This window comes from Schistocerca americana, chromosome 3 (genome assembly GCF_021461395.2).
Source record: "Schistocerca americana isolate TAMUIC-IGC-003095 chromosome 3, iqSchAmer2.1, whole genome shotgun sequence".
Lineage (NCBI taxonomy): Eukaryota > Metazoa > Arthropoda > Insecta > Orthoptera > Acrididae > Schistocerca > Schistocerca americana.
In genome coordinates this window covers 693,474,207-693,546,295 of record NC_060121.1, presented here as the reverse complement: position 1 = coordinate 693,546,295, position 72,089 = coordinate 693,474,207, and positions in this window count along the sequence as shown.

Genomic DNA, 72,089 nt, shown 5'->3' with positions numbered 1-72,089 from the left:
TTCAGCGAAACGACAAACTTATCGATGATGGCCACCTTCCTACATGCTTGCTTGCTTCAACACGGAGATACAGCCAACTTCATGCATACTACAGACGTGATCTGCCATTGCTGCCTACTGGGTCATCGCAGATGAGAAGGCTGTAGTGTGGCCAGATCTCCGACACTACTCCGTTGCAGGTGAGCTGCGAGCTTCCGTCTTCATACCGGCAAGGCGTGCCGCGTCCCACATAGCCTCCTGGCCGACTAGTGAGCATCTGCTGCCTTCTTGGTCGATCCATGCCGAGTGAGCAGGGGCTAGTCTGCACGACAATTCACATCCTGCATCACAATCGACATTCTCACCTGAGCACGCAACGGGCTGTCTTCGAGAGCGCTGAGGTGACAACCACAGTCGTTAATCGCAGAGTGTCTGGGCTAGCAGCTCCTCCCTCTCCCACCCTTACCGCCTCCCCCCACCCCACACCCCCACGCGGCCGTTGTACTGGGCGCGGGAGCGACGACTCGCTGACGAGCCATCAGGATTTCTTCGCGGCATGTGCCCTTACACCCTGCTGTTGACTGCTGCGCTGGAAACACTTACGACTCTGTGCACTTCGCTCAATAAATGTATGTCACTACACATAACGCTGTGTGACTGACACCTCCACGTGAGAACAGGAGTGCTCACCCACAGTCTACACTCGACGTTCTGTTCACAACCTGACTCCAGCACCCGGGCCACAACACTGTCTTAGCTGCGATTAGTTTTTTGTTGTCATTACAGTTTGGATCTTTCCATGCGCATACTACTACGTATTTTATAGATGTGATTGCTATGTGTCCTCGGAGTCTTTCGCGACGGCATACATGAATAAAACGTTCTCAGTTTTCCAGCCGCGTCAATTCAAATAAAATGCTCGAGCTTTCGATGGCCATCTCCGCCATCGTCGTCAGGAGTTCACTGACTGCCGGGGCTGTTATGGTCTCTCGCTTATATAGGCATGATGACATCATCAGCAGCCAATCAGATCAATCCAATGTGGCGCGCGCGCGTATGTCGACCCGGGCAGCTCGTGGCAGCACTGGTGACGTCAGGTGGCGCCAGGGGGAGGCTCCACGTTTGAAACTGCCGCTCCCGCGCCGCGCATCTGTCTCTGCTTTCTTTCGATGTCCAACGCCCGTCCCCATGCCCTGCTGAGTGTGTATCCCTGGTCTCTGTTGAAATTGTTTCTGTTTAAGCGAATCTCGGCCGCTTCCATTATAACGGAGTCCCTATATGCAGAAGCATGAGCCAGCAATTTTGTATTTTCGGACTGTATCTTATGTCCGTTTTCTAGGCAATGCTCCGCTATGGCCGACTTGTCAAGCTCCCTTTGTTTTATATGGCGCTTGTGCTCAGTGCAACGCTCCGCAACCGTGCGAATTGTCTGTCCAATGTACATGCTGCCACATTCACAGGGTACACCATACACACCGGACACTCGGAGAGCAATGTCGTCCTTAACAGGGCGCAACGTATCTCGTATCTTGGGGGCGGGCCGGAACACTGGTTTTAGCCCATGTTTCTGCAGCAGACGTCCTAACTTGCAGCTAGTTGCTCCACAGTATGGCAGGAATACAGTCCGTTTGGCCTCTTCTTCTGATTCACCAATTGTCTTTCGTCGGTGGCCCTTGAAAGCGGTTGCGATGTCTTTTGCTATATCCATTTTCCCCGAAAACACGTTTTAAGTTCTGCAATTCAGACTGTAGGTGGTCGTCGTCAGAGATAATCTTGGCTCTATGAACCAACGTGTTAAGGACAGCTTTCTTGTGTACAGGGTGGTGGAAATTATTGGCGTTCAAGTACCGATCAGTGTGTGTTGGTTTCCGGTACACTGAGTGACCAAGCTGGCCTCCTGCCTTCCGCTCAACCAAAACATCCAAGAATGGTAGCTAGCCGTGCTTCTCCATCTCGACAGTAAATTTAATGTTGGGATGGACACCATTCATATGATCGACGAACTGCTGTAGTGTATCTTCACCCTGAGGCCATATCAGGAAGGTGTCATCAACGTATCGTAGAAAGCAAGATGGCCGTAATGTCGCAGTTTGCAGAGCCTGCTCCTGAAAGTGCTCCATGAAGAAATTTGCGACTGCTGGAGACAGTAGTGATCCCATGGCTGTGCCGTCAGTCATCTCATAATATTCATCGCAGTACAAAAAGTACGCTGTCGTTAGGACGTGACGGAACAGCTTAATGATTCCAGATGGAAAATGTTGGGCCAAAAGATCCAGCGTATCTTGTATTGGCACCCTCATCCGCAAGAAGCCGAATGGAACTTCCGACGTTTTACATTAGGTCATCTACGTATACAGGGTGAACAGCAATAAAACTGACAAACTGCATGGACGAATTTCTGACTGTAAATCGAGGAAAAAAGGTCTTATGAACATTTGTCCAGAAATGTATCGCGGTCACGGTAGATGGCGATGACGAATAGCAGTTCCTCTCACCACGTGCAGTGTGTTCCTTGCATGTTTCAGGCTAGCGCAGCATACTGTAAGCAGCAGAATGATACAGTACTCATGCCGGGAACAAGACAAGATGGTATTCGTGTATGGCCAAGCAGATGGAAATGGTCAAGAGGCAGCACGGCTATACAAAAATAAAAAAAATAAAAATAAAAAAAATCTCATAGACATCAACCACGTCGCACAACATTTCAAACCGTTTTTGGGATTTTGTGTGATCACGCTTCCTTTCGAACAGACCAACGTGCAATGCGGCGGCGGACTGTGCGTACACCAGATTTGGATGACCGGATTCTACAAGATGTTGAGACGAACCCTAGTACAAGCTCCAGGCAAATGGCCTGCCAGCATGGTATAAGCCAAAATACGATTTCGTGGATCCTGAATGATAACCTCTACTATCCGTATCGCCTGCAATCCCATGGAGGCCACTTTGAACATCTGTTGTATCGTAGATGCGATGCAGCTCTGTATTGTGTTCCAAGACGATATGTTGTCGGTCCACGCTCACCGTCCATTTCCGGACACTTATCATAGGACCTTTTCGTCCTCCATTTCCAGTCAGGAATCCGTTACTGCAGTTTGTCAGTTTATTAATGTTCACCGTGTAAACATTGTTGAAACTAATGGTTCTGTAACACTGCCTAGGGGTGCTTCCGAAGAGTTCTCTCCGTTGAGAATGACATGTTGCGTTCTGTTACTAGAAATTTTTCTATCCAGTCACTCAGCTGGTGCGATACTTCGTACACTCATATTTTGTTCACTATGTGACGGTGTGGAAACGTGTCGAAGCCATCCGAAAGTCAAAGGAAATGCCATAGACCTCGCCGTCTACATCTAGAGGTTTCACGGTCTCTTGAATGAAAGCAGCGAACTGGGCTTCACCCTGCCGATGTTTTCGAGACCCATATTGATTGTTACCGAGGACTTTCCATTTTCCAGAAATTTCATAATACCGGGAAATAAAACATGTTCGAAAATTTTGCAACAGACCAACATCGGAGATATAGGCATACAGTTTCTTGCGTCTGTTTGAAAACATGTCCTGAAAACGGGAATGATCTGCGCTTTTTTCCAGTCACTAGGAACGCTTCGCTCCTCCAGCGACTAAAGGCGCGCTGTTACTAGAAGAGGAGCTAGTTCGTTCTCATACTCTATCTAGGATCGTATTTCGTACCATCAGGTCCTCTGACCTTTCATGTGTTGATCGATTTCAGGTGCATTTATGTCCTATGGTCACTAATTCCGATATCTGTAATTCTGAATTAAGTGCGACGATTTAAAGGACGAACAACAGTAAGAGCTTCGTCAGTTACTGTATGTGTGAAGCACTGTACGAGATGGCCTGATATCCCTAATCAGAACGGGTTAAGTACATAAATAAATATTCTCCGGAGACTTAACTGGTGGTAATCTTGCCGACTGCGGGATGCGACGGTACCTAACGGTTACTGCTGAGTTAGTTTCTCTCCTAAAAAGCATCCCATACAAGCAAACCTTTTGCGTCTTTACTCGTACTTTAGGTACGTGGGCTATGTATGGCGCTGTTTAAAAAAGGCTAGGTCGATGTAGTCATAGGGTCGAACCGTGCATCTCTGCTTTCATGCCCCACAGCTAACTCGCTGCAATCAACAACCTGTGGCTGTGATCCTGCAGTCAAATAGTCTATACATTGGCTAGAATTACGAGTTAATAAAATACACAGAAATATAAAAGATAAATGAATAAAAAAACATCTGTTATTGATATAGACGACAGATCATTATGTTGAATAACGTTTATCCTAGAAATAACATCTTAAATAAACGGGAAGTGGTCCTAGGATATTCAGTTACAATACCCTTATCAAATGCAATAAAGTTACGTTGAGAGCGTTTCAAGAATTGTAGCAAAATCCCCAAACTAAATAGTCTTGAAAGACTCGCGAAAACTAAGTTCGTTTTATGATCACAGCACACGAAAGATTCACCAGCTCAAAATAGTTCAGAGTAGATTCACTAACACACGTTATGGAAACTATAGTAACTCGATTCTGTCTGTCCTCTGTTTCTTAACACAAGCGGTGTAAGTTACAGTCCTATACTGGAGCACATTCACATCTCTCGAAATATAACGTCCCTAGAGAAATTAAGGTATGGTAGCGGCCGTTCACTGCCCAGAACCAATCATTTAAACGACCGAATCACGCACGTTGCTGCAGGCAGATCTGCCTTCTTCAAGAACTCGACGCTGTGTGTAGAATCGCTCCCTTGAGCTCTTCCCTCGCAAAGTATTAGTCTCCACTACACTCCAGCAGCGTTCTACCACTGGCTACTCCATCGGTCTGCTCGGAAAATCAACACAGACCCGACCAGGAAGATACAACAAAGCACCGCCACCTTTCTGAAAAATGGCGCGCTCGAGGACAAGGACATCCAAAGACTTCGGCAACGTTCGGCGGTAGCCCCGAGGATACATGGTCTCCCAAAAACGCACAAAGAAGGGATGCGACCCATAGTCAGCAACATAGGGGCACCGACGTATCTTTTGGCGCAGCACTTAGCGGGCATGCTAAGACCTTATGTGGGGAAATGTGCGCACCATATCCGGAACTCGACGGACTTCATTGGCCGCCTGAAGGAGATGACAGTACAAGAATCCGACATCATGGTCAGCTTCGATGTCGTCTCATTATTCACACGTGTCCCGCTGGAAGATTCTCTCCACTTAATCAGTTAGAAATTCGGGCCTGAACTGACACAACTGTTCAGGCACGTGTTAACATCGACGTACTTTGTCTTCAACGGTCAATACTACGAGCAGACCGACGGAGTAGCCATGAGGAGCCCGCTCTCCCCAGTGGTGGCCAACCTGTTCATGGAGAGTTTCGAAGAGGAAGCACTGGAAGCCGCCGAACTGAAACCCGTATGCTTCTTTCGCTACGTGGACGACACGTTCGTCATCTGGCCACACGGACAGGAACAGCTACAGATATTTCTGCAACATCTAAATTCGGTCCATAGTAACATTCAGTTCACGATGGAGACTGAGAAAGATGGAAAACTACCCTTTCTTGATGTCCTAGTGGAACGTAGGTCTGATGGCTCACTGGGTCACAGTGTGTACCGAAAGCCCACACACACTGACCTGTACCTACATGCGTCCAGCTGCCACCATCCGGCGCAGCTTAATCGAATGCTCAACACCTTGGTACATAGAGCACACTCGATCTCTGATGAACAGAACTTGACAACGGAGCTCAAACACCTGGAGACCGTGTTCCGCAAGAATGGGTATGGCAACCGCCAAATCCAAAGGGCCTTCCGACAACAAAAGTGCAGCAAGAACCGGGATGAAGAACAACCCGAAGAAGAAAAGCAAGCTCTGGCCTTTCTGCCGTTTGCTGGCAACGTGTCGTCAAAAATAGGGAGACTGTTAAGGCGACACAAGATTGACACAGTCTTCCGGCCACCAGCAAAGATTCGTGATCTACTAGGAACGGCAAAAGATGACGTAGGGCTGAAGAAAGCGGGTGTATACAAAATCCCGTGCGGCTTTGGCAAATCCTATATCGGCCAAACAGTTCGCACGGTCGAGGACCGATGCAAAGAACACGAACGTCACACCCGCTTACGCCAGCCCAGCCATTCGGCCCTAGCAGAACACTGCATTGAAACCGGACACACAGCGAAATTCGAAGAGACAGTATCTACAAGGGACAGTATCTACAAGGAGGCCATAGAAATTCGAGTAACAGATAACCTCATCAACAGGGACACCGGGTTTCAATTTAGCAAGGCCTGGAAACCGTTATTAAACACCATGAAAGAGCAACGGCACGAGCGGACGCGAGATCCTTCCGCCACGGCGGACGGAGATGGACTGCGCCTACCACCGGGCGTCGCTGCAGCTTCCCCCACCCCTCCCACCGCGCAGCGCCCCGCCGGCCGCCCGCGCCGGGGTACGACTCGGGACCCCGCGGATATAAATACCACGGACACAGCGCAGACAGATCATTCCATCAGCTCCACCTGATGATGGCCGAACTGTTATCCGCCGAAATATCATGTAACTTCAACGAACGGATCCGGCTGGACACCCGAGAACCTTGGATATATATATGCCTTCTTGACAAAAGCGTCTTTTGGTTCTCTTTTGAACTGTGGTGTCCGCTAACACATGCGATTGACCACTTTTAAATTAGTACAGTTTTTAATAGCACTTGGAATCAACATTTATATAAAGTTACTGACACAGCAGTAAACTGTTCATTAAGTAAAAATACAAGTATGACAAATTATGAGGTACTTATGCCGTGTAAATGTGGAGAATACGATGTTCTGTCAAACATCTGTGTAATAAAGAAGGATATAAAAGACGAAATAAATAAACAAATAAAATAGATACCAACATGTAGCTTTCAGAGATGATAGACGTACTGCAATTTTATCATCTGAAATATTGTATGTTGAAATCGTATGAAGCGTTTCAAAGTTGTTAATTCAAAGTTTCATTATGAAAATATTTATTCGCTGTGAAAAATTAACTTGTGTAGTTTTAAAGTTATTGAAATACTGTAGTGCCACTGGATGCGCCTTATTTTTCTGAGATCGCAGATGTATTCAGATTTGCGTTATACTTGATTGTAAGTTGTTGTAGACTGTCAAAGAGCTGTAAGACGCCATATTTCAGCCGTACATCAAACACACCTTACTTCGTAGCAATTCCAGGCTGCCGATTAGCTCGCTCTACAAGAACTGACTTCTTTCATTATTATCCATATTAGTTTCCTCAACACATTTGCCTCAGTTTATTCTTTTGTGTATTAACTAGGCTGTGCATCCAACTTAACTTTTCTAAGGCACTGTCATCTCAAAATTTTATCACATGAAACTTATAGGACTTTAAAACGAGATTTCTGCAACAACCAAGTGTATCTGAGAAAGAAGAGACAATAATTTACTCATCGTGTGATAATGATATATAGAGCACGCTCTGGAACAGCGTTACTGCTCAGTTATGGCATTGTAAAATTAGCCGTTCAAGGCAGGCTGTCTCGCTTGATATGTGTAATCCGTGTAAGCAGCTGAAACGACGGTCTGCTGCAGCGTTGCTTGTATTACGAAGATTTTAGTGCCACGTAAACGACAAAGTACACAGAGGGAGGTCGTCGTGGATAGTCGCAAAGGACACTGGAAATCTTTCCTGTTTGGCAATTGTGAGTAATTTATGGCCCATCAGAGGTAATTTCGTAGCGATTTCGTCACCGCTCACAAGGACACACACGTGCCAGATGTAACTTCAGCACGGAATATGAAAGATTAGTTCTGAGAGCCAAGACGAACCGGAAAAAATATATTTGTCGTGCAAAATAAAAGCAGAGTTTATCAATTTATACACTAGGAGTTCGTACGGCTAATATTTGAAAACTGTCAATAGTTTCGTCGTTTATATTCACAATTGTGACATTTCATATCTTTTTAGGAGATTGTCGTCGTAAGTTCTCCTTCTTTATCTTTCACTCCAGTATTGGTGTAACTAGTTACACCCTAGTACCATGCATTGACAGAAAAAACAGCAGCGTCAAAAAATAATTAATGTAGAGTAATGAAATTCTGGGAATACATTGCAAGACCACAGGTTAATGTGAACTCGAGGTAAACCATTGTAAATGCTGCTACATCAATAACCGGTGTAACCGCCAGAATGTTGAATGCAAGCATGCAAACTTGTATGCATTGTGTTGTGCAGGTGCCAGATGTCACTTTGTGTGAGGGAGTTCGAAGCCTGCGGCACTTGGTCGGTCAGCTCAGGGACGGGCAACGCTGGAGTTGTCATCCAATGATGTCGCATCTGTGCTCGATTAGCGACAGATCTGGTGGTCGATCAGACGATGGCAACATGTCGACACACTGTGGCATGTGGGCGAGCGTTTTCCCGTTGGGAAACACACCCTGTTCATGAATGTCATTGAACCGTGTATTTTCTTTCAAAAATTTTTCTTCAGAATTTACATTATTTACTATTGATTCATCAAGAACATTAATACATTTAATCACACTATGTGAGCCTGGAAGTAGTTACCAGTGGGTAAGTGATGTAAACAAATCAAATTGCTTTCAACAAATGAAAATTTTTTTCCTAAAAGGGTTTTTTAAAAAAAATATTTAAAATTATAATCAGAAAGCACCCTCTAAATATCAAGTTACAATTTACTCAGAGGCAGAAAGAACAAATCTTTGACTGTATGAGCTTTCGGGCTGAGAACCTTGCCGCTCTCTTTTTGACACGGCCGTAGTCACGACCGCTCAAAAATGGTTCAAATGGCTCTGAGCACTATGGGACTTAACATCTATAGTCATCAGTCCCCTAGAACTTAGAACTACTTAAACCTAACTAACCTAAGGACAGCACACAACACCCAGCCATCACGAGGCAGAGAAAATCCCTGACCCCGCCGGGAATCGAACCCGGGAACCCGGGCGTGGGAAGCGAGAACGTTACCGCACGACCACGAGATGCGGGCTCACGACCGCTCACAACAACCTCTGAAAGACTACACTGGTGCAAAACTGCAACACACCAAATTACTTTAAACTAAAAATTTTAACAACTCACACAAGCACGTAAACTATGCAACCTGTAGGACGGATGGAAATGGTACAAAACACTAACATTAAAAGATTAACTTGCCACCGAAGGTGCAACTTGATTTTTAAAAAAAGTTCTTACGGTGGAAGGGTGGTAACTTTATATACTAAAATGACCATTTAAATAAAAACCCATGAAATGCAGTCTTACATAAAATATACAAGGTTGGTCAAACATTACACATATACCGCCTCCCTAGATGATAGGCAAGATAAAAACATATTTCAGGAATTCGGCCGTTACACTTTAAGCAATAAATTCGTTAACACACCGAATCAGACAAACATGACAGAGGCAGCTATTAACGTATGGCAGGTTGACAGGGAGATTACCGAACCGTAGGTTGCTCTAACCCGCCCCTACTCCACAAGGGAAAAACTGACCACCCAATTCATAAATAACCACCTTCCCGCGGGTGGGCAAACATAGTGGCTGGTGACCTCACCAAGAAAACAAGTAGAATTTAACAAGTAAATGAAACAACATATCTCCAATCACTAAACTTCTAATAAACTGCGATTTCTGGCGAAGACCTGGCGCAGCATCCCCAAAACGCTCGATCGAACCGTCCGCTGCCAGCCGCTTCAACGGACGCAGGAAGGCGCTCCGATCTCCCGTCTCACGGCGTCGCAGCTCGCACCGGCCAGACTGATGTCGTGGGTTGACTCCTGTTGCTCCTGTCGGCCGCGAAGCCACTACCCCTCGCTATACGGCGCGGCCCACTGGACTCACGTGGCGACCTCACATGCGCCGACGCTCAAGGCGGACAAGTCATCGTGTGTCTCAGTGCGCGACCGACCAACCGATCGATGCAACCGCCAATGACCGTTGCCCGAGCAACTCGAGCAGACTGGCGGCCTAACGCGCAGACTCAGATGCAGGAACTCAGCCCCCACCGGGCGACCACTAGCTGAGTTCTGTTACTGGCAGAGTGGCAAGACTCTCGTTTTGCCGGATTTAAAGTTTGATCCAAACGACAGACATACTAGCACTCCGAACGACAGACAGACACTAACTGCAGCACAAATGCGAACGAGAGACAGACCAGCAACTGGTGATGAGTGACTGACCCAGACTCACTGCGACTGACCAACTGCCACTGGCGAGTTTTTTTTTTCTTTATTGTGATTTCATTCCCCTGCCCCATATGGGTGGGGGAGGGCTGTCAGCGGCACAATCCGCCGCTCTTCAGCCGAGTGACATGACAACTAAAATAAGAATAAACTGTTACATACATAAGGCGATAAAAAAAGGGGAACATAAAACAGAGTAATGGGAGAAAATGGAGGTAAAAATAGACTGACATGGAGACGTTCATGGGGGACAGTTAAAAAAGTCACCAGAAAGTTAAAAAACACAGTTGACGATTCTTAAAACATGGAGAAGACACTGAATGGACATGCACAAGTTAAAAGTCTGCCACAGTATTGAAAACAGTCCAGAACAACACACTTAAAACCCATTTGTAGCACACACGACGAATAAAACTGCCATGTGGGACCTGCCGAGGGAAAGGTCAGAGAGGATGGAAAAGGAGAGCAAGGGGCAGCAGGGGAAGCAGCGGGATGAAGAGAGGAGGGGCGTCAGCGGATACACGAAGAGGCAGGAAACACGTGGGGTGGGAGATGAAGAGGGAATACAGGGCAGGAGGGAGTGCAGAGACACTGAAAAGGGGCACAAGAGAGGGAGGGGGAGTAGGAGGGGGAAGCCGCTCAGGAGGAGGGAGGGGGAGGAGAGGGAGCCCTGAGGAGGAGGCAGGAAGATGGGGTTAGAGTTGGTAGGAAGGTTAGATGTCAGGACGAAGCTCATCATCTGGGAGGGGTAGACGATGGAAGTTGTGTTGGGAAAGGAGATGGAGGGTATGGAGATGGAGAGAGGGTGGGACACAATGGTAAAGGCGCGGCAACTGGTTGGGGGTGGAGAGGAAGGGAGACACCAGGGGGTGACGGGGATCAAGGTGGCAGACAATATATAGTGTGCGGATATGTTCAAGATAAAGGAGAAGGTGGGAGAAGGGGATGAGGTCATAGAGGATGCGCGTGGGGGACGGAAGGCGGAAGTGGAAGGTGAGGTGGAGCGCATGGCGTTCGAGGATTTGGAGGGCTTTATAGAACCGGAGAGGGGCGGAAATCCAAGCTACTCTGGCATAACAAAGGATGGGGTGGATCAAGGATTTGTAGGTGTGAAGGATGGTGGAAGGATGCAGTCCCCACGTCCGGCCGGACAGGAGTTTCAGGAGGCAGAGACTGCCACTGGCGAGCTTATAGCGCCCCTTAAATGCACGTGAACAGGCAACCTTTCCCCTTTTCCACCAGAGGGACACACCAAAGCTGCGATTGCCACAGCGCACCAAAGCTGCGATTGCCACAGCGGCGCCACCACCAGAAACGGAGGGCCACTGATTCACACTACGCACTGCGGCGCGTTGTTCAAAACAGCAATGTTTACCACAGCTCAGACATCACAACAGGTCGAATCACCAGATTGACGTACAAATTTACATTCAAGGTGCCTGGGATAGTCAGGTGAGTGCTGCTGCTGTCGCACGCAGTTGCACCACGGACGGTAACTCCACGTTGGCACGCAGGCATGTTGATTTTAGGCCCTCAACTAGCCTCCTAAGCAATACACGGTCCGCATTTGTACCGAGTGAGAACCTGCTTCATCAGAAAACATGAAATCTCCACTCCGCCACTGAAGTTGGAAACGGCGGTGGAGTCAGTCGATTGCGCGGTACAGGGCATCTGGCTCGGAGCTGTCCTTGAAGCAACCGATTTGTAGCAGTCCAGTGTGTCACTACAGTGCCAACTGCTGCTGCAGATACAGTACGATGCGTCACGGCCATAAGCAGAACACGTTGGTCTTCCCTCTCGGTGGTGCCATGAGGCCGTCCTGCAACCGTACATTCTCGTGACCATCGCTGCCAGCAGTCATGTTCGGTGGCTACATTCCTGCTACGTTTTTCTGCAATATCGCAGACGAAACATCCAGTTTCTCGTAACCCTATTACATTACTTCATTCAAACTCAGTGAGACGTCGATAATCATGTCTTGGTCGCCTTAAAGGCGACAAAGACATCAATTCACCACGTCCAATCTCAAAGATACCTAAAGCTCACGACGGTTAACGTGTGTATTTGAAGCAAACTTGATTTTTATCCTCGTCGTGAGGCTACTAGCGCCACTCTTACCAGATTGATGTGAAATCTGAATAGACGTATTTCAGATGTAAAAACATGCCTAGTATCAGATCACGGCTATATTCATCTTTGTAAATGACACAGTTTTTGTCTATCATTTAGTACTTAGCTACCGACGTTTAGTTAGAATAAACACTGGATTTAGAAAAGTGCTCAAATTCAACAGGAGCTTCTAGACTCTTCGATATGTTATTCAATCACACGATACCCAAAATGAATAACTCAACTAAATTTATGTACAATATGATTTAGATTCGAAGCACACAAGGCATATGAGGTACCACTGGAAACATGAGAAACTTCAGAAGACTTTGGTAAAAGAAAAGATTACGTTATCGTATTTTCTTATACGAATACGTGTATGTCCCAGTCGTCACTAGGTGGTGAAACTGAGGTGCAAAACGCAATTCCTGAGAAACGCCATAAAGGAGACCTATGACTTCCACTATTGGTAGTATTATTGAATATTTACAATAACTGACACAATAATTACGAATACGGATTTCAGAGAAGATACAGAAGTGGGTAACTGGGAACTTAATACCCTAGGCATAAGGGATAGACTTCTCATTGGCCTTGAAGGGCTTCTTCTGCTGATGGAGTGTTATTTCCTGCCTGAAGCTAACTGGGCTACTGCACCAAGACTTGTTATGCTGACTGAGGATTATATCAGTAACAAAGTGACGGACGTCCACGTCTCATCAGAGGACACTGAAGTTGGAGGTTTGACCACCCTGTAAAGTCGAATAGGCGACGGTCTGCGGATCATCTGACGACAGAGGCAAAGATGTTTCGGACCACATCATTCAACAAATATTGTTTAACACAGGGCTCTGCAGCTGCCAGACCCGAAGTATTCCTATTCTCGTACAATGACATTAACAGTAGCGCTTGTCGTGAGCACAGGGTAACTGACATTTGGCTTTGGAGGAATGGAAACATTTACCCCGGTCGCATTATTCATGTTAATTGCTGCTAGGGGCCGTAAGTGGGAGACGAAATGATGTTGCGATGTTGCGAAACTGAATTGTGAAGCTGTGTTGCGAAACGGACACAACTGGAGGGGGGGGGAGGGGCGGGTGAAACTTTGGGGTGAAGCTACAGTTGGCGAAACAGCACTCCAAAGAAACGGCGTGAAGAAGAACTATGAATTCATCTTTTGGCAGAATTACTGAATATTTAGAATTACTAACACAATAATTACGAATATTGAGTGCGTAAACAGAGAACTTTATATCCTAGATACAAGGGACAGACTTCTCATTGGTCTTGTAGAGCTTTTGATGCGGATGGAGTGTTATTCTCCTGACTGAGGCTACCTTTACTTGCAGGTTTCTGCACCCCAAGACTTGTTATGCTGACTGAGGATTAGACCAGTAAGAAAGTGCTACGTCTCATAGCAGAAGGTTGAGGAGGAGGTTTGTCCACCCTGTAAATCCGAATAGTCTGTGGTGTGTGGCAGATCTGACAACAGAGGCACAATTGTTTTGGGCAACACCGTCTGGGCATATTGTTGAACACTGAGCTCTACAGCTGCAGAGGGTACATCCCACTGTATCAGTCATTAGGGCTTCTTTCTGTTCTACACAGATATGGAGCATGGGAGGAATGATTGTTTGTGCGTGCAGTAATTATTCTGAACTTATTCTCAAGATCCATGTGTGAGCGATACATAGGGGGTTGTAGTATATTCCTAGAGCAATCATTTAATTCCAATTCTTGAAATTTTGTTCACAGACTTTCTCTGGACAATTAACATCTATCTTCAAGAGTCTTCTAGTTCCTTCAGTATCTCTGTGACACTCTCCACTGATTTAGCGAGCCTGTGTCCATGTGGGTTACCCTTTTCTGTATGTGTTCAATAGCCCCTGTTGGTCCTGTCTGGTACAGGTCTCACATACGTGAGCAATATTCTAGAACTGGTCGTACAAGTGATTTGAAAGCAATCTCCTTTGTAGACTGATTGCACTTACCGAGTTTTCAACCAAGAAGTCGAGGTCCGCCATCTGTTTTACCCACAGCTGAGCCTATGTGATCATTCCATTTCGTATCACTCCAAAGTGCTACATGAATTGGCCGATTCCAACAGTGACTCAGTCTTGCGATACTACGTATTTTCGTTTTGTGAAGTGCACAAGTTTTACATTTCTGAACATTTACATCAAGTTGCCAGTCTCTGCACCATGCTGAAATCTTATCAATATCTGACTGAATATTTCTGCACATCCTTTCGGGATGGTACTTCATTATGGGGCAACGGAATCATCTGAAAAAAGTTTGATTTTACTATTAATGTTGTGTGCAAGATCATTAATATACAACACGAATAGCAAGGGTCACAACACACTTCCCTGGGGCACACCCAAACTTACTTCAACATCTGAGGATGACGCTCCATCCAAGATAACGTGTTCTGTCCTTCGTATCGAAAAGTCCTCAATCCAGTCAGAGATTTCACTTGATTCTCCATGTGCTCGTACTTTTGATATTAAGCGTAGGTGCAGTACTGACTTAAATACTTTTCGGAAAACTGGAACACTGCATCCATCTGGTTGCCTTGATCCAATGTTTTCAGTATGTCCTTTCAGAAAAGTAGGAAATGGGTTTCACATGATCGATGTTTTTGAAATCCAGTCTGGTTGGCATTGAGGAGGTCACTCTGTTCATGATACCTGATTATGTTTGAACTCAGAATATGTTGTAAGATTCTACAACAAATCGATCTCAAGGATACTGGACGGTAATTTCGTAGATCACTTCTACTACCCATCCTGTAGATGGGTGTGACCTATACCTTTTTCCAAGAACTGGACACAGTTTATTGTTCGATTGATCTACCATAGGTTATAGTTAGGAGAGGGGCTAAGTCAGCAGCAGATTTAGTACAGAATCTAACAATTATTCCATCGGTACCTGCAGCTTTGGTCAATTTTAAATATTTCAGCTGTTTTTCAACATTATTGACACTAATAATTATTTCATTTATCTTTTCAGTGGCGTGAGGATTAAATTGGGGCAATTCTCCTGGGTTTGCCTTTGTAAAGGAACATTTGAAAACGGAGTTAAGCATTTCAGCTTTTGCTTTACTGCCCTCAATTTCAGTTACTGTCTCATTCACTAGAGACTGGAGGCTAAATTTGGTGCCACTAACATCATACTATCAGAATTTCTTTGGAATTGCTGAAATGTCGCTTGACAGTATTCTGCTGTGGTAGTCACTGAAGGCATGACTACTTTGCTTTCTTGACAACCAAATGCACCAAATGCGTTTCATTCAGCATCTCTCTATCGATAGCACTATGCTTTCTTTTACACCTATTATGCAGCAATCTTTTCCTTTAGAAATTTCTTTACAGCGACTGCACACCATAGAACTTCCCTCCCACTATAAACTGTTCTATTGGGTACATGTCGATCCAGTGCATAGTCAGTTATTCTTTAGACTTCAGCCAGAGTTTGTCTACATGCTCCTAACCTGTGGCGAAATTTTAAATATCCTCACTGAGACATGACGCTACTGATTTTTTTTATCAAGTTTACTGAATATATGTATCTTTCAGCTTGTTTTAGTTCTCCCTTGTACTTCAGTAATCATTGTTATCACAGGCGTGTCATGGTCCCTTATATCAGTTTTGATGTGGACATCCTCAAAAAGATCAGATATATTTGTTACCGTTATATCCAATATATTTCGGACATGAGCGGGGTTCAAAACTATATATTCTAGGTAATTTTCAGAAAAAGCATTTAGTAAAATTTCACAGGATGTTTCATCACTCCAACTACAAGCAAAACCGTAATTTTCCCAGTTAATATTTGGATGATTAAAGTCTACACCAATGGTTAAGGTATAATTGGGGAACTTATGTACAAGTGAACTGATCTAATGACATCACAAATTGCGCTTTCGGTGGGCACAGGGTAACCGAAATGTGACTGTGGAGCAATGGAAACATTTGGTCTGGTCGAATTAATCGCATTTATTGTTACACGAGATCGAAATTTGGGGGCGAAACTGGGGAGCAAAACTGGGGGAAGACACAGATTTCCCAAGAAACAGCATAGAGAAGAACTATGAATTCCACTCTTGACAGAATTACTGATTATTTACAATTACTGAGACAATAATTACGAATACTGATTTCAAAATAAGTACAGAAGTTGGTATACTGAGAACTTCTCACTGGCCTTGTAGAAGTTTTTTTGCTGTTGCTTGCAGGTTACTACATTAGGACTTGTTATGCTGGCTGCGGATTAGATCAGTAAGGAAGTGTTGGACATTTGCGTCTCATCAAAGAACGTTGAAGTTTGAGATTTTCCCGCCCTGTAAAGCCGAGTAGGTGGTGGTCTGTGGCATATCTGACAAAGGAGGCGCAAATGTTCCTGACCACTCGTTGTTGAACACTGGGCATGCAGCTGCCAGTTCCTAATGGCTCATATCCTGATCCGATGACATCGTCAACTGCGCTTGCAGTGGACATGGTGTAACCGAAATTCGTCCGCTGAGCAAAGGAAACATTTCGTATGGTCAGATTAATCGCGTTTATTGTTACACGAGGTGGAAACTGTGGGACGCAATTGGTGGGTGAAACAGAATTTCCAAGAATCCCTCCCCCCGGGAGGGTCACCGCTCTTTGATGAGTTCGTGCTTGGCTACAACGGGGCCACAGCCTTTACATGCCTGGGATGTTTTTGGAAAGTTGTTTTACATTTTCTGTAGCCGATGTAGGAATAGTATCTCCACTGTTTTCCGTTCCTTGTTTCTTTCTTCGTTCCCCTTCTCCAATCCCTCGACGTTGAGGTTCCTCTTTTTCTTCTTCCTCCTCATGCGCTCCTGAAAGCCAAAAATGGCTCTGAGCACTATGGGACTTAACATCTATGGTCATTAGTCCCCTAGAACTTAGAACTACTTAAACCTAACTAACCTAAGGACAGCACACAACACCCAGCCATCACGAGGCAGAGAAAATCCCTGACCCCGCCGGGAATCGAACCCGGGAACCCGGGCGTGGGAAGCGACAACGCTACCGCACGACCACGAGATGTGGGCTCCTGAAAGCCAGCCTACGCGTCTGACGTGTGGCAGGTGACTGGGTAATGTGTAATTACCATCCCTGGGTTGACAGGGTTCGCACATACCCCTGGTACAGGGCAGGTCCAGGAAGGGGTGATTGCCTGAACTGTTACCTTGCCAAATTGCCAATTGATCCCTCTGTCAGGTGTGCAGGAGGTGTGACCTGAGATGTGAACAGTCACCTAAGGCAGGTGCACCCCTCTCTGAGGGGGAGAGGGGGGCACCCTGTTAGAAGAAGTGTGCCATTGGAGAAGCTGGCAGTCATGGACGATTTTCGAGCAATGAGCCAATCATTTTCTTCACTGGCTACGTCTACTAAAAGTAAACAGAATAACAGAATGAGGCTAACGATTCAAAGACCCTCCCAGCAGCACCACCATTCCTCGTTGTTTCACGTACTGAAGATGTTAAGTCCTTTGCTACAGCAAATCTGTTTATTATTCAGAAAGATGTTGATGCAGTGCCACCCATGTGAAATCCTGTTCTCATTTATACAATCTCACTTTGCTTTTGGAGACTACTTCTAATTCTCAAACACAACAACTGCTTGCAGCTTCACTCCTCCACGGCTCTCCTGTTCATGTTGAGACCCACCGACAGTTGAATTCGTCATGTAGCGTTATTTACACTAGGCTGCTTGATGGTCTGACCGAGGCGGAAATCCAAACTTACCTATCTGATCAGGGTGTCATTGCAGCCCATCGGGTGATAAAAAAGATCGATGCATCCTTGGTGCCTACACACACACTCTTCTTTTCACCTTTGACAGAGTAGTGCTTCCATCAAAGATCTAAGTAGGCTATGAAATTATCACAGTCTGACCGTACATTCGGAGCCTGATGCTTTGCTATCAGAGTTATCGTTACAACCATACTCAGATGCCCTGTCTACTCCTGGCCAAATGTATACCTGTGGTAGGGATGCTCAGGAGGGCGATTGTCCGCCTCCTTCTCCCTGCTGTATCAACTGCAATGGCTAAAAAGGAAAAGGAGCCTTACCCTGTCACTAGAAAGTTGTTGGCTAGTCAGAAACCCTACGTTTTAGCATCTGGAACTTACAGCACTATTCTTGCTATATTTCGCTCCATGGAGTACATGGCCACCCAGACATGCGACCTCAAATTCAGCACCATGGGTGTAAAATCGCCCAGTGTTATAGTAGCAACCCGTCTCCTTCTCCTTCTCCTCCAGCTGTGCAAAAAGCCACCAAACTTTCACCGCATGGGGCGAAATCATCCGCTACACAATGGGCATGCCAGAAAGGACAGAAGGAATACTCCCATGAAGACTTTGTATGTCCTTCCAATCAACAAACATCTGAACCGACATCTGCCGACCGAAAACGCTCAACGAGATCAAGCAAAGGCAAATAGTCTTCTCGTTCGCTGACTTGGAGATCCTGTTCAATGGAGTACCACGTGATACCCTCACCTGTCTGACCTCCGTGTTACCACCAACCGTTTTTCTGCCCTGCATGGAAGCGGCCAAGGTGACTCCCCTTCATTTTTTCTCTCCTCCCCTTTCATTGTTATGACTCTCATTCAGTGGAACGTTAACGTTCACAGCCTTAGCTCCCGCAAGGAGGACTTAGGGCTGCTCTTGGAATCGCAGTGTCCACGTGTTCTCTGTCTCCAGTCCCCACGACTGCTTTGACCTCTCGCATTTCTTTCTGTTCTACTTTGACCTCCCCCCTCAGGACATTCTACCATCTCAAGGGGGAATCATGCTGCTCATCAGGAATGGTGTTCATAGTCAAACCATCTCCCTGACTACCTGGGTTTAAGCTGCTGCAGTCCACATTTTACTTCCTCAATCCACCTTTTATTTTGTACTGTTCCCTCAGTCATTCGTGTCACCAGGGAAGGCTTCCTCGAGCTTATTGGGCAACTCGCTCACCCCTTTTTGGTACTTGGTGACTTTAATGAACACCATCCACTTTGGGGCTCTGCCAGAACCTGTCAGAGAGGTGCCCATTTGGATGACCCCTTCAGCCAACTCAACCTCATCTGCCTTAACACTGGAGCACCCACGTTCCTTTCCTATCCAATGCATACCTGCGTGTGGTCTCATGTGGTCCGTTCTCTCTGACATGTACTCGAACAATCAATTTTCGTCTGCTATCTGTATGCCCCACCTACGTGCACACCCAAATGGAAGCCTTGTAAATCCAACTGGAGGCTTTACTCCTCCCTGGCGACCTGCGACGATAACATTTCCCAGGTAGAATTCCTTACGAACATTGTCCTTACCGCCGCAGAACGTTCCGCTTCCTCTTTACGGCGCCGTGTCCCTGTCCTTTGGTGGACTGAGGCGTGCCGCGACGCAATCTGCGCGCGGAGATATGCTCTCCGTGTTTCTAACGTCATCCTACGATGACGAATTGTATTCGTTAAAAACAGTTGCATCGGCAGTGTCGTCACGTTCTTCAGGACATCAAAAAAGTTAGCTGGATTTCATTTACTAGTTCTTTTAACAGTTCCACCCCCTCCTCCGTCATGTGGGCCAACCTCCGACCGCTCTCCGGGACCAAGATCCAATCCCCAATTTCCGGCCTGAGCGTAACAGGTGATGTCCTAGTGGATTCTACCGCTGTCTCAAACAAATTGTTCAAATGGCTCTAAGCACTATGGGACTTAACTTCTGACGTCATCAGTCCCCTAGAACTTAGAACTACTTAAACCTCGCCAACCTAAAGACGTCACTCACATCCATGCCCGAGGCAGGATTCGAACCTGCGACCGTAGCGGTCGCACGGTTCCAGACTGTAGCGCCTAGATCCGCTCGGCCACTCCGGCCGGCTGTCTCAAACACCTTGGGCTGCTATTTTACGTAGAATTCTATCTCCACGCAGTATCACCCTGCCTTCCTCCATCGGAAACGAGTGGAGGGCGATACCCTTCTCTTCCCAGAATCGTGAGTGCTACAATGTCTCTTTTACTATGAGAGAACTAAATCATGCTCTCACTTCATCCCGATCATCCACCCCACGGCCAGACGTCGTTCACATTCAGATGTTACAACGCCTTTGTCTTGTGGGCAAGCACTTCCTCCTTCATACGCACGGCCGCATCTAGGCAGAGGGCACGTTTCTCAGACGGTGACGTGAAGCCACAGTCATATCCACACGTAAGCCCGGTAAGGACAAAGCTAGCTACCACCCCATTTTTCTCACTGGCTGTATCTGCAAGCTGATGGAACGTATGATTGACGCCTGGCCGGTATGGTGGCTCGAGTCTCGCAATTTACTAACCCACTGCACAATGTGGATTTTGAGCGCGCCGTTCTGCAACTGACCATCTCGTCACTTTCTCAACCACTGTCATGAATGGTTTTCTGCGGAAATGCCAGACTGTGGCCATGTTTTTTGATTTGGAGAAAGCCTGCGACATCTATTAGAGAACTGGTATTCTTTGTACTCTCTACGTGTGGGGCTTTCAAAGCCGCTACCCCGTGTCCTTCAGGAATTTCTAAGGTACGTGTGAGTTCTGCCTTATCGGACACCTGTATCCAGGAAAACGGCGTACCTCAGGATTCCGCCCTGCTATCTTGCTATCGCCATTAACCCTTTATTGACGTGCCTCCCGCTGGGCATCTGCTGCTTCCTTTTTGTCGACAATTTTGGTATTGCAGTTCTCCGTGGACTTGTCTCCTTGAGCGGCCTCTTCAGAGTTTTCGCGATCGTTTTTACTCGCAGAGCATCGACAAAGCTTTCACTTTCCCACTGACAAAACCGTCTGTATGAATATCTGGCGGCTCATTGAGTTTCTTCCAACATCTTTACACCTTGGGCCTTTTGTGTCCAGTCCGTTGAAACTATGAAATTGCTGCGGCTAATGCTCGATAGGAAACTTTCGTGATACTCCCACGTGTCTTACATTTCCGCCCATTGTACCCAGTCCTTCAGTGTCCTGTGTAGTCAGCGGTACTTCCTTGGGAGCGGATCGGAATACCCTCATCCGTTTGTACCGACCTCTTCTCTGTTCGATACTAGACTATGGGTGTTTCGTTTATTTGCGCGTCCGTCCATCTTATGCCATCTCAGTACAATCCAACATCGTGGTTCCGTTTGGCCTTTTACGCTAGTCTGATTGACAGTCTGTATGTAGAAGCTGCCGTACTACCGCTATCATACCGACGAGAAGTTCTAATCAGCTTATACGCGTGCCATCTGTCTGCCGTGCCTGGCCACCCATCCTATGCCTCCTTCTTCGGTGACTCATTTACCGCCAGTATTGGGTGCACCCCTCTCCTCTGTTACCTCTTGGAGTTCGCTTTCGGCTATTGCTGCGGCAGCTTAACTCCATGCTCCCTGCCACTTTCCCAGTGGGTGTGAACCCTTCTCCACCTTGGCTTCGAGCAGCGGCCTGTGTTCATCGTGGACTTCATTCGGTTCCTAAGGGCACTACTCCAGACTCGCTCTACCGGTGTAAGTTTCTCGACCTCCGCCCGGAACTTCGCAGTAGTACCTCTGTGTACACTGATGGCTCTCGGACTGACTGTGGTGTCGGATGTGGCTTCGTCATTGGCACCGACGATTTTCAATATCAGCTTCCGGAACATTGCTCTTCGCCTTGTATCAGGCCATGCAGTACAGACGGCTACACAGGATTTTCAGTTGCCATTTGTCCCGACTCTGTGCCCTTCAGAGCCTCTGTGTACTGTACACCGTCCATCACTTAGTGCGACTGGTCCAGGAAAGCTTCCACTCGCTCACTCTCGATGGAGCTACTGTGGTGTTTATGTGGGTCCCGGTAAAGTCGATCTGACGGGAAATGAGGCCGTTCATGCTGCTGCCAAGGCTGCAGTCCTCCTACCTCGGCCCACAGGTTCTTCCACTCCGATGATTTCTGTGTGCCGTCTGTCAGCAGGTGGTGTCACTTTGGCATCACCAGTGGTATTCCCATCGTGGAAATAAGCTCCGGGGAATTAAAAGTCTCCCAGCGGCTTCGCCGACCAGTTCTCGGCCTTCTCGCTGTGAGATAATTTTAGCTAGGTTGCGGATTGGGCACTGTCGTTTTAGCCATCAGCATGTGTTAAGTGGTGGTTCTCCACCACTTAGTGCTTGTTGTCCTCAATCTTTGACGGCTCGCCATTTCCTGACGGAATGCCTTTTTTTTAACCACTTACGTTCTAATCGGTCGTTTTAGCGAGCGTCGCGCGCATAGTCGGCGGCGTTTCTTTTCTTTTTTTTTTTTTTTTTTATTTGACCGACTAGGATCACGTTAACAACTTCAGTTCCTCTTCTTCCATTGTTGTTGTTTCCTATTTTTCCAGTATTCCCTCATTTTCTCCCCATGAAGTCTCTTCCTTTCTTCTGTCCGTGTTGTTCCCGATTTTTTGTTTCTTCTGCTTTGAAAGCCTTCGAAATTTAGTATTTTGTTTTTGAAACGGTGTTTTACTTTTTGTCCGTCGTAGCGATATGGCGAAGGAAATTTAACCTTTAGTTCAAGACCTACATTGTCTCTGTGGCGTATTTTGTGGACAATTCTCCAAGTCCTTGTTTTTAGCTGCCTTTTCTTCTATCGATTGGGCTTCCAAGTACTGACAAGGTAATTACGAATACTGATTTTCAAATGAGTACAGAAGAGTGCGAACTAGGAAGTTAATACCCTAGACTCAAGGAATAGATTTCTCAGTGGTGTGTGGCTGCTGAGATAAGAGGAACAAATATATCAGACTACATAGTTGGCGCACATTGTTGAACAATGGGCTCTGCAGCTGCCAGTTCCTTAGCGTCCCTACGCCGATTTGATGGCATGTTCAGTTGCGCTTGCAGTGGGTACAGGGTAACCGAAAGTTGACCATGAAAAATGGAAACGTTTCGCCTCGTCGGATTAATCGTATTAATTTTTACACAATGAAAGCGCCTATATAGTAATGTATAGTTATATTTATTGGTAATTTGTCTGTGTGGTATTGCGAAGATGAACTCGTGATTGGAGAAGGAGTTGTGCTCGCAATTAAATTCGTAAGTAATCTCGTTATTCTTGAGAAGTGTGCGAAAGTTATTCAGAAATGCAACATTAAATTATGCACTGCAACACTCGTGGCGAGAGTACAGCCTGTCCTGTTCCTAATCGTAGAAGCAATTCGACTACTAGACAAATATGAAACTCAAATAAATACCAAAAATGTCCTGTCTGGAAAGTGTGTCGCTGTTGAAACGTTAATTGTATCACACCTAAATTATAAATGGCCTATGTATTCTCCAAGGTACTGAAACTACTGCGGCTGCTGCTGTTATGCTAGTTAAGAAATAAAAATTCAGTCTACTAACAATGTGATGCGCAATACGTGCTTTAATTTATAGAGACATCCACGTAACTTCTGTGACAATAAATCTAGCCGGCCGAAGTGGCCGTGCGGTTAAAGGCGCTGCAGTCTGGAACCGCAAGACCGCTACGGTCGCAGGTTCGAATCCTGCCTCGGGCATGGATGTTTGTGATGTCCTTAGGTTAGTTAGGTTTAACTAGTTCTAAGTTATAGGGGACTAATGACCTCAGCAGTTGAGTCCCATAGTGCTCAGAGCCATTTCAACCATTTGAACCACAATAAATCTCATTACCACAATGATCATTGTCAATTAAAGTTCTTTTATTGAGAAACTTGGGAAAACAAAATTGTATAAATGAAACTTAAAATAATGAGACGAATGCTGATTGATGGAGAAATGATAAAGTAACAGTATTAACAAAACTTTACATCAATAAGAAAAAATATTTTAACTCCTGAAATATTAAAAATTCACCTTACATTACTAGTGGAAAAGACTTGAACAAATTCTCTTTTCTTCCATTCAAACGCTTAAGTTATGCATCTTTGGAGAAAAGTCAATAAATTACACATTGTTACATTATCATAATAATCTCCAGTTCTAAATCCCTGACCAAATTAATTACTGCGCTTGGATGTTTCGGCAAATGCCCCATTACAGTAACTTTTGAAGACTTCTGAATGAATTTACAAAATATCTCTCCATAAAAGAAAAACACAAGAAAATTATCGGCGGCACACAGCACAGCCAAAATACACTCCTGGAAATTGAAATAAGAACACCGTGAATTCATTGTCCCAGGAAGGGGGAACTTTATTGACACATTCCTGGGGTCAGATACATCACATGATCACACTGACAGAACCACAGGCACATAGACACAGGCAACAGAGCATGCACAATGTCGGCACTAGTACAGTGTATATCAACCTTTCGCAGCAATGCAGGCTGCTATTCTCCCATGGAGACGATCGTAGAGATGCTGGACGTAGTCCTGTGGAACGGCTTGCCATGCCATTTCCACCTGGCGCCTCAGTTGGACCAGCGTTCGTGCTGGACGTGCAGACCGCGTGAGACGACGCTTCATCCAGTCCCAAACATGCTCAATGGGGGACAGATCCGGAGATCTTACTGGCCAGGGTAGTTGACTTACACCTTCTAGAGCACGCTGGGTGGCACGGGTTACATGCGGACGTGCATTGTCCTGTTGGAACAGCAAGTTCCCTTGCCGGTCTAGGAATGGTAGAACGATGGATTCGATGACGGTTTGGATGTACCGTGCACTATTCAGTGTCCCCTCGACGATCACCAGTGGTGTACGGCCAGTGTAGGAGATCGCTCCCCACACCATGATGCCGGGTGTTGGCCCTGTGTGCCTCGGTCGTACGCAGTCCTGATTGTGGCGCTCACCTGCACGGCGCCAAACACGCATACGACCATCATTGGCACCAAGGCAGAAGCGACTCTCATCGCTGAAGACGACACGTCTCCATTCGTCCCTCCATTCACGCCTGTCGCGACACCACTGGAGGCGGGCTGCACGATGTTGGGGCGTGAGCGGAAGACGGCCTAACGGTGTGCGGGACCGTAGCCCAGCTTCATGGAGACGGTTGGGAATGGTCCTCGCCCATACCCCAGGAGCAACAGTGTCCCTAATTTGCTGGGAAGTGGCGGTGCGGTCCCCTACGGCACTGCGTAGGATCCTACGGTCTTGGCGTGCATCCGTGCGTCGCTGCGGTCCGGTCCCAGGTCGACGGGCACGTGCACCTTCCGCCGACCACTGGCGACAACATCGATGTACTGTGGAGACCTCACGCCCCACGTGTTGAGCAATTCGGCGGTACGTCCACCCGGCCTACGGTTCACGTCCACGCTGTCGCGGCATGCTACCAGTGTTAAAGACTGCGATGGAGCTCCGTATGCCACGGCAAACTGGCTGACACTGAAGGCGGCGGTGCACAAATGCTGCGCAGCTAGCGCCATTCGACGGCCAACACCGCGGTTCCTGGTGTGTCCGCTGCGCCGTGCGTGTGATCATTGCTTGTACAGTCCTCTCGCAGTGTCCGGAGCAAGTATGGTGGGTCTGACACACCGGTGTCAATGTGTTCTTTTTTCCATTTCCAGGAGTGTACATGTTTCTCCTTCACAAGATACAAACAGTTCGAATTCCCTCACCCTCTTTTCCTCCCTCTCCCCGTCTTCTCCCTCCCCCTTCCTTCCCTCCCTCCCCTCCCTCCCCCCTCCCACTCCCCCCTACCCTACCTCTCCCCCTCCCTCTTTTAGCGTGTTTGTATGTGGGAATGCCAGTCCCAGTTCGCACAGGGAGGAGGAAGCGTTTCACTAGACAGTGGCCAGAGAGACCACAATGCCTCCTATTGCTGTTTTACCCTGTAATTGTGGATGACATACAATAGAAGGAACAGTAGAAGTGACCTGATGACATTCAGACACAGAGTGTTGACATCGTTGAACTAAGCATTACTACGGTCTCAAGCATCTTTTGAAAGGAACAGTTATGGTAAGTTTGTGCATCTGTTGCTACATAGCAGCAACTTAAGTGAATTGTCGCAGTTTGCGGCACAGGAAAACAATATCCAGGATATAACAAGTTTATTGAACAAAAAACGTTTGCTTCGACTGTGTGGAATTAAAGATCAAGAATCAGGTCGGTAATGAACACTTGTTGGAGGCTAAGTTCAGAAATAATCATTTGATGGATAGTGAGTTCGCTGCCTGTAAGGCCTGTTCATGGCCGAGATGACGTCTGTTCTGGTTTATGTTCAATAAGCTAGCACTTAGAGTTTGGGGCCGAAAGCCAGAACGTCCAATTCACCACTAATCACTAATGATGAATATGTTATGCTGCTGCAGAGGCTAACGTCCCCGGATATCAACTGGTGTGAGAGTCCTGAAGAAGAAAACGACGATGCTTACTGATAATGGCGTTTGTCCTTAACAGTGGAGTTGGAGAGCAATCTTGTTTGTTGGGGTGAGTAGCACTCGTCTCCTGAACCAAGAGAAGCTCTCAAAGCTTGAACCGTGCTGTTTTTTTTTTTTTTTTTGTTGTTGTTGTGATTTCATTCCCCTGCCCCATATGGGCAGGGAAGGGCTGTCTACGGCACAATCCGCCGCTCTTCAGCCGAGTGACATGACAGCTAATACAAGAAAGAAATGATACATAGAAAGGCGATAAAAAGGGGGGACACAGTTGACGATTCGTAGAGCACAAAAAAGACACTGAAGTCACACACACAGCAAGACACTTTAAACCCACTTGGAGAGATGAAGCACACACGACGAAGAATAAAACTGCCAGGAGGGACCTGCCGAGGGAGAGGCCTGAGAGGATGGAAAAGGAGGGGAGAGCAAGGTGCAGCAGGGGCATCCGTGCTGTCTGGGTCCGGCTTATATAGCTGGTTGCGGCGCAATACTGTTAGAATTATTTCCCAATCACGTGGCACGCGGACGCGAGTAGGTTCTGTGTAGGCGACGCCCTCTGCAGGCGCCGGCTTCGCCACCTGGCGGCCAGCCGTGACTTCGTCGTGTCGTACTTGCGATGCTAAGGCGTACAGGGCCAGCGGTGGCTGCCCGCATGATGAAGCTCCCGGAAGGGTTGCCGATCTATAAGGCGAGAGCCTCCGACATGGTTTAAAGTTACTAACAAATATTTCGACTGGCAAGGTGAAGAAAGCGAACTAACGAATCAGATGTAAGGACACAGGAAAGGTAAATCTTTAGAACTCGTACTGACACATTTGTCACTGTCAGTCCTGGTGTATGGCACCATTATCAGAATTTTCTTCTGAGAAGAATAAATGTCAGTTAAAGTCAAAGAAATCTGATACTAGCTTGCGAGGTACCGCCAGGAATAGATAAAGATCTCATTTTACAAAGTAGTAGCAATGAAAAACAGGCTGAATAGTGTCGTACTGAGTGATGACGAATGATTATATAGGTTTTTTCTCTGACTCTATGCGTATTTCGACCTATACTTGAGTATTGCTCATCAGTGTGGGATCCGTACCAGATCGGGTTGACGGAGGAGATAGAGAAGATCCAAAGAAGAGCGGCGCGTTTCGTCACAGGGTTATTTGGTAACTGTGATAGCGTTACGGAGATGTTTAACAAACTCAAGTGGCAGACTCTGCAAGAGAGGCGCTCTGCATCGCGGTGTAGCTTGCTCGCCAGGTTTCGAGAGGGTGCGTTTCTGGATGAGGTATCGAATATATTGCTTCCCCCTACTTATACCTCCCGAGGAGATCACGAATGTAAAATTAGAGAGATTAGAGCGCGCACGGAGGCTTTCAGACAGTCGTTCTTCCCGCGAACCATACGCGACTGGAACAGGAAGGGGAGGTAATGACAATGGCACGTAAAGTGCCCTCCGCCACACACCTTTGGGTGGCTTGCTGAGTATAAATGTAGATGTATAAATGTAGATGTAGATGTAGATTGAAATAATGAATACCACAGCAGGTTGTTCAGATAAATATGGACATCCTTGCAAAGGCCAATCACAGAAATCAACCAGGCCAATAAGAACAAAGAAGATAACCAAGATACATCAGCTAACATAACAAGTACTTCATTTACACATGAAATGGACCCACCAGTTGCGAATACGGATAACAATCAGCTGTATAACGGAACGACGGCAATGAAAATTTGTGCTGGACTGGAACTCGCGCCCTGATTTCCTACTTATCGCGAGTGGCACCCCACCTTTAGCCTATCCTAGCGCTCTTCACGGCCGGACCCAAACTTACATATGTCGTCAGATATGTATCTACAACCTGCACTCGTTTACACCGCTCGCGATAAGCGGGAAATCCAGGTTCGACTGCCAGTCCGGCACAAATTTCCGCTGTCGTCATTCCATTATACAGCTGATGGTTGTCCGTATTCACAACTGCGAGCAAATTTCATGTATTTCATAATGGCTGTAGTCGCTGCAGTGTCTGTTCTTTCAGATATGTATACACGCACCTTCGAAGGAACAGTGCATCGTAGTTCTGAACGACAAAGGCATTCCAATATGGTAATACTTCATTTGATAGACAGAAGGAAGAGATACAAAAATTTCCTGGAAAAGAAAGAAACTTTGCAGTCTAAATAATTTAGGAATGAAATCAATAGGAACTGCATACAGTTAAAGCGTAACAGCGAAAAAAATGTGAACGTATTGAAAAGAGAATGGTCATCTGGAGGATGGAGTCAGCATACAGGGAAGTTAAATTAATTTCAGTGAATATAGGATAGCACGAGGAATTCCACTGTTAAAAGAAGAGGAGAAAGGAACAGATAGATTGTAGCAGAGCTTTGCAAGACTTGCAAGAAAATAATGCGTAGATAACATTCCGTCGCCTTCTCTACAATCACTGAGGGTAGTGGCAAACGAACAACTATTCATGTTGGACTGGAGAAACTATAAGTCTGGAGACGTACCCTCAGACTTTAGGAAAAACAGCGTCAGTGTTTATTTACTGTGAAACCAAGTACACCTAAAAATAGTGTGTGTGTATGTGTGTGTGTGTATCTTGCTGTCTGTCTTTCTTTTGACAAAAATATACATTATGGAAATGAATTAACCATGAATACCAAGGTTCAGTTCAGGCACCCCTACTCTAGTGTCGACCTGGATTTTGTCCAGAAAGTAATGCACCTGTAATATATTTGATGGTAAACCTTCAGTGACTCGAAACAATACAACAAAATAATACCAAATTCAACAGGTGACTGGTTACATATCGTTTACATTTGAAACACAAATTTAAATATCAGTTTCCATTCAAAGCCCTTCACAGCATTCTTTGTGTGACTTGACTTTGCTGACCAGACGAGAGAAAACTCCGTACTACAGTATTAGTGGCGTTTGCAAGTCATGAATGTGTCTTATATAATTCATAAATGAGGTCTCGTCTTTTGAAGTAAAAAGATTTGATTTAGAATTTTAACCAGATTTTATTGGCAGCTTAAATTGCTGTCTCAGCACAGGGTGAACTTTTTTAAAAATCTTTCCACTGATTATACGCCGATTTGCATAGGATATTGAATTTTATATGTTGTACGATACTATGAACGTTGTGGTGAAGTCTTCTGAATTTCTGGTACAAGCCACTGGAAAATGTCTGACAACTTTTACGTAACACTTTGTTGTTGCGACTATTATCTGCAAAAAACATATAAATAATGCTCTTGCGAATAATGTTTTGTTGTTTGGAGATGACAAGCTGTAGACCGCTTAGTAGATTTAAAACTGCCAGCATAAACAACCAATAGCTTCGTGTGAGGTATGTAAACAAATGTGTACATTGACTTTATTTCCAAATTTACTGTAAAACTGTAGCCTTTAGACATACAGTGTATTATCTATAGCATACCTGTTGTATGGGGAAAAATTTAGTAATATACATATTATTAACAAAATACATAGAAAACATACCTCATATGACGGAAAATAATGAAACTTATGCGTGCTAAAGCTAAAAAGATATATTTCGCTAATTCAGGAAGTGTATACTACCTGATCAAAACTATCGGGACACTTCTATGTAATTAGACACGGATGGGCCATTATAAAAACAGGTGGCGAGTACTGTCAGTAGAGAAGAGAGGCAGTAACAGTAGAGTGACTCAGTCAAGAGATCTCAATGACTTCGAACGTCGGCTAGTCATTGGACATATCCTCATGCGGCGAGAGGTGGTAACAGGTAATGCACACAGGAACATTGTCAAACATGATCGTTTTGGAGGTCAAAGCGTTATGATGTTGGGAAGCAGCAGGTTGCGTGGACGTAATGATCTCCAAGTCTTTGAACACCCCTATAGTGACACTGTACTGCTTTCTAAGGTGCTGTTTTTCGATCGTGTATTCAACGCTGACTTAGTTTTTATGGATGACAATGCGTGACCGCATCAAACTGAGCAGGTGGAGAAGTTCTTCGAAAGAGATAATGTTCAATGAATGGACTGAACTGCGAAGACCTCAGTGTAATTATTATATCTTTGAACAAAACTGTCATTTCTATTTGTCTCATTGCGTATTTCTTTTAATTACCTTCTGTAGTATAATGTAGCAGTTACTTTTATGTATGGACCATGTTTCATCGAGCTATCTTACTTGCGAGTGACACATCATGTGGAAGGTAGTTTCGTCATTAAATTTTGTATATCACGATATTTACAGGTTATTACAAAAAGATGTCGACAGACTCCGAGGCGTTTTAGAGGTTGCATGAGGAAACGATTGAAAATAGGAGCCCGTGTCCATAAACACTACAGAGTGAGGAAGTTACAGGCGCCGCCATCACCTTAGCAGCAAACATGACTTTATACGCTGACGAACCATAGACGGAACACCTCGCAATGTTATTTGTTTTCCCTTGAGTGCCATGATAAGCAGCGGAAAATGTGGTGCTAGCTGCTACGTAGAAAGGCCTTGTCTCATATGAATGAGATCATTTGTTGCCTTGGCGCCTGATGGTTTCGGATATAAGTTTCCTTCTCCTACAGCCCTCCGATATCTCCGAAGTTTGTTGATATAAAGGGGAAAAATAAACTGCAGATGATAACCAGCGTCCGAAATTCTCATCCGCCCAGGCAATAGAGCATTGTTGGTCAAAGTAGGATTTGGCAAGCACGAAGTGAGGCAGTACACACTATCGCCTTTTGTTCGCTGGCAATATCTTGCTACAGTGTAAGCCTAGGATAACATGCCACGAAGGGCAACGAAACAGGGCGTATAATATCCCCCGTGCTGTAAGGGTGTCGCGGATGACAACCAAAGGGGTTCGGTTTATTTGCAGTGGAAGTAACTTAAAACTGGCAATAAAAGAAGTTTCCACGTAGGGACTCTAACGTAAGACCTACGGATTACCGTTCTGTACTCTTTTTGCTACCTCAACCACTACCTGGATACTGCACCAGCATAAAGGGCTCATGACGCGCCCGTTCCGCACTAAAAATGCTGATTTTCTTCTAAACGCTTGGCCACCTGGAGCCCCCACTTCTGCCGCTTACATTCCTGGCAAAGCCCTGCCTGTACCATAAATTTGTATGAAACAGGTGATGATGAGTAGGCGCTGATACTTGTAAGCTTAAGTTGTACCCATATCTCGAGGAAAGATCACGAAAGTTGAGTTAAAGAGATTCTAGTCCACAACTAGGGTTAGGAACAATCGATCTTTCTGGAACAGGGAAGTATAAAGTAACAGTAATGCACAAAGTATCGTCCATCACGCCATGAGATGGATTTCGGAGTGTAGATGCACGCCCGCCTTGTTAGTGGAGCGGTGCGCGGCAGGTGTTTGCGGCAAGTGGGCCCGGTACCTTGGCAGGGAGCGCCCCGACTCTGGGTAATTGGGTCCGGCCGGCCTGGTTGCGGCTTTCACTCTCGGCATGTGTCTCCTTTCACCGGCAGCGGCTCTGGCAGGGGCGGCTGCTCAAGGCTGGCGCGAGTGTGACGCGACGCAACCCGGCGCTTCCTATCCGCACACCACTGCCGGAGCCGCCTACCCAGTAAGCGGAGTGCTGATCCACATTGACGCTTCACGACTTACGGACCAGTGTGGTGACGATACCTATCTCATTAATGCCAATCAAAAAGAAACTACACTTGTGAAAAGAGAAATATTGTATGTTTAATAACATGTCACAGAAACATTGTACACGACCAAGCCACGTTAAGGTGACCATCGCCTACCTCCGACATCAACATACAATAAGCACTCACAGAGGGCAGGTTATAGCTCTAGCAGTGGTGGATATATAAACGGTGTCGGAGTGGTGGAGGAGGGGGGGGGGTGGAGGGCAGTAGAGGGGGTGAACATTGCAGTCGTAACGCTGAAAGGGAGAGATTCGAGGCCCACGAGAAACACAGGCCGCGGCGCGTACGTCACGAAAGTAGTCCTGAACTCGCTCGCAAGCTCAGCTCAGCAGACAAAATGCGTTTCTAAACCTGTTAACTCGCAGTTGGTCGTGTAAATACTAACGAGATTTGCATCTTCCACTGGAATCTGCTATTATAAAGTCTTACCGATTAACAGTACGACAGCAAAATTTAATTTAAGATCAATACTCCATATAAACGGTATAACGGCTTGTTTATAGCATGCAGTCTCTACTGCTTAACATTACTCATTACATGCTGGAAGTGGTGCGTTATGCAACTGATAATCATTTTAGCATGATTTTATTTTATTGTACGCGAGAACAGCCGTAACAAATTATAAGTAGGCCCATTAACATCCCATCATTATAAGAGTAATAACAGTAACATTCGATTATAGCGGTTTCCAGTAGAAGATTTAGTTTTCGTTTGTACGGATACGCCTAGTTACGAGTTAGCAGGTGTAGAAACGTAGTTCGTCAGCTAATTTGAGCGAGCGAGCGAGCCCAGGACTACCTTCGTGACGTGCGCGCCGCGGCCTGTCTTTCTCGTAGGCCTCGGGAGAGATTTCTCTGACGTCCAAATGGTCCTGATCATTGGCTTTCGGACGAAGGGTGGAAGTCTTTACGAAATGTGTAAGTGAATAAACTATTTCAAAATGGCGCTATCCAAACGAGGCACTGCGGCAACTATGGTGCACCACGGACCACAGATGACAGGGGTGAACGACAGCGAGGAGATGTGTGCGGAAGAATAGAAAATGGTTCAAATGGCTCTGAGCACTATGGGACATAACTTCTGATGTCATCAGTCCCTTACAACTACTTAAACCTAACTAACCTAAAGACATCACACACATCCATGCCCGAGGCAGGATTCGAACCTGCGACCGTAACAACAGCGTGGTTCCGGACTGAAGCGTCTAGAACCGCTCGGCCACAGCGGCCGGCGAGTGTTATGCTCTGGGGAATGTTTTCATTACATATCCTGGGCGATCTAGTCATTCTGGATCAACACAAGTATGCATCCTTTGTTTTTCCTCGGCACGACGTCATTTACCAGCAGGAAAATGCAAAGTGTCACACAGCTCGCAGTGTACTTCCGTGGTTCGAAGAGCACCAGAATGAGTTCACCATACTCCCCTGGCCGCCAACTCGATGGCTTTAAACCCAGTCGAGAATTTGCGGGACCACCTCGAACGGGCTTTTCGCGCCTTGGATCCTCGCCCGCAGTTGGCCACGGCATTGGAGTCGCCACGGGTACACATCCCAGTCGGTACCTTCCACAGCATAATAAAAATAACTAAAAATGCTTGTTGGTTGCTGAAAAAATCTTGTAGCTGTTTTTTATTTCAACATGCACAACATGTTTCGGGCCCAGCCCACCGTCTCGTGAGCATATGCAATATGCATATGGTCACCAGACGATGGGCTGTGCCCGAAACATATTACGAATGTGGAAATAAAAAAATCTCCAAAAACAGCTAAGAGATTCTTTCAGCAATCAACAAACCTTTTTAGAGTAATTTTTATTATATTTGTCATGGTAGTCTACCACTACGAGGACTTTCAGTCTGAAATAAACCTTCGAAAACCTCACTGACTCTTAATGCACCTCTCGTAGTGCTCCGCTTTGCAGAAGGTGCTTACTCAGTCTTTGGACAGCTGAGCACATTAATGTGGGTGGACAGTGTAAATCTTTCGGTCACTGATAGAGGGAATAAAAGGCAATAAATCAGAGTGCCTTTCTGTGGACAGAGTAAAACACTGCGTACTGAGCTAGCAAATGCGGATACACCAACAACTATTTGAGTATTCTCTCATGTCACACTCTATCATGTGTGTAACAGTGAATCTTTCGGGGTTTTGGATGAGCAGGGTAATGACGTGCACGTGACGGAATGCTCCCCATCCCCCAAGAGGGAAATCGCACAGGGGAAGCCCAATAAATTGACGAAAAAAAAAAAATTGTGCGTGCGCAGATTTTTCACGCAAACTTCGGGATAAAATCGTAACTAGTTTTTCGCATCAATATGCAATTTAATTACATGTTGTCCTCTTTAGACCTCCCACATTTCAAAGATCCAGAAAGAAAAAAATTGTAGATATGATTACGAAATTGCGCTGTATGGCAGAGCATCTCAAAGAGTTTCTATTCCCGCGTCAGACGTACCAACTATTGTGGCCAGAGTGGAGCATGATCGTGTGAAGTGAAAATGGCGACTCTAGAATAGCACGCGACAGCAGTAGTGCAGTTTCCAGAAACACAATCGCCGATTACTGTACAAGGAAATTATCATAGGTTGTGTAGCTGTGATTCACCTGATATGAAAACAGTTAAGTAACGGCATCGTAAGTTTCTTGCAACTGGAAGTGATTTGGCATTGTACGTCAGAGTGTTTCAGAAGAGTCAGCGGAGGAAACCGGACAATAGGCTCTCAGAAGCCCATGCAAGTCGACTCAGCGGGCATCTAGGTAACGTAAGGTACCCAGATAAACACGGTACACCAGCGCCTTCGTTTGTGCGCTTGCTGGGTGCAAAGTCTGCAACATCTGCTGCCGAAAGACAAATCATGCTGACAACAATTTACAACAAAAATGCTCCAGCCCATTGACGTGAATTCCAGTTTCATGGAAAGATTTACTCTCAGCTAAACAATCTTCAATGTACCACGAACTATTAATCGGCATATTGTGCGGATTTGGGTCTCGCAACATACCCACGGTATCACTGAATATGTTTGTGACAGCCGTAAACCGAAAGTATATACGGGCTAATGCACGACAGAAGTCACAGCGGATGGGTCAGTGCCGGCCGCGGTGGTCTAGCGGTTCTAGGCGCTCAGTCCGGAACCGCGCGACTGCTACGGTCGCAGGTTCGTATCCTGCCTCGGGCATGGATGTGTGTGATGTCCTTAGGTTAGTTAGGTTTAAGTAGTTCTACGTTCTAGGGGACTGATGACCACGGATGTTAAGTCCCATACTGCTCAGAGCCATTTGAACCATTTTTTGGATGGGTCAGTGTATCTGGACATGTTGGAACACTTTGTATACCATCAGATACAAACCTTGCAACCCAACATCATTTTTCAACAATTTGGAGTTCCATCAAATTGGTCAACGGCTGTTCGCAAGTATCTGTATACAATATTTCTCAATTGCTGCTTCGGAACCGACGGAACAATTTCGAGGCCACCACTTCCCTCCGACATTAGCCCGGTTGATTTCATCTTCTGGGGATTCGTGAAGGACCAAGTGTATCCGACTAAAGTGTACGGTACCCTTAAGTTAAGACGACGATTGCAACAGTGACAAAGGACATGTTGCGAAAATCATGGCATTTTTCGTGCTACAGATAGTTCACATATAGAGCTATACTCATGAATACTAAATATATGTTTTGAGTTTCTCTCACATATCGTGCAATTTCGTTATCATATCTCCCGTTTTTTTTCCGTGACATTATAGATGTGCGAGGTTTGAAAGTCCCACGGTTGGATGTTAGATTGGTGCGGTAAAGTGTTTGTGCCCAAAAGAAGCAATCTAATAGACAATACGAATTTATCAAACAAACTCAATATCTTGACAAATTACAGACGTCCATTATTAAACACTTTTTTATGACACGACTCGCAGCCAGTCAAAGCTTAACAACTTTAACTGTACTTCTTACTCTAAGGTCATCAAGCGAAGATTACTCGAATTGCAGAGATCAACACTACCGGCTACTTTAAACTTTACACGAAGGCAGGCATTCAATTAAATTCAAATGGTATCAAATAATTTGTCGAATAAATGAAAGAATATTTAAGCGAAATCAAACCAAACTCAGAAAATTTAAAAGGGTTCAGAAATACACTATTCGGCTGCTCCAAAAATTATATCGGGCTTATTGTCAAAGAAACTCATAACATAGTAACCAATAGCAAAAGACTTGCTAGTTGCATAGATAGCAAAATCAAAACGTCTTAATGAAGAGTATGGAGACGCTCTATACAAGTAAGTTTTGGGAGCAACAGCTGCTTCAGGCCTAACTGCTCACAACAAGGGCTTTTTCATATAACTTAGACAAGATCCAAAGAATCTGAAATCACTTACACTTTACAGTACTCCGTCCATAAGACAACTTCAAGTTACGAATCAGTACTCAAAATCGTAACAAGCCTCTACATTTAACTGGCGAATTAGCAACTCAATTTATTGTTTAACACAGGCACGTGCTTAACCGGTGGAAGACTCCACAAAAACATATCGAATGGGCACATCAATAAGCGCTAAATTTCAACAGCAATTGATCTTGCACCCAGAGCACAACGAAATAGTTTGCTAAAACAGCGATTAAAACAGTGTACCAATAGATATACCCACGCGAACCTCTAAATCAGCGTTTTCGACAGTTCACGGCCCTCTCAACTCGGCAAATTCCCAGGTCAAAAAAACGAAACGGCATTCGACTGATCTATCACCAGCGGCTTGCCATAAAACTTGCATGCACGGCACAGAGAGGGACACCATCTATAAATCTCTTTAGTGCGATGGTTATTCATAGTAGTACAATGGTTACAGAAAACTAAATCACGTCTGGACTGTCGCTGCCCACTGTATGCTCGATGGGCCAGCTATGTAATCGCTTTGTGCAGTTTCTTTCATTTCCTTTTCGACGCTGCCGTAGCACTCACATATGCTCGGCGCTGGACACCTTAGGCTTCTTGGATATCCTTCGACCCGAACTTTCCTCTGACTTCCGTCTTATATAATACCGAGAATAATTACAAGTTATATGAAACAACGTCTTTCATTATTTCGACATTTCCAGTTTAACACCGTCATTCACTTACATTCCGGCGAATATTTTTATTGTCTCACTGTGGATCCTACTAGCGTCCCGCAATGTCTTCATATCGACGCCCGAACTGAAGCCCTAGCTAAACGCGTTTCCACGCTACCGCAGTTTATAACTTCACGCAAAGCTAATTTGTAACAATCACACGTATGCGCTTATACTGGTACGACGACGTCACAAGCAAAACAAATACTGCACGACAAAACACACGCAGGCATGATCTAGCTGATTTGGTCTCGCCGGCCGCGGTGGCCGTGCGGTTCTGGCGCTGCAGTCCGGAACCGCGGGACTGCTACGGTCGCAGGTTCGAATCTTGCCTCGGGCATGGGTGTGTGCGATGTCCTTAGGTTAGTTAGGTTTAAGTAGTTCTAAGTTCTAGGGGACTTATGACCTAAGATGTTGAGTCCCATAGTGCTCAGGCCGGTATTATACTGTCAAATTTCTTTGTCAAAGATTTGATCAAAGATGTGATCCAATATTCCGTCCAATATATTTGAAAAAGATCTTTGATGTAGCGCTAGAAGGGGTATTACACTGTCATCAAATTTTTCGTCAAAGTTCAAGATGGCTGACAACAACTTGTTATTTAACCGCAGCAGTTCTACGTACTCCAATTGCATTGTGTGCACATGCGGAAAAGAAGTGGGGGGGGGGGGGGGGGGGGGAATGGAACCATACATACGAGGTTGACAGTCTTAAAAGTCCTGGGATTACAACTTGATAATAAATTCAGTTGGGAGGAGCACACCACAGAACTGCAGAAAGGCCTTAACAAATCTGTATTTGCAATTCGAGTGTTAGCAGACATAGGCAACATAAAAATGAAAAACCTTGCATACTTTCGTTCCATAATGTCATATGGGATAATATTTTGGGGGTAAATCTTGAAGTCAAACAAAAGTTTTCAAGGTCCAAAAGCGTGTAATACGTATTATTTGTGGAGTAAATTCACGGACCTCCTGCAGAAACCTCTTCAAAGAACTGGGTATACTAACTACTGCCTCTCAGTATATTTACTTCTTAATTAAATTTGTCGTAAATAATATATCTCTTTTTCCAACAAACAACTCAGTTCATACATACAATACCAGGAACAAAAATGATCTGCACAAGGACTTAAAAGCACTTACTTTAGTTCAAAAAGGGGTCCACTACTCACGAACACTCATCTTCAATAATTTGCCAGCAAACATAAAAAATTTAGTTAGAAATAAAGATCAGTTTAAAAGGAGCCTGAAAGACTTACTACTGGCCAACTCCTTCTACTCCATTGGCGAAATTTTTAATAGAAACAAATGATGTATTGTATTTATTCATACTATTAGTATTGTTATTTCAGCTTAAAAAAATCGACATGTTCCACATCCACGAGGATTTCCTCAGCACGGATCTATGGAACGAAAAAACTAATCTAATCTGGGTGAAGCCGTGGGTTTTACGACGACACGATAAAAGCATCCAACAAAACTTGTTACGTGAGCTTACAGTGGAAGACGTCAAGTCGAACATCAATTACTTAAGAATGGATGAGCATACATTTCTGTATGTTCTCAATGAAGTGTATCCTCATATCACAAAGCACAATATTCACTTAAGAACTGCTACATCTTCAGAAGACAGGCTCACTATAACACTCCGATTCCTTGCTACAGGAGAGGGTTATGTTAGGTTAGGTTAGGTTAGGTTAGGTCAGGTTAGGTCAGGTCAGGTTAGGTCTCCAATCTTCTTAATCTATTTTTGTATTCAGGGTGCCTCACATTGTAAAGCGCCTCATCAGCTTCAGACATCTCTATTAATTTTGTAGTTGTCGGCACACACCAATTGTATTTACCGGCAATGGTTATAAAAACACTACAGACGACAGAACGCTGCAGCGATGCTAGCGCTTCATGTGGTAACATGTCAATTGCAGTGAACAGAAGACAAGCGATTTCTTTGATCAAAAATACGGCCTCGGCCTAGATTTGATCAAATATTGGACGACATTTGTCAAAGATCCCTATTACACTATCAAATATCTTTGACAAAGATTTTGGACAAAGATATTGGACAAAGAAATTTGATAGTGTAATACCGGCCTCAGAGCCATTTGAACCATTTGATTTGGTCTCAGCCATAGTTTACGCGTTATTAGTCTTGCAGTTATGCGTGATTCAAATCTGATTGTATCAAGCATACTAGAACACACAGTAGGAATCAGGAGGTGTATGCGCAGTAGCAAACCGCGCCGCTGATGTCAGGATGAAGCCAACCAGCGCTCAGTAGTCCAGAGTTACCATAACATATCGTGTTGTAATTGCGACTGAGTAAAACGTTACGTCGTAACTACCAGTGTACTGAGTTTATGAGCAAAAACAAGACTGCTTACGGCAGTGTGAATGTTTATGACCGGGGATTAAATGCAGAGTTACTGTGTAGCTATCAGCGCAATGAGATATTTTATTTTTTATTTTTTTAGAGCAAGTTTTTAAATGAAGAAATAATGATCTGTTGCTAGTTGTTCTAACCACAACAGACAAGTAAGTAAGTTAGGACTGAAGTTTCGTACATTTCCTAAAAACAACTTGCACAATACTTATGAAAGTGCAGATTCGTTTTCAGATGGAAATGCTCGTGTCTGCTCAGTACATTTACTGATACGTATTATTGAAGGGATTTGAAAAGTGAACTGCCGGCCAGTGTGGCCGAGCGATTCTAGACGCTTCAGTCTGGAACCGCGCGACCGCTACGGTCGCAGGTTCGAATCCTGCCTCGAGCATGGGCGTGTGTGATGTCCTTATGTTAGTTAGGTTTAAGTAGTTCTAAGTTCTAGGGGACTGATGACCTCAGATGTTAAGTGCCATAGTGCTCAGAGCCATTTTTTGAAACGTGAACTGTTACATATTCTTTCGGAACGTAAGCTGAACACTGATGCTGTTCCAACTACGTCTACCATCCTCCGGTGCTGATTTGGGGCATAGTAATGGCTCTGATAATGAGAGAAATGAAGCTACAACGTAGAAATAAAACACCTTTCACAGGTAAATATATTCATAAATAATGAAAAACTTACTACTAGACGAAATGTTAATTGTGAAAACAAACATTCCTGTGAATGCGACAATGTGCGCTTACGCCAACATTTAGAAGTTATGGGAACGGAGATAAAAGACCGCAGCCAAAAAGAGAACGGGCTTCCAGGATCATCTCTCTCGATGTACCTCTGAGTTATTGAAATTGAAACGCGTCCAAAAAGTGATTCAGGGCTCTTTTCCCAACTGTCAACAACAAATGGCTATAGAGGGACGGTGTACTAACTGGTGTACTAACTTTACGCTGCCTTCCTTATAAAGCGTTACCTTTGGTCAGGACGTATTGTAGTAATATCCTCTTCCTATTGAAGTTAATATTAAAAGAAGACTCAGGCAATTTAGCGTCCAACCAGTTTTGTTAATTTAAGCCTTAGTGTTTTGAAAAGTAAATATAAGTTTTTAACAAAATTTGAAAAAGACGTAGTTGTTAAATAAAAGCAAACTGTTATGTGTGTTTTGACCAGGCAGAGAAGATTATCAGAGGATCATACAACATTGCTCAAATTATGGTAATCAGCAGTTTGGCAGGAAAATGGATGCAGCCCATTTATTATAACTTTGACATAACCATTTCTATGGGCTTTTTGACTGAAACGTTTGAAGCAATAGAAAATGTTGAATTTAAAATTAAAGCATTTGTATCTGTCATAGGGCTACATAACGGATACTTACGTGAAATCTAAAAGTTATATTTGATAAGTCAGGCTTCGAAAATCCATCTTTTTCTTTTTTTAGTCTCACGCCTTATAATTAATCTGGAATCGTCTACTTGACGATGGCTTCTGACTAAAATCTGATAGTTTGCTTGCTAAAGAACAAAACACTGGCTTACATTTAGAAAATGTCCGTTAAGTAACCATGAATCATTTGCTTTTGCTGGTACGGGAAGGCAAAACGTAGGGCAGCAGCTGAGCTGTTTTGTCTCGCTGTGGGGCAAGCCCTCAGTCAGAGCCTTCCTGTGTTTAGTTATGTTGATATCGCTGTAAAAGCCGTAAACAATGGATTTGATGTACTGGACTCTAGATCTCCTGCTGATGGATACAAATTAAAAAGTGAGTATAGAAATTATTTTCCAGAAAAAGATAACGCCTTAGAAGAACTTTACAAACTTACTATCACAAAGAGAGTAGTAAGGAGGAAGAGGGAGAGGAAAGAAGAAGAAAAAATTGACTAGCGAATTTGTTTTATACTAAAAGGAAACGAGAAAACAGCAACGATTAAACAAAAAAAAAATAATAAAAGAAATATGCAGATGATTTGCTTCCATTTCAGAAAGCTTTTTTGATGTCTGTAATTGCTCCTTGTTCAAGCATTTAACACTGGGAGGCTTAAAGATGCCATCAAGACTTTGATGAGAGCTACTTCTCCAAAGTAAGAGGATTGGTGGGATTCTATGGTCACCCTTCACTTATCACAGTCTCCCAAAGAGTTATGTCTTTGATTCTGAGCCGCAATAGGAGCGAATTCCTATCAGTTAGTACATGAAAGAATGAGAGGAAAATTTGATACTTTAAGAGTTAATACATCGTCGGAAACTCGAGATGCAACTGTAGAAGGGTCATCGTCTGAGAAACAGGACATTGTCTACGGAAAAGTGAATACGACAACAAGGAAGTTGAAGAGATTTGCACTGAATATGAAGGGCAAAATATCCCAGATTTGAAGGAAAGTTTTGAGCTGTTACAGATGATTTCAGGATATGTTGCTTATAGAGCAAACGCAAACAACCCGAATTAACACATTAGCGTGGCAAACTAACTCATGACGTCAATATTTCGGGAAAGAACTGGCTCCAAGCTATTTCAACAGGATCTTTAATGAAACCAACTTAAAGTTTTATGGAATTCGCTTGGAAAATGGAAAGAGAATTTCAGGAATTTCATGGTAGTTTCATTGATTTTGATTCAAAAGGTTTTGTGAGATTAAAGAATATTACAAATGAGAAGTATCCAGGAATAGATGAATTTGCTGTAATTTGTTTCATAACGACACGCACTTTCATCAGAATGAAATCTATCAACAAGAAAAAATGCAAAGATAGCAAGCGATATGAGAGTGAACAAAAACAAAAAGTGGAAAAAGTTGAAGGAAGTCATAACATAAATTTCCAGAATAGAAAAAGAAAACCTGTTAATATCGTTAAAGAGTTCAAAATGACATTATAGAGGGTCCTCAGTGCTGCTGATCTGTGTGGTCTAAACCTATGTGAGCCACTTCCCCCAGAATAAAAAGCAGTGCCCTCTGAGATGGTGAAAGAGGCTGATGTCCTTTGGAGGATTTACACTAACATTTCACCGACAAGAGGAAGAAGAGTATAATTAATATTAAGTTTCATTACAATAATGAGAAAACGTTTTAACATGGAAAAAAATGAACTATACTCATGCCAGAGTACAAGTAAAATTTGTGTGTCGGTTCCTCATAAGTTCCAGTGCACTGCGGCGTGGCGAGAGGGTTCACGGTGACATCACAGTTTACAGCCCAACTGCACGTGACCTCTACGGTGTATCCGTGGACGGTATTTTCTCACACTAGAAAGGTGGAGCGATTACACTGTAATGAGTGACTAGAACATTTGCAGGTAAAGAAAAAGAAAAAAAGCAAGAAAGTAAGACGGCTAGATAACTAACCGACAAAGGAACGCGAGTTCTCCTAGCCCTTATTATTCCTATCTTATGTTTATGAGAAGTGGCCTTTCCCTCGGCAGATAGCTATAAACGCATGCAGTTGTTGCAGTGTAATTTCTACAGTGCCATTCCCCATGACTAGAATAAAAATGAAATGATTAATTTTGAACAGACGTTTATCGCTAACACGGTGTATGTGGCAAAAATGTTATTGGTTCACCCATATGTCGCCTATACCGCAGCTACAGTATGGACACTTTAACGCGGCAGTCGGCAGCGAGATTAACAAACGAAAATTCCGTCTGTCGGAGGGGAGATGAGCGGTGCACGGGGCAAAGGTCTTGGCTACCGCTCCCAGAGTTGCCAACCTACACCGGTGACTTGCGCGTGTGTGAAAATACAAATGATACATTGTCTCTGGAATCATCGATAATCCCTGCTAGTATCGCAGTACTCGAACTCCCTAATGGACCATTTCCAAATCAGGAAAGAATACGCGTTAGGCACTAACACACAGCAAAGTGCACCACATGTAGCACCCGTTAACGCCTACCTCGCAATTATTTGCTGATGTTCGCATGATGTAAGCAATTTAGATCAGGCCCGACCTGTACCAGTATGTTCAACTACCCCCCCCCCCCCCCTCGCCCCTTAAAACTGCCACATGCAAGTGTCTAACACAATGGTCGTTGTGAAAATAGATTGTTCAGCTGAGCTGAACCATCGTGGAAACAATCGTAAGCCATCCAATGGTCGTCGGCTCCATTGTTCAAGCGCCTGGCGCCATAACAGCACTGGAAGTAGGCTTTAGTTCTGCATCAGGTGTTATTTCAGAGCGAATGAAACTCCGAGAGACGCTAAAGAGTCAAAATTTTTGAAACTTTTTTTTAATGTGTGAATTAAGAGCTGCACATCCAAACATCGAAATAGCTTTAACGTTATTTATGACAGAGCTAATAACGCAGCTTTTGCAGATTAAAGATGACAAAAAAACTACTTAAGGTCGAATATAGGTTAAAGCAGACTTAAATTTAGCTATCTTATTGATGAAATACGACAGAGCTTTTAAACTTCACTTCAACGACGTAATAAATTAGTTCAAAACAAGTAAATGCGAAATAAAGCTACAGTGCTCAACGCAGTTCCAGGAAAGGGATATTTTCTCAACTCCTTGATTACAACATTTTTTGTTTTTTGTTTATAATACGTAATATATTCACTAGCAAATTAAATCTGTTGTTAGCCGGCCGAAGTGGCCGTGCGGTTCTAGGCGCTGCAGTCTGGAACCGCAAGACTGCTACGGTCGTAGGTTCGAATCCGGCCTCGGGCATGGATGTGTGTGATGTCTTTAGGTTCGTTAGGTTTAACTAGTTCTAAGTTCTAGGGGACTAATGACCTCAGAAGTTGAGTCCCATAGTGCTCAGAGCTTTTGAACCATTTTAAACCTGTTGTCCTTCATAATCATTGCCGTTTTGCCCACAGAGGGCCAGTCTGGTCCTACTGATCACCGTGTCATCCATGTCAATGGCATCATGTGGATCATCGGAATGGAGGGGGAGGATGGGGGAGGAGGCAGTCGGCTGTTCTGTCAACTGGCTTCTGAAATGATATCACGAGGCTATGTACACCCCGTTACAATTCTCGTATCAAGGAAAAATCCATGACAGTATCGGTTATCGAACACGGGTCCACCAAACTGCAATCATTTACGCTTAATGTTATGGCAGACAAGCTTTGTTTATATCTGTGGGCCCACGCTGTATATATGAACATTCACGAAAAGCTGTCTCATCGATTCCTCGAATGTCCATTTTCATTTTTTGCCCAAAACATAATTTTATTTCTTTGCGCTTCTCAATAGTTATCTAGGGTTGACAACCTAATTTAATGTTTCCATCATCTATATGGAGTAATTTTTCATAGTCGGCTGTTTTATCTGAAACGCAAGCCACAGAATGTGTTTAATGAAAATAATGATAACGAGGATCATGAAATGTTGGGAGATGTCATAACTATGCATGTAGTGCATTTTAAGTGTTATTTACTTCTAATTATTTATCACGTTAATTACAAACTTTAGAACTGTCAAAAGATAGTATTGTCACTAGCCTATATATGGAAATTTTGTGAATTAACATTAATAATAAATATAAACTTAAATACTAGCTAGTATTTCATAACATAAAGTGAATAAGTTATTTTTTCACTGAAGTCTAGGATGTTGAGACTTGGTTAAAGAAAAGCAATTCAGAACTATGAGTCTATTAGTTTGTCTATAAAGCTGATTTTCACAATCACCTGTTTTCCCGAAAGCCCTGTTTCTGTGCTTTGGGCGCTTATGATTCTCAGTGCCTCAGTTCAGTTTAGAGCAGTAACTGATCCACAGCTAGGGGCAGCAATACTACTAACACTGCTTCTGTCAGACGAGAATCGATGTACAAGAAATGCTTTTTTTATACTGTGTCCGCAACTCACTAACCCTCGCTTATTCCCTAAAAATATGTAGTATTCGAGTCCACACATTGTTTGGTTTCCCTGGGTTAGAACTGATAGAATTTCACAGACTTTGTGCTGGTAGCGTTTAGTGTCAGGCGTTGCCCATCTCAGTTGTATGCTAATACTACCCATTATTGAATGCTGTGGTTCATTCTGTGACGCATACCACATAACTGTAAGTATCATTACTGAAGTATGGTTCCTGAATTAATGAAAAGTGATCGCACTTTCCGTTCCAAGTGCTCAAACTCCGATACAGTGTCTGCACTACATGAAATAGGTGGGATTTTCTCCCTCCATACCACTCCTCTACCCTCTGTAGTCCACGCGCAGGACCATTTGTCTACGGTTCACACGCCAACACCCTTTAATCAGCAAGCTTCCAAGTTATTTATATTTTACGTAACAGAAGTTGCTATCTTTGGCAAGTCAAAAGTCGGGAGCCTGTCACCTTTGAAACATCGTATGTCGGGACACATCAAACAAAAGATATCGTTTGCACTTAATGTATTAAATGTGCAATTCTTACTAACTTTCGTTAGTTTTTATCCTCACACCAAAACTAAACTACAAATACCGTATTCGAAAATTAAAATATTTAAAAGTTAACAGTTTTTACAATGAGACTGGAACTTATGGACTTAGTTGTTGAAATGAAATGAAATGTCGTGTGGCTAAAGCCTCCCGTCGGGTAGACCGGTCGCCTGGTGCGAGACTTTCAATTTGACGCCACTTCGGCGACTTGCGCGATGCGGATGAGATGATTAAGATAACAAATCTCCGACCCAGCAGGGAATCAAACCCGGACCCCTTAGCTTGGCATTCCGTCGCTCTCACCACTCAGCTATTGAGGCGGACGGACTTACCTGTTGTCTGATGTAGCGGCCTTTAGAAGTTTCTTCTCTCGTGTAAAATTTAACACAACTTGAGTACTTCATAGTATAGTTTCTATTAACAAGAATTTCACTTTCCACACCTGCAGTTTGTGCATTATGATACAAAAAAAGCAAAACTGTAAATGTAAAGAAAAAATAGGAGTTTGAGGGTGTCGCATCATATGTAGGAATATGGGACAGCTGCAGGAAAGTAGGGACGATGCCTACAAAATCGGGAGAGTGGCAGCCCTACGCGTAAAGCATATATATTTTGCAGAAAAATGAACATTTTGAGTGTTAGGTAAACATGCGTTAGGGGTACAGGTACTACAAAGCTAAGACCACAGAATGAGTTGTTACCGCACAAACTCAGCAACTGCGAAAGCCAAATATGATCTTATACTTTGCAAGACTTTCCTGAGGGAGCAAATGTTGCTGACTTTTTCTGTGACATGTGAGGGAAGTTGCGTTCATACTGTGAAACTATCTTTTTCGGGAACTGAAACAGGTTAAACGGAATAGATCAGTCATATAAATTGTATTAGGGCGGAACAACAGCAAACTGTGATCAGTCAACCTTCTGATGAAGATCTATATAGCAAAGTAAAACTTCAAGGAAGCTAATTTTACACATGATATGGCCACACTTCCCTGAGTACCCCACCATCTGCTCTCTCTCCCTCTCCCTCTCTCTCTCACTAACAAGGTGATTCATCTGTGTGATTTATTTAAATAACATGAGGAATTTTCAGAGTCGAAAGCGCATCATTAAATCGTAATTAAGAAGACGGTAGTATAAGATTTGATGCTAAAAATGAATTCATTAGCGAGCTAAGTCATTAATATGATTGTCGCTGAAATGCAAATGTCATATGACTAGGGCCTCCCGTCGGGTAAACCGTTCGCCGGGTGCAAGTCTTTCGATTTGACGATACTTTGGCGACTTGCGCGTCGATGGGGATGAAATGATGACGATTAGGACAACACAACACCCAGTCCCCGAGCGGAGAAAATCTCCCACCTACCCGGGAATAGAACCCGGGCCCTTAGGATTGACATTCTGGCGCGCTGACCACTCATCTACCGGAGGCGGATATTGTTGCTGAAATTGCGTAAGATATACTTTATACTTATTACTCATAATTACTCAGGCTAATGGTACGTTTTTCAGTAATTGGCTACATAAATGCATTTCGCACTGTAAGAACAGCAGTAAACCTTCAACTGAGATATATGTTACGATGGAAAATCCACCATTACCAAAATCATAGCTGTCTTGTGCGTTGCGTAATGCAAGAAATAATTTCCTAATGGAAGTACGTAAAGTTTAATTAGCGATAATATAGCTCCGGTAAATTTTCTTGAACTGCTGCGGCGAATTGCTGTCCTGGTAGCCTTGGAGTAGCTGCGGTTTCACGCGGTTTAGCATTCCACTGTCAAGGCAAGAGCAGAGAAGAAAAGTTCTTTTACTTAGTTTTTCCATGCACTTTGAAGCTTCCGTCGAGTTTTTTCAGTTCATAAAATTACTTGACACCATAGGTGTCCCCAAAGATGTTGTTATTCAATCAAAAATGTGTTTCCCGAAATTGTAGAAATACAGTTGAACTTTAAAAATCACAAAAACTCTCGTCGTGCTCGGTGATGCTAAATCGGTGATAAAGTAGACCCGCAGGTGACCATCGCTCAAAATGTACGAAAGTAATCTGTATCCCTCAGATTCCACGAGGAAACAAGTGCCCCCTCTTACAGGGATAGATGTAAATTCTGACCACAGTTTATTTGTTATCAGCTGTAGATTAAAACTCAACAAACAGCAAAAAGCTAGGAAATTGAGGAGACGGGGCCTGGATAAGTTGAAACAACCAGAGCTTGTTGAGAGTAACAAAGAGAGCATTAGCCAACGATTCACTGAAACAGAAGAAAAGCATACAGTAGATGAAGAATGGATAGCTTTGAGAGATGAAATAGTGAAGAAGGCAAAGAATTGAACAGGCCTAGTAGAAATCCTTGGATATCACAGGAGATATTTAGTTTAATCAATGAAAATATAAAATATAAAAATGCAGCAAATGGAGTTGGCGAAAGTGAATACAGATGTAGAAGAGAGAGAGAAGGAAACCGATAGAAAGTGCAAAATTTCCGAACAGGAATGGCTAGAGGTCAAATTAAAGACTATAGAAGAACTTATATAGAGTAAAGAGAAGCAACTGTAATGAATATTAGTTGTTCAGACGGCAAGCAGTACTAAGAAAAGAGAGGAAGGCTGAAAGGTGAAATGAATGTATAGAGTGGCTATGCAGTGGGAATGAACTTGAAGGCAATATTGTGGAAAGGAAGGAAGAAGTAGGTGAAGATGAGATGGGAGGTTTGATACTGTGAGAAGAATTTGACAGATATGAAAGACAAGTCGAAACAAGGCCCCAAGAGTGGATGAAATTCTATCAGAATTACTGATCTTCTTGGGAGAACAAACCATAATAAATCTCTTCCACCTGGTGTGCAAGATATATGAGACTAGACAAATAACTTCATACTTCAAGAAGAATATAAGAATTCCAATTCCTAAAAAACCAGGTGCTGTCATATGTGAATAATATCGAACTATCAGTGTAATAAGTCACGATTCCAATATACTGACACGATTTACTTACAAAACAATGAAATAACTGGTAGTAGCTGACATGAGGAAAAATCAAACGTAGGTTGATGTAAGGCAAAACTACATCTATACCATTTGCAGACTTAGACAAAGCTTTTGAGAGTGTTGACTGGAATCCAGTCTTTGAAATTCTGGAGGTAGCAGGGGGCAACATACAGGGAGCGAAAGGCTATTGACAACTTGTACAGAAATCAAACTGCAGTTATAACAGTCGCGGGGTATGAAAGGGAAGCAGTGATGAAGAAGGGAGTGAGGCCGGTTTGTAGACTATCCTCGATGTTATTCAATCTGTACGCTGAAAAACCAGCGAAGGAAATCAAAGAAAAATTTGGAGAAGGAATTAATGTTCAGGAAAAAGGTGGTTTGCCGACGACGTTGTAATTCTGTCAGAGACGGTGAAGGACTTGGAAGATCAGTTGAACGGAATGGGCAGTGTCTTGAAAGGAGGACATAAGACTAACATTAACAAAAGCAAAGCAAGGGTAATGGAATTAGTCGAATAAAATCAGGCGATACCTAGGGCATCGGATTAGGAAATGAGACACTAAAACTGAGATTTGCTGTTTTGGGGAGTTAAATAACCGATAATGGTGGAGCTAGAGGGGATAAAAAAATATGATGATCAAGGCAACAAAAGCGTTCATGATGAAGATAAATTTTTTGACATCAAATACAAATTTAAGTATTAAGAATTCTTTTCTGAAGGTATTTGTATAGAGGATGCCTTGTCCGGAAGTGAAGTGGACTGCAAGCAGTTCACACATGAAGAGGACAGAAGCTTTTGAAATGTTTTGCTACAGAAGAATGCTGAAGATTAGATGAGTAGATCGTATGAGGTACTGAATCGAATGATGAGGTGCCGAATCGAAATCGGGACAAAAGAAATTTGTTGCACTACTTGACTAGAAGAAAGAAGCGTATGATAGGAAACATTCTGGGACATCAGGGGTATCATCAATTTACTATTGGAGGGAAGTGAAGGGGGCAAATTGTAGACAGAGATCAAGGAATGCGTACAGTAAGCAGGTTCAAATGTAAGGTGCAGTAGATTTCGGGGTGAAGAGGCTTGCACAGTATAGAATAGCATGGAGAGCTGCAGCCAACCAGTCTTCGGACTGAAGAACACCACCACAGCAACTATAACAACACCACAACCAATAACAACAACAACAACAACAACAACATACTTAGCTTCCTATTAAATTTAGCTTTTGGTGCATTATACCTTCTCAAATCACCGAATCAGTTGTATAGAGAATGAAAATTTGGAATTTTGCCCTTCTTGGGTATTTTTCTATGGACACCTATGCTCTACACTAAAGCATCAGCCAGTGCACTGAGGAAACATGAAGCACACTATTAGCTTTATTCCAGCAGTGTAATACGAGTAAAACCCTTGTTATAGGATGCGAAGATATTCGTATTTCTGAAACTGAAGAGGTGTCTGTTGTTTTTAGATTTTATCCTCCTGTTGAACGCTTTGCAGCTACGTTAACCATCTCATGTCTTGTAGTCTCATTCTACCTATTGTGGGAAACAGGTACTGTGCGAGCATTTGGGGATGTGTGGGTGGCATGCAGAGGTTTGAATTGATCCAGGGAACATGCACGGGTAGCTAACGTGGTTAAGGCGACCGCTCGCTTAAGCGGGAAAAGCAGGCCTTAAAGGCCAAAAGCTATGATTGTGTGAATCTTTTTATTGTGTCTATCGCGACTTAGCATCTCCACTATATGGTGAGTAGCAACTTCCCTTCTCTCTTCCATCCTGGATTTTCCATTGATTGAATAAATGAATTTGACATATATAAATTGAACTGTTTAAATATATTTAAATTTGATAATTAATAGTTTAACATTGCAAGGAATAAAATAAAATACAGCAAAATAAAAGTGGTTGTAGCATCGAGAATCATACCTGAGCCAACAAATCGGCAGTTGGTGCGCTTGACCATTGTAGCATGGCACTGACACATTAAATGTCATATCCAATATCTTCTGCTTGTAAATATGTAAATATTTAGATAGCATTTTACCTTTTCCTATGCCCCACTCAGGTGAAATAGTGTAGGAATTTGAAAGTAGCATCTACCTGCTTCTTCTCACATACTCTGAGCCAAATTGGTATTCCCCATACCAAGCCTTCCCCTTGTCGGATTAAAGTTTGGGGTAGGTCTTCCTAACTCTTTAACTGTTACTTTCTCCTCCAAAGATCTACTGGAAAAAATTTCTCATTAGCAGAAAGCAAGAAACCGTGGCTCACTAAGGGCATAAAATATCATGCCAGAGGAAAAGAGAACTGTATATAATATCCAGACAATCCAATAATCCCCTCCAGATGAACTATTATAGGACATACTATAAAATCTTATCTAAAGTCATTAAAAAATCTAAAAGTATGTGCATACAATCTGAAATTAATTGTGCAAATAATAAAATCAGAACGATTTGGAATGTAATAAAGAGGGAAACAGGTGCTACACCATCTGAAAATGTAAAAATTGCTGTCCTAAAAATTAACGATTTGGAAATAACTGATAGTAAACAGATAGCAGACACATTTAACAACCACTTTCTAACTGTCACTTCTCAAATAGGTTGCACTGGTGACCTAAGGGAAGCTGCAGATATTCTGAAACATAACCTCCCACAGTGTTTTAATGATATAAATGTAACACCCATAACTGTTAATGAAATAAAAAAATAATTTACTCATTGAAAAGTAAAGGATCTTCAGGTATAGATAACATCTCCAGTAAACTGTTGAAAGCCTGCAGTAATGATCTAAGTGTAGTACTTGCCCACATTAGCAACACGTGTCTTTATGAGGGAGTTGTTCCAGAGAAAATGAAATATGCCATTGTGAGACCCCTTTCCAAGTCTGGCGATGCTACAGATGTCAAAAATTATAGTCCTGTCTCTCTCTCTTAACAACATTTTCAAAGGTTCTTGAAAAGGCAGTGTATAACAGGATTGTGGCACATCTTGATAAACTTAATATTATTAACCACAGACAGTTTGGTTTTCAAAAAGGGGTTTCCACAGAGCGTGCCATATATTGACACACAAATGATGTCTTGGAGTCTATTAATAGTAAGAAGTCACCAGTTGGTGTCTTCTGTGATCTTTCCAAGGCCTTTGATTGTATAAGCCACAAGATACTCTTGGAGAAGGCCTATCATTACGGAATCAAAGGGCCTATAAGTAACTGGCTAAAATCATATCTTGAAGACAGGAAACAAAAGGTGATGCTAAATGGCTGCAACAAAGGATCTTCTAATGTAGTGGATTCTGAACGGGGCAAAATTCAGCATGGAGTTCCCCAGCGACCTGTCCTTGGACCCTTGCTGTTTTTAATACATGTTAATGATTTACCCCTGTCCATTAGTAAAAATTGTGAATTCACAATGTTTGCTGATGATACAAGCATTGCAGTGGATGGTAGTCTACTGCTGATCTGGAGTCTGATGTTAATGATATACTCAGAGAAGTTACAGCTTGGTTTTCAATTAATTCTCTTTCTGTTAATATGAAAACAAGCAATTTTACACAGTTCCACACAAAAAATAAAACTCTAGAAAATATAGTAATTGCTCATGACAACCAGGAACTAGAACAGGTGCACTCCACTAAATTCCTGGGGCTTCACATTGACAGTAGGCTCAACTGTGAACAGCATGTATCCCTAACTCTAAAAAAGGATTTCATCAGCAACTTTTGCTCTAAGAATCATTACTCATTTTGAGGACAACAACATTTTAAAATCAGCTTACTTTGGATACTTTCACTCATTAATGAGCTACGGAATAATCCTCTGGGGTAATTCACCAACCTAAAAAAAAAATCTTAACTGCTCAGTAGAGAGCAGTCAGAATCATGTGTGGGGTTCCTCCACGAACCTCATGTAGAAAACGTTTCACACCACAAAATGTCAGTACATATACTCTCTGATGAATGTAGTTAATAAAGACTATGCTTAGTATGAAACAAATTGTTCATACCATAACTACAATACTAGCCGTAAAGATGATCTACATGTCGAACTAAAAAATTTATCACTTTTACAGAAGGGAGTAAAGTATGCTGCTATAAAGGCTTTTAATGCATTGCCTAATTATATTAAATGTACAAGAGAAAATGAAACGCTGTTCAAAGGTATGTTAAAAATATCTGCTTGACCATCCACTGCACTCCTTAGATGAATTCTTTTCCAGAAGTAATGCACTTCCTTAATAATAGATGTATTTAGTCTCTTAATTATTAGATGGACGATACAATATTATGTTAATGTTATAGTTATAATGTTATAGTGTGAATTGCTATGGTAGTTAAATAACAGCTTGTAAATGAGAAAAAGTGATACTTATTAATATCTATATCATTGTATTATATTACTATTCTGTAGCATTAATTGTATTTGTACAATTGTATTGACACGTTCAAAAATGGCTCTGAGCACTATGGGACTTAACATTGTATTTGTACAATTGTATTGACACGTTCAAAAATGGCTCTGAGCACTATGGGACTTAACATCTGAGGTCATCAGTCCCCTAGAACTTAGAACTACTTAAACCTAACTAACCTAAGGACATCACACACATCCATGCCCGAGGCAGGATTCGAACCTGCGACCGCAGAGGTCGTGCGGCTCCAGACTGAAGCGCCTAGAACCGCTCGGTCACACTGGCCGGCTATTGACACGTTCCACATCCAGGCGAATCACTCGCATGTACGGATCCATGAAATACGCATACCAAATAAAATAAAAATAAAAAAAATGTTTGAGTCCTGGTCTGGCGCAAATTTTCACGTTTCAGGGAGAGGTAGTACACTACTGGCCATTAAAATTGCTACACCCAGAAGAAATGCAGATGATAAACGGGTATTCATTGGACAAATATATTATACTAGAACTGACATGTGATTTCATTTCACGCAGTTTGGGTGCATAGATCCTGAGAAATCAGTACCCAGAACAACCACCTGTGACCGTAATAACAGCCTTGATACGCCTGGGCATTGAGTCAGACAGAGGTTGGCGTGTACAGATAATGCTGCCCATGCAGCTTCAACACGATACCACAGTTCATCAAGAGTAGTGGCTGGCGTATTGTGACGAGCCAGTTGCTCGGCCACCATTGACCAGACGTTTTCAGTTGGTGAGAGATCTGCAGAATGTGCTAGCCAGGGCAGCAGTCGAACATTTGCTGTATCCAGAAAGGCCCATACTGGAACTGCAACATGCGGTCGTGCATTATCCTGCTGAAATATAGGGTTTCGCAGGGATCGAATGAAGGGTAGAGTTACGGGTCGCAACACATCTGAAATGTAACGTCCACTGTTCAAAGGACAGTCAATGCGAACAAGAGGTGACCGAGACGTGTAACCAATGGCACCCCATACCATCACGCCGGGAGATACGCCAGTATGGCGATGACGAATACACGATTCCAATGTGCGTGCACCGCGATGTCGCCAAACACGGATGCGACCATCATGATGCTGTAAACAGAACCTGAATTCATCCGAAAAAATGACGTTTTGCCATTCGTGTACCCAGGTTCGTCGTTGAGTACGCCATCGCAGGCGCTCCTGTCTGTGACGCAGCGTCAAGGGTAACCGCAGCCATGGTCTCCGAGCTGATAGTCCATGCTGCTGCAAACGTCGTTGAACTGGTCGTGCAGATGGTTGTTCTCTTGCAAACGTCCCCATATGTTGACTCAGGGATCGAGACGTGGCTGCACGATCCGTTACAGCCATGCCGGTAAGATGCCTGTCGTCTCAACTGCTAGTGATACGAGGCCATTGGGATCCAGCACGGCGTTCCGTACTACCCTCCTGAACCCGCCGATTCCATATTCTGCTAACAGTCATTGGATCTCGACCAACGCGAGCAGCAATGTCGCGATACGATAAACCGCAATCGCGATAGGCTACAATCCGACCTTTATCAAAGTCGGAAACGTGATGGTACGCATTTCTCGTCCTTACACGAAGCATCACAACAATGTTTCGCCATGCAACACCGGTTAACTGCTGTTTGTGTATGAAAAATCGGTTGGAACCTTTCCTCGTGTCAGCACGTTGTATGTGTCGCCACCGGCGCCAACCTTGTGTGAATGTTCTGAAAAGCTAATCATTTGCATATCACAGCATCTGCTTCCTGTCGGTTTACATTTCGCGTCTGTAGCACGTCATCTTCGTGGTGTAGCAATTTTAACGGCAGTAGTGTATATCTACACCTAACACAGCTGATGTCAAAGAATTCGCCATCGGCAAATAAATTTAGTACTGTTATGTAGGACTTTCTATTTTACTTAATTGTAGTTACATGCTTCATTTATGCAATAAATGACCATGATGTGGATTAAGTCAGCTTACAGGCCATTTAATTTAGTCCTTATTTGCTTATGGCTTCATGATATAATACTAAGATATTCTTATTTTTAAGAGCAAACACGTATTTATTATTGCACTACGTAAAGTAGACGTTACGTATCAAAAATTCTTTTCTAGACGGGGTTTATCGATAGGAAACTTCATTATGCTTTCAAATTCAGCCTTGCTGTGTGTTGTAAAGCTGTCAATATGTTTGCTTCTGCTGCAGTGCTGCTTTATCTAGCACAAAAAAAATCTGTCTTATCTGTTCACAATAAAGGATGGCAGCCAAAAACAGTTGAAGGATAGAATTTTTTTATTAAAATTCTTGACCAAGGTTTCGGTACATATAAATATACCTTCATCAGAAGTAAAACTTCCGGAATAGAAAGACACATTCATTAGAAAAGCCATATCAACGAAAGTTTTTTTTTTTTTTACTTTATTGTTATTTTGAAACCTGTACAACTCAGGTAGGCTGGCAGCGGCACACTACGCCGCTCTTCAGCCATAGCGTTTTACAAGAGTATAAAAAAAAATGGTGAAAGACAATGAACAAAGTGACGGGCAAAAGAGAGAGGTCACAGAGACACAGAAAACACGGAGTCGTTCACATGTGACGATAACAACACTGAAAACACGTTGGCATGGCGCACAAAACACTGATGAGTCCGACGGCACAAGTGAATGTAGGAGTGGGACGGCGGACACCAAAAACACTACACGACGTCACACACACGAGACACAGAAGGCGACGATCTCTGGCGCGCAAATGTTCACGATGCGTGTGCGAGTCCGGGGACCTGCCAAGAGAGGAGGAGGAGGAAGGGGAGTGGGAGAGCGAGAGGGGAGAGCAGAGATGCCACAGGCAGGGGAGATAGGGGGGAGGGAGGAAGGGGGAGAGGAAGCCCGGGGGAAGAGGGGGAAGGGAGGGGACGAGGAGATGGAAAAAGAAGGGAAGAGAAGAGAAGGGAGGAAGGGTGCCGAAAGGAAAGGACACGGGAAGTGGGGGGCGGGGCAGGGTCAAAGTTGATAGGAGGGGTAGATCGAGGGGACGAGGACATCATCAGGGAGGGGGAGCTGGCGGAAGCCACCTTGGGAGAGGGTAAGGAGGGTGGACAGATGGAGACCGGGTGGGACGTGGGAATACAGGCGCGGCAGCGGGCGGGGGTGGGAGAGGATTGGGGAGACGAGCGGGTGAGGAGGGTCGAGTTTACGGGAGGTGTACAGGATCCGTAGCCTTTCAAGGAAAAGGAGGAGGTGGGGGAAGGGGATGAGATCATACAGGATCCGCGTGGGGGAGGGGAGACGGATGCGATACGCGAGGCGGAGAGCATGGCGTTCAAGGATTTGGAGGGATTTATAAAAGGTAGGGGGGGGCGGAGATCCAGGCTGGATGGGCATAACAAAGGATAGGGCGGATGAGGGATTTATAGGTGTGGAGGATTGTGGAAGGGTCCAGACCCCACGTACGGCCGGAAAGGAGCTTGAGGAGACGGAGTCGGGAACGTGCCTTGGCTTGGATTGTATGGAGATGGGGAGTCCAGGAGAGGCGACGGTCGAGGGTGACGCCAAGGTACTTAAGGGTGGGAGTGAGGGCGATGGGACGGCCATAGATGGTGAGATAGAAATCAAGGAGGCGGAAGGAAGGGGTGGTTTTGCCTACAATGATCGCCTGGGTTTTCGAAGGATTGACCTTGAGCAACCACTGGTTACACCAAGCGGTGAATCGGTCAAGATGGGATTGGAGAAGGCGTTGGGAGCGTTGCAGGGTGGGGGCAAGGGCGAGGAACGCGGTGTCATCGGCAAACTGGAGGAGGTGGACGGGGGGCGACGGCGGCGGCATGTCCGCCGTGTACGAAAGGTACAGAAGGGGGAGAGGACGGAGCCTTGGGGCACACCGGCGGAGGGGAAAGAGGTGTAGGAATCTGTGTTATGGATGGTGACACAGGAAGGACGGCGGGAGAGAAAGGAACCGATCAGACGGACGTAGTTAACGGGAAGGGCAAAGGTTTGGAGCTTGAAGAGGAGACCGGAATGCCAGGCGCGGTCATAAGCGCGTTCGAGGTCAAGGGAGAGAAAGATGGCGGAGCGACGGGAATTAAGCTGTTCGGAAAGGAGATGAGTGAGGTGAAGGAGAAGATCGTCGGAAGAGAAGGATGGCCGAAAACCACACTGGGTGACGGGAAGGAGGCGGTGCTGGCGGAGATGCTGGTGGATGTGGCGGGTGAGGATAGATTCCAGGACCTTGCTGAAGACCGAGGTAAGGCTGATGGGACGGTAGGAGGAGACGGCGGACGGCGGTTTGCCAGGTTTAAGGAACATGAGGATACGGGAGGTTTTCCACAGGTCAGGGTAGTAACCGGTGGACAGGACTACATTGTAGAGCCTGGCCAGGGTGGAGAGGAAAGAGACAGGAGCTTCACGAAGGTGACGGTAGGTGGCACGATCGTGACCAGGAGCGGTGTTGCGTTTTGTGCGGAGTGTATCAATGAGATCCTGTATAGTGATAGGGGCATTGAGTTCCGTGTGTGTAATGTTGTCCAAGTACTGGAAACCAGGAGCGAGGGGAGGGACAGAGGGGTCAGTTCGATCGTGGATATCCGGGAAGAGGGAGTAATCGAACTGGGGATCGTCGGGGATGGAGAAGACATCGGAGAGGTAGGAGGCAAAGTGATTGGCCTTACTAAGGGTGTCAGGGAAGGGGTGATCATCGTGGAGAAGAGGATAGTAGGGGGAGGGTTTAGTGCCGGTAAGGCGACGGAAGGCCGACCAGAACTTGGACGAGTTGATTGGTAGGGTTGCATTTAAACGGGTGCATGTCTGTCGCCAGTCCCGGCGTTTCTTAGCCGCGAGCAAATTACGAACGTGTCGCTGGAGTTGCCGGTGGCGTCGTAGTGTGTCCGGGTCACGCGTGCGGAGGAAGGCACGGTAGAGACGACGGGATTCACGGAGGAGGAGAACGGACTGTGGGGGTAAGGTAGGACGGTGGGGGTGGATGGCGACAGTAGGAACGTGGGCCTCCACGGCCTCAGACAAGGTCCGCTGGAGAAAGGAGGCGGCATGGGTGACATCGTCAGGGTGGTGGTAGGTGAGAGGGTGGCTATCGACCTGGGTGGAAAGGGTATCCCGGTAGGCATTCCAGTCGGCTCGGGAATAGTCGTGGACATACTTAGGGGGAGGGTCAGTACGAGGGTCGGGGCGAGGGCGACGACCGTCTGAAACGGTGAGGAGGACAGGGAGATGCTCGCTACCAATAGGCTCCAGGACATCCACCGTTATGCGGCCAAGGAGGTTGGGGGAGGAGAGGATAACATCAGGAGTAGAGTTGGATTCAGGACGGGTATGCCGGGGGATGGGGACGAGGTCACCTTGAAGGGTGGAGAGGAAGCGATGCCATCGCCGTAACTGGGCAGCGGAACGACTATGGATGTTGAGATTGGCGGCGATCACGTAGGAGGAAAAGGTACGATCGACGTGGGAGAGGAAGTCGAAGGGAATAGGAGCGTTGGGGCGGACATAGATGGTGGCGCAGGTAACGGTAAGGCCGGGGAAGAAGAGACTAAGGATCAGGTGTTCATTGGGGTCGGGAAGGAGAGGTTGGAGCCGAACGGGGATCTGGCGGTGGTGACCAATGGCAACTCCGCCACGCGCAATCGGGAGGGGATTATCGGAGCGGTGGAGGAGGTAGGGCGAAGTGTGAATGGTGTGGTGGGGTTGGAGGAAGGTTTCATTAAGGAGGAAGGCATCCACGCGGTGGGTGGCAAGGGTGTGCAGGAAGAGGTTCCTGTTGGCGGGTAGGGAGCGGATGTTGTTGAAAAGGATACGTTGCTGTCGCGCCATGATAGGGAGTTAGACGAGGGTGTCGAGGCGGGAGAAGGTGAAATGGGCCTGGTTGTTGGAGTAGGTGGCGTACATCTTGAGTTGGAATATGGAACGGGCGGCGAGGGAGATCTGTTGGAGGGTGTGTGGGCGCTGAAAGGGATGAACATTGTGGAGGACAATGCTAAGGAACCTGATGATGTCCTCAGCGGTGGGGGGGGGGGGGACGAAGGGAATTGCCAGGAGGGGTGGGGGCGTCCAGGGGACGGACAGGGACGGTGAGTTCAGGAGTGGTTGGAGGGGGTCGGGCTTTACACTTTTGGGAGTAGGTGGGATGGGGGAGATTGCAGGTATTGCAGGAAGGAGGGGATTGGAGGTTGGGGCACTGCCTGAGGAAGTGCGCTTGCCGACAATGCGGGCAGGTGGGGGCCTCGCGGCACTCAGCTGTGGGGTGCGCGTTATAGCGTAGACACCTCTGGCAGCGCAGGGATTGAGGAGGGGAGCGGGAGGGGTCGACCTTGTACCGCTGGTTAAAAAGGAGGGCACCCTCCTTCAGGAGACAGTCAATGGAGGGGGCGTGCTCAGAAAAAACCCGCATAAGGCGGGTGGGGCCGGCAGCGTTATGTATGCGGCGAACCGCACGCACCTCCAAATGGGGATGCGCCTGGAGCTCCGCCAACACCTCCTCCTCCGTGATCACTGGACTAAGCCGAGTGATCACGGCGGTGAGAGTTGGCGGGCGACGCGGAGGTTGGGGTTGGCGGGAGGGAGGTGGTGAAGGAGCAGGGGTGAGAGAGGCATGAGGGCCAAAGCGGGTGACAGGGATGCGGGAAAGGAGGTAGGTGTGGAGGGTCGGGCTGGGGGAGGAGATGAGGACCGAATCTCGGCGAGGAGTGAGGAGTTAGATGGGGGCACCAGGACAATGCTGGCGAAGGAAGAGGGTGAGGTTCCGGGCTTCAAGGAGAGAGGGATCAGGACGGGAGAGGAGGTAGCGGTAGGAGGAAGGGGGAGAGGAGGAGGATGAGGGGGCAGGGACAGGCGGGGAGACTTCCATGGCATCATGGGTGGGGGAAGGAGGACGAGGCGCAGCCTTTTTGGAAGCAGAGGAAGCAGGAGTGCCACCGGGGCGCTTGACGGCGGTGGAGGAGGTGTGGGGGATGGGAACAACGGGAATGTGGCGGGGAGGGGCAGGTCCCGGGGCCGGAGTCGGCGCCGGAGATGGTGACGGTGACGGTGAAGGCGAAGGCGACGGCGACGATGACGATGACGATGACGGTGGCAGTGGCGGCGGTGATGGCGAAGGTGACAGGGAGAGCTGGGCGTGGGCAGTGGCCCGACGGGCCACCACCCGAGCCGGAGCTGCAGTGACAGGCTGGGGGAGTGGGGGGAAGGGATCAGAAAGAGAGGAGCGGGAGGAAGAAGCGGGAGAGGGGGCGACAAAGATAGAGGGTGAAGGGAGAGTGAGGAGAGGTGGAATGGAAGGAGGGTGGTGGGACTGGGCACACCAAGTTATAGTGGTGGAGGCGGCGGAAGGGGAGGTATAGACAATGGCGGTGGTGGTAGTAGTGACAGTGGTGGTGGGGGCGGACATGATGGGAGAGAGAAACAAGAACGAACAGAACGAAGAGGAGAGGACAGAAACTGGGGACAGACAAAGACGAAGACGGATGAAGACGAAGACGGCCGTAGACCAGGGTCAGGACGGCGGCGATGGCGGCGACCAGGCGGCACCGGATGGCGGCGGCGGCGGGCACCGGATGGCGGCGGGCACCGGCGGCGGCGGCGGCGAGCCCCGGCAGGCGGCGACGGCGGAGGCGGCGTCGGCGGCGATGAGCAGGCGGCGGCGGCGGCGGCGGCGGCGAGCACCGGCAGGCGGCGACCAGGCGGGGGCGGCGAGCCCCGGCAGGCGGCGACGGCGGCGGCGGCGGCGGCGAGGACCGGAAGGCGGCGACCAAGCGGCGGCGGCGGCGGCGAGCACCGGCAGGCAGTATGGACGGCAAGCAGACGACACGGCAGGGATCTTCCACGTCGAAGGCGCACCCTGAGAGTAGCCCAGGCAGTGAAACTCTTCGATGAAGAAGAGAGGGAATCCAACCCTCGAATGATCAACGAAAGTTTTTTTTTTTTCTTTATTGTGATTTTAACACCTGATACAAAGGCGGGCTGGCAGCAGCACAATACGCCGCTCTTCAGCCTTGAGTGTCACAACAAGTAGTACATAAAGGTGGCACAGAGTAGACAGTAAAAACGGTGGGCAAAAAAATGTAGACACTAAAAATCGAAAAAACATGGAGCCGTTCACGCTGGACGAGAAACATCACTAACACTGGGCGACACGATGCACAGAACATGGATGATGGCGACGGCACGTGAACGGTGGGGGCGTGACGGCGAACAACACTACACACAAACGAAGGCACACACACGAAACACTGACGGCGATGATCTCCGGCGCGCGAATGTTCACTGAGCGTGTACGAGTCCGGGGACCTGCCAAGAGAGGAGGGGGAGGAGGAGGAATGGGAAGGGGAGTGGGAGAGGGGGAGCAGAGATGCCATGGGCAAAGGAGAGAGGGGGAGGGAGGAAGGGGGAGGGGAAGCCTGGCGGAGAGGGGAGGAGGGAGGAAGGAAAGGAAAGAGGAGGGAAGGGAGGGGAGGGAGGGAGGGTGCCTAAAGGAGAGGACACAGGAGGTGGGGGGGGAGGATCAAAGTTGATAGGAGGGGTAGATCGAGGGGACGAGGACATCATCAGGGAGGGGGAGCTGGCGGAAGCCACCTTGGGAGAGGGTAAGGAGGGTGGAGAGATGGAGACCGAGTGGGACGTGGGAATACAGGCGCGGCAGCGGGCGGGGGTGGGAGAGGATCGGGGACACGAGCGGGTGTGGAGGATCAAGTTTACGGGAGGTGTACAGGATCCGTAGCCTTTCAAGGAAAAGGAGGAGGTGGGGGAAGGGGATGAGATCATACAGGATCCGCGTGGGGGAGGGGAGACGGATGCAATAGGCAAGGCAGAGAGCATGGCGTTCAAGGATTTGGAGGGATTTATAGAAGGTAGGGGGGGCGGAGATCCAGGCTGGATGGGCGTAACAAAGGATAGGGCGGATGAGGGATTTATAGGTGTGGAGGATTGTGGAGGGGTCCAGACCCCACGTGCGGCCGGAAAGGAGCTTGAGGAGACGGAGTCGGGAACGTGCCTTGGCTTGGATCGTCTGGAGATGGGGAGTCCAGGAGAGGCGACGGTCGAGGGTGACGCCAAGGTACTTAAGGGTGGGAGTGAGGGCGATAGGACGGCCATAGACGGTGAGATAGAAATCAAGGAGGCGGAAGGCAGGGGTGGTTTTGCCTACAATGATCGCCTGGGTTTTGGAGGGATTGACCTTGAGCAACCACTGGTTGCACCAAGCAGTGAACCGGTCAAGATGGGATTGGAGAAGGCGTTGGGAGCGTTGCAGGGTGGGGGCAAGGGCGAGGAACGCGGTGTCATCGGCAAACTGGAGGAGGTGGACGGGGGGCGACGGCGGCGGCATGTCCGCCGTGTACAAAAGGTACAGAAGGGGGGAGAGGAAGGAGCCTTGGGGCACACCGGCGGAGGGGAAAAAGGTGTAGGAATCGGTGTTATGGATTGTGACATAGGAAGGACGGCGGGAGAGAAGGGAACCAATCAGACGGACGTAGTTAATCGGAAGGGCGAAGGTTTGGAGCTTGAAGAGGAGACCGGAATGCCAGACGCGGTCATAAGCGCGTCCGAGGTCAAGGGAGAGAAAGATGGCGGAGCGACGGGAATTAAGCTGTTCGGAAAGGAGATGAGTGAGGTGAAGGAGAAGATCGTCGGAAGAGAAGGATGGCCGAAAGCCACACTGGGTGACGGGAAGGAGGCGGTGCTGGCGGAGATGCTGGTGGATGCGGCGGGTGAGGATAGATTCCAGGACCTTGCTGAAGACCGAGATAAGGCTGATGGGACGGTAGGAGGAGACGGCGGACGGCGGTTTGCCAGGTTTAAGGAACATGAGGATACGGGAGGTTTTCCACAGGTCGGGGTAGTAACCGGTGGACAGGACTACATTGTAGAGCCTGGCCAGGGTGGAGAGGAAAGAGACAGGAGCTTCACGAAGGTGACGGTAGGTGGCACGATCGTGACCAGGAGCGGTGTTGCGTTTTGTGCGGAGTGTATCAATGAGATCCTGTGTAGTGATAGGGGCATTGAGTTCCGTGTGTGTAATGTTGTCCAAGTACTGGAAACCAGGAGCGAGGGGAGGGACAGAGGTGTCAGTTCGATCGCGGATATCCAGGAAGAGGGAGTAATCGAACTGGGGATCGTCGGGGATGGAGAAAACATCGGAGAGGTAGGAGGCAAAGTGATTGGCCTTACTAAGGGTGTCAGGGAAGGGGTGATCATCGTGGAGAAGAGGATAGTAGGGGGAGGGTTTAGTTCCGGTAAGGCGACGGAAGGCCGACCAGAACTTGGACGAGTTGATTGGTAGGGTTGCATTTAAACGGGTGCATGTCTGTCGCCAGTCCCGGCGTTTCTTAGCCACGAGCAAATTACGAACTTTTCGCTGGAGTTGCCGGTGGCGTCGTAGTGTGTCCGGGTCACGCGTGCAGAGGAAGGCACGGTAGAGACGACGGGATTCACGGAGGAGGAGAACGGACTGTGGGGGTAAGGTAGGACGTTGGGGGTGGATGGCGACAGTAGGAACGTGGGCCTCCACGGCCTCAGACAAGGTCCGCTGGAGAAAGGAGGCGGCATGGGTGACATCGTCAGGGTGGTGGTAGGTGAGAGGGTGGCTATCGACCTGGGTGGAAAGGGTATCCCGGTAGGCATTCCAGTCGGCTCGGGAATAGTCGTGGACATACTTAGGGGGAGGGTCAGTACGAGGGTCGGGGCGAGGGCGACGACCGTCTGAAACGGTGAGGAGGACAGGGAGATGGTCGCTACCAATAGGCTCCAGGACATCCACCGTTATGCGGCCAAGGAGGTTGGGGGAGGAGACGATAACATCAGGAGTAGAGTTGGATTCAGGACGGGTATGCCGGGGGATGGGGACGAGGTCACCTTGAAGGGTGGAGAGGAAGCGATGCCATCGCCGTAACTGGGCAGCGGAACGACTATGGATGTTGAGGTTGGCGGCGATCACGTAGGAGGAAAAGGTACGATCGACGTGGGAGAGGAAGTCGAAGGGAATAGGAGCGTTGGGGCGGACATAGATGGTGGCGCAGGTAACGGTAAGGCCGGGAAAGAAGAGACTAAGGATCAGGTGTTCGGTGGGGTCGGGAAGGAGAGGTTGGAGCCGAACGGGGATCTGGCAGTGGTGACCAATGGCAACTCCGCCACGCGCCATCGGGAGGGGATTATCGGAGCGGTGGAGGAGGTAGGGCGAAGTGTGAATGGTGTGGTGGGGTTGGAGGAAGGTTTCATTAAGGAGGAAGGCATCCACGCGTTGGCAAGGGTGTGCAGGAAGAGGTTCCTGTTGGCGGGTAGGGAGCGGATGTTGTTGAAAAGGATACATTGCTGTCGCGCCATGATAGGGATTTAGACGAGGGTGTCGAGGCGGGAGAAGGTGGAATGGGCCTGGTTGTTGGAGTAGGTGGCGTACATCTTGAGTTGGAATATGGAACAGGCGGCGAGGGAGATCTGTTGGAGGGTGTGTGGGCGCTGAAAGGGATGAACATTGTGGAGGACGATGGTAAGGAACCTGATGATGTCCTCAGCGGGGGGGGGGGGGACGAAGGGAATTGCCAGGAGGGGTGGGGGCGTCCAGGGGACGGACAGGGACGGTGAGTTCAGGAGTGGTTGGAGGGGGTCGGGCTTTACACTTTTGGGAGTAGGTGGGATGGGGGAGATTGCAGGTATTGCAGGAAGGAGGGGATTGGAGGTTGGGGCACTGCCTGAGGAAGTGCGCTTGCCGACAATGCGGGCAGGTGGGGGCCTCGCGGCACTCAGCTGTGGGGTGCGCGTTATAGCGTAGACACCTCTGGCAGCGCAGGGATTGAGGAGGGGAGCGGGAGGGGTCGACCTTGTACCGCTGGTTAAAAAGGAGGGCACCCTCCTTCAGGAGACAGTCAATGGAGGGGGCGTGCTCAGAAAAAACCCGCATAAGGCGGGTGGGGCCGGCAGCGTTATGTATGCTGCGAACCGCACGCACCTCCAAATGGGGATGCGCCTGGAGCTCCGCCAACACCTCCTCCTCCGTGATCACTGGACTAAGCCGAGTGATCACGGCGGTGAGAGTTGGCGGGCGACGCGGAGGTTGGGGTTGGCGGGAGGGAGGTGGTGAAGGAGCAGGGGTGAGAGAGGCATGAGGGCCAAAGCGGGTGACAGGGATGCGGGAAAGGAGGTAGGTGTGGAGGGTTGGGCTGGGGGAGCAGATGAGGACCGAATCTCGGCGAGGAGTGAGGAGGGAGATGGGGGCACCAGGACAATGCTGGCGAAGGAAGAGGGTGAGGTTCCGGGCTTCAAGGAGAGAGGGATCAGGACGGGAGAGGAGGTAGCGGTAGGAGGAAGGGGGAGAGGAGGAGGATGAGGGGGCAGGGACAGGCGGGGAGACTTCCATGGCATTAGGGATGGGGGAAGGAGGACGAGGCGCAGCCTTTTTGGAAGCAGAGGAAGCAGGAGTGCCACTGGGGCGCTTGACGGCGGTGGAGGAGGTGTGGGGGATGGGAACAACGGGAATGTGGCGGGGAGGGGCAGGTCCCGGGGCCGGAGGCGGCGCCGGAGATGGTGACGGTGACGGTGAAGGCGAAGGCGACGGCGACGATGACGATGACGGTGGCAGTGGCGGCGGTGATGGCGAAGGGGACGGGGAGAGCTGGGCGTGGGCAGTGGCCCGACGGGCCACCACCCGAGCCGGAGCTGCAGTGACAGGCTGGGGGAGTGGGGGGAAGGGATCAGAAAGAGAGGAGCGGGAGGAAGAAGCGGGAGAGGGGGCGACAAAGATAGAGGGTGAAGGGAGAGTGAGGAGAGGTGGAATGGAAGGAGGGTGGTGGGACTGGGCACACCAAGTTATAGTGGTGGAGGCGGCGGAAGGGGAGGTATAGACAATGGCGGTGGTGGTAGTAGTGACAATGGTGGTGGGGGCGGACATGACGGGAGAGAGAAACAAGAATGAACAGAACGAAGAGGAGAGGACAGAAACTGGGGACAGACAAAGACGAAGACGGACGGAGACGAAGACGGCCGTAGACCAGGGTCAGGACGGCGGCGATGGCGGCGACCAGGCGGCACCGGATGGCGGCGGCGGCGGCGGCGGCGGCGGCGGCGGGCACCGGCGGCGGCGGCGGCGAGCCCCGGCAGGCGGCGACGGCGGCGGCGGCGGCGGCGGCGATCAGCAGGCGGCGGCGGCGGCGGTGGCGGCGAGGACCGGAAGGCGGTGACCAAGCGGCGGCGAGCACCGGCAGGCAGTATGGACGGCAAGCAGACGACACGGCAGGGATCTTCCACGTCGAAGGCGCACCCTGAGAGTAGCCCAGGCAGTGAAACTCTTCGATGAAGAAGAGAGGGAATCCAACCCTCGAAAGTGTCGCTCAACGAAAGTGAGAAACAGAAGGTTAAATAACGGTGAAATTGCTAAAGTAATACAGGCACACAATCTTTAGTACTTACTAAAATTACATCATGCACTGGAGAATAATAAAACAATTATGCCAAAAGGCGTCGTCAGTAATTAAAATATCATCTCCATTTGTACAACATGTGTAATGGGCACAGGATCAAAGCGAACAGTTTAACAATGTTACTTCGCCTATGAACTGTTGAGACACGAGTGTGAAGGCACTAAGGCAGATTGTTTCGCTGAGAGAGGGCACTTGCATGTGCCAGACTCGCGCATATTACAATCCATAAATACATACATAAGCGCATCAAAAATTATTAAAGGTTGTGTTAATTCAAACTTTGTCTTAATAAATAAAGCGTATCACGCCAATTAAAGACATTTATGTAAACTAGAAACAGTTCATAGGCGAAGTAACATTGTTAAACTGTTCGCTTTGATCCTGTGCCCATTACACATGTTGTACAAATGGAGATGATATTTTAATTACTGACAACGCCTTTTGGCATAATTGTTTTATTATTCTCCAGTGCATGATGTAATTTTAGTAAGTACTAAAGATTGTGTGCCTGTATTACTTTAGCAATTTCACCGTTATTTAAGCTTCTGTTTCTCACTTTCGTTGATATGGCTTTTCTAATGAATGTGTCTTTCTATTCAGGAAGTTTTACTTCTGATGAAGGTATATTTATATGTACCGAAACCTTGGTCAAGAATTTTAATAAAAAAATTCTATCCTGCAACTGTTTTTGGCTGCCATCCTTTATTGTGAAGAATTTTAACAGTTGCTGCTGCAGCCATGTTTAAAATCTTGAAATATGTACCTGCCCAGGTTTCAAAGGCTGTTTCGAAATACATGGACATCTCATTTAAAATCCTGAAAACAGGTATGGCTATTGACTTCACTAAACAGTGTGAGAGACGCCATTTGACACCGAATTATGTGAAGGCTTTTATCAATGTGAAACAGTGTAAGAAGTTTCCATCTACTAAAGCTAAACTGGTGGAACAAATTATGAGTGACAGAATCAGTGACCTTTATAAAAAGAAAGATAAACTAAATGAAGAAGCTTACTCTTTGTATCTCTGTATTACTAGAACTTTTAAAGATTATTTTAACTTTCACGTAGACAGTGTTTGGCATAGTGTTAATGAGTGGTTACACAATCGTAAGGTTGAAATTCAGTGTAGGCATGAGTTTAAACTTCATAAACTGGAAAATGTTACCCCAAAATCTAATGTTGTTCATGCAAAAAGACCTGTCAATTGCGAACACCAATTTTTCGACAGAGTACTAAACAAAACTTCTATAAGCTTTACCCCTCAAGAAAGCGCCATGCTAGCGAGAGGTTTTAAATACAATTTCATGCCTGATATTAACGATCCTAAAGTGATAGATAATTTTATTGTTGACCTTAAAGTTGGTCTTGACTCCGTAAAAACTGAAAAATCCCAACAAAATAGGATAGCTCATGAATGTAGCGCAATTATAGACAGAGAGGTCAAGTCGGTAAAAAACAGTGATTTAAAACAGAGAGGTGGTAACATTATTACTAGTATTAACCGTAAATTAAAAAATAATGAGGCTCTCATCACTAAATCAGACAAAGGAAATTCGCTTGTTCTAGCCTATAAAAGTGAATACATTGCTAAAACTTTGGCTTTTTTCGAAGAAAATGGTATATTTGAAATTGAGCAGGATCATACCCCTACGTTACAAAAGCAAATTAGAGATACGTTAAGAAGAAGTAAACATCTTATGAAAGAGTTTCAAAAGAAAACCTTAATTAACATGAACCCTAGAGCACCTACGCTTAGAAGTCAGTTTAAGGTACACAAAAGTCAACACCCAGTTCGTCCCATTGTTAATGGAATAAAGAGCCCACATCACAAATTAGCGAGATTTTTACACACTAAAATTAAAGAAGCCTTTGTTTTTGAAAACAATTACTCAGTTAAAAATAGTGCTGAGGTAATAAACAAGCTAAAATCAATAGAGATCACTTCTTCCTCTCGTTTGGTTTCTTTTGACGTCGTAAGTTTATACACTAATGTTCCAGTGGATATCACTCTTAAGATTATTGAAGGTAACATTCGACAACATAAAACTTTAGGTGAGCTACAGTTGTCGGAACTTATGTCACTACTGCAGGTTGTACTAGATTACAATTACTTTCAGTTTAATGGTAAAATGTATGAGCAACCATTCGGCTTAGCCATGGGTTGCCCGTTAGCTGGCATCTTTGCTGACATCTTTATGAATGCACTAGAAGAAAATTTCTTCAAAAACAACCCTACGTTAGGCAATAAGATTTCTTTTTATGCTCGTTATGTTGATGATATACTCATACTATTTCAAGGTTGTGACCAAGATCTACAACAACTGTTTCATGTTTTCAACAGTTTCCACGAGAAAATGAAATTTACAAAAGAGATACAAAATAACGAGAGAGAACTCAATTTTCTTGATTTGAAACTTAAGCTATCGGGTAACACTATTAGCTTCGACATTTTCCGTAAAGAAACTTTTTCTGATAATATTATTCCAGCAGATTCCTGTCATCCTCAAACTCACAAGATCGCCTTTTTTCATTCTGCAGTTCATCGCGCTGTGAGCACACCTTTAGCACAGAATTGTTTTGAAAATGAAATATTTTTATTAAAATCAATAGCTACTAACAATGGATACGACCCTAAATTAATTGACCAAATTGCTAAGAAAAAAACAGCTGTAAAATTTTCTACTTTAGGAGATAACAGGGCAAAAAACTATGAGAGTAATAACTTTATTTCTATTCCATTTTTAGGGAACGTTTCATATAAGATTAAAAGGCTTTTACAGAAACAATACGGTTATAGAGTTGCTTTTTCCGTAAATAATAGCCTCAAACGTAGAGTAATTCATAATATTGGAGCACGAGAAGAACTCAGCACTAAGTCCGGTGTATACAAAATTACTTGTAACGACTGCCCAAACTATTACATAGGGCAGACAGGTAGACCCATTAAAGTTAGGTATAAAGAACACAGGTTAGGTAAAAATGGGGAAAACGTATATAATTCCACCTTTGCTGAACATCTATGGCTCTTACAGCACACGCCAAGTGAACTAGACGACGTAGAGCTGCTTCATGAAGCTGATAAAGGTGACAAACTAGACTTGCTCGAAGAATTAGAGATTTTCAAGCATCTGTCTCTAAAAGATGGTTTTGTTCTTAATGAACAGGTGCAGCTTCGAAACAAAAATTTTTAAGACAGTTTCAAACCCCTCATTGCCTTAATGTAATATAGTCTGGCTGACTAGGAGTTATTTTCTTGCTTGTTGATGCCGGTGAAATGCGCTTTTCCTGTCTTCTTGGGATCTACATATTGTGATGTTTGTTAATTATGAATTTCAATGTGTATGTGTGGTTAAATGACTACTATGTTTTATTCATACAGACAGATGGTTTCGTTTTATTATAACATTTTGGTTGTTTCGCTAGTATGTATTTCACTGCCTACTTTACGCGAGACTCTCGCGCATTACAGTAGTGTCCTCTCTCGTTAGATGTTCCAAGCGCAAGCTTTATCCGTTTGACACTAGGACACAGGTACATTTGGTTCTATATTTCTAGTTTACATAAATGTCTTTAATTGGCGTGATACGCTTTATTTATTAAGACAAAGTTTGAATTAACACAACCTTTAATAATTTTTGATGCGCTTATGTATGTATTTATGGATTGTAATATGCGCGAGTCAGGCACATGCAAGTGCCCTCTCTCGGCGAAACAATCTGCCTTAGTGCCTTCACACTCGTGTCTCAACAGTTCATAGGCGAAGTAACATTGTTAAACTGTTCGCTTTGATCCTGTGCCCATTACACATGTTGTACAAATGGAGATGATATTTTAATTACTGACGACACCTTTTGGCATAACTGTTTTATTATTCTCCAGTGCATGATGTAAATTTAGTAAGTACTAAAGATTGTGTGCCTGTATTACTTTAGCAATTTCACCGTTATTTAAGCTTCTGTTTCTCACTTTCGTTGAACCCTCCACAATCCTCCACACCTATAAATTCCTCATCCGCCCTATCCTTTGTTACGCCCATCCAGCCTGGATCTCCGCCCCCCCTACCTTCTATAAATCCCTCCAAATCCTTGAACGCCATGCTCTCCGCCTTGCCTATCGCATCCGTCTCCCCTCCCCCACGCGGATCCTGTATGATCTCATCCCCTTCCCCCACCTCCTCCTTTTCCTTGAAAGGATACGTATCCTGTACACCTCCCGTAAACTTGATCCTCCTCACCCGCTCATTTCCCCGATCCTCTCCCACCCCCGCCCGCTGCCGCGCCTGTATTCCCACGTCCCACCCGGTCTCCATCTCTCCACCCTCCTCACCCTCTTCCAAGGTGGCTTCCGCCAGCTCCCCCTCCCTGATGATGCCCTCCTTCCTTCCATTTACCCCTCCTACCAACTTTGATCCTCCCGCCCTCCTCCTGTACTTATTCCTCCGGGCACCCTCCCTCCCTCCTCTCCCTTTTCCCTCTCTCCTCCTTTTCTCCCCCCCTCCTCCCCCGGGCCTCCCCTCCCCTGTTCCTCTCCTCTTGCCCCCGACTCCTCAGCCATTGGCATCCTTTTTCTCCCCTCTCCCCCACCTCCCCCTTCTGCCCCTCTTGGCAGGTCCCGGACTCGCACACGTTACGTGGACATTCGCGCGCCGGAGGTCGCCGCCATCAGTGTTTTGTGTGTTTAGTGTTTAGTGTTCACCGTCCCCTCCGTCGTTCACCAGTGCCATCATCTTCTTCAGTTGTGCGTCGTCTCATCAGCTAGCAGTGTGGATTATCGACGAGTGTGAACGGCTCCGTGATTGTCCCTATGTGTCTCCTGTTTTATTGCCCACCGCTCTGTGACTTACGTGTCTTCTTACTGTTTTTGCTGCTTGTGTCTTCTCTGGCTGAAGAGCAGCGTAGTGTGCTGCTGACAGCCTGCCTGTTGTACAGGTTTTAAAATAACAATAAAGTAAAAAAAAAAAAAAAAAAAAAAGTTTCGTTGGACCCTCCACAATCCTCCACACCTATAAATCCCTCATCCGCCCTATCCTTTGTTACGCCCATCCAGCCTGGATCTCCGCCCCCACTACCTTCTATAAATCCCTCCAAATCCTTGAACGCCATGCTCTCTGCCTTGCCTATCGCATCCGTCTCCCCTCCCCCACGCGGATCCTG